This window comes from Herpailurus yagouaroundi, unplaced genomic scaffold (assembly GCF_014898765.1).
Source record: "Herpailurus yagouaroundi ecotype Mexico unplaced genomic scaffold, PumYag 191, whole genome shotgun sequence".
In the NCBI taxonomy this organism is placed as follows: domain Eukaryota; kingdom Metazoa; phylum Chordata; class Mammalia; order Carnivora; family Felidae; genus Herpailurus; species Herpailurus yagouaroundi.
Genome location: NW_024412422.1, coordinates 8,816,020 through 8,886,089, shown reverse-complemented (window position 1 = coordinate 8,886,089; position 70,070 = coordinate 8,816,020). Strand labels below are relative to the sequence as shown.

At 51.6% G+C, this 70,070-nt stretch overlaps 1 protein-coding gene and 1 long non-coding RNA gene across 4 annotated transcripts; both read right to left on the bottom strand.

The window, feature by feature from the left end:
- Positions 1-42,206: 42,206 nt before the first annotated feature.
- LOC121010295 (uncharacterized) lies at positions 42,207-45,676 on the bottom strand. Its single transcript, XR_005781088.1, has 2 exons — positions 45,370-45,676; positions 42,207-44,533 (listed from the first exon to the last, which is right to left on the bottom strand). It is a non-coding gene; the product is annotated as an uncharacterized LOC121010295 (long non-coding RNA).
- A 2,818-nt stretch (positions 45,677-48,494) lies between these two features.
- On the bottom strand, positions 48,495-62,852 carry TBX3 (T-box transcription factor 3). 3 transcript variants are annotated; one of them, XM_040443798.1, is made up of 9 exons: positions 62,793-62,852; positions 60,234-61,764; positions 58,335-58,602; positions 57,354-57,413; positions 56,892-57,038; positions 54,961-55,037; positions 53,757-53,914; positions 51,655-52,331; positions 48,495-49,955 (listed from the first exon to the last, which is right to left on the bottom strand). In XM_040443798.1, exons 2-9 carry the CDS (start codon positions 60,620-60,622, stop codon positions 49,494-49,496), a joined length of 2,238 nt encoding a protein of 745 aa, XP_040299732.1. In that variant the 5' UTR covers positions 60,623-61,764; positions 62,793-62,852; the 3' UTR covers positions 48,495-49,493. The 3 variants fall into 3 exon arrangements, with proteins under 3 accessions (XP_040299732.1, XP_040299731.1, XP_040299733.1); XM_040443797.1 differs by lacking the exon at positions 62,793-62,852 and having other exon boundaries at positions 60,234-61,981; XM_040443799.1 differs by lacking the exons at positions 57,354-57,413; positions 62,793-62,852 and having other exon boundaries at positions 60,234-61,977.
- Positions 62,853-70,070: the final 7,218 nt, after the last annotated feature.

Here is a 70,070-nt window from a genome sequence, read left to right as displayed (position 1 = left end):
TAATGAGCATTGTTGGAAATTCTGGGGCACCTGAGTGGCTCTCAGGTTGGGCATCTGACTTCAGCTCAGGTCATGATCTCACATCTTGTGGGTTCGAGCCCTGCATCGGGCTCTGTGCTGACAGCTCAGAACCTGGAGCCTGCTTCTGATTCTGTGTCTCCCTCTCTTTCTGCTTCTCCCCTGCACTCGTGCGCTCTCTCTCTCTCTCTCTCTCTCTCTCTCTCTCTCTCAGTCTTTCGCTCTCAAAAATAAATAAGCATTAAAAAAAATTTTTAAGAATTGCTGGAAATTCTAACCATTCCACATCTCAAATTCTCCAGTTTGTTGCAAATGTTTTTCCCCTCAAAATAATACTATTCAAATTAAAGCAGCAATAACAACAACAACAGCAACAGCAACATAAATCATTAAAAGAACTTGACATGTCTGACGTAGCTCAGGCCAAGTTCAATGTTCATAGTTGCTGTCCAGTGAAATGTGAAGGAGTCAGAGGTTAGGGAGATTTAAGCATGGATTGCTCTGCAACCCTTATAATATAAATATTTCCAGAATGCCTACCCACTGAAGGCAGAATTACAAGATACTGGAAGGTATCCCATGTTCATGGAAACCAGCCCAGCTCGTATTTTGGTGACCTTGCCTAGACCAAGGCTGTGGACAGAGAGGTCACTATCGTACACACACAAGTGTACTTCTTGCCACAGTAGATGCTTCTTCGGTTCAGAGTAGCCATCAGAACTCGACATTCCTGCCATTGTTCGTGCTTTGAAGGCAAGTCCGTGCAGGACTGGACCGCAAAGACTCTGGGCTTCCTACAGGAATCTGGGAATCTCAGGCTACCACGGGGATTTCTGTTCACGCGGAGAGGCTTGGATTTTAGCTGGTCTCAGGAGCCAGGACCAGCGCCACTAGGTGGGAGCCACTGGGAGCCTGACTGCAAGTGTGGGGTCTCATTTGTCTTCTGCAGCCTTTTCAAGGATGTAAATCTTTCTCGTCTCTCTTGACCTCCAATTTCAACTCCCTTCCGCTGATTGTCAAAACTTTGGAGCCCAACCGTGGGGAGAGGAAGAAAGCCTGAACCAAAAATGTCCCTGGAGGTGTGAGGGCAGTGCATTGAAAATTTTTCTCCGTCAGACTCTACGACACATTTGTTTTAATTTTCACGCCATGGGCCTCCCCCACCCCAGCCCCCTGCCAGAATACATAAGACTAAGCAGACTGTCGGCACTACAAACTGGTAAGGTCGTAGAGCAACTCAGACTCTCACACATCACTTTGGGAATGTAGATAGACGCTATCACTTTGGAAAGCCGCTCTTAGCGGAGTCTAATAAAGCTGAACCTATGTGTGCTCCCCGACCTAAAGATCCCACTCCTCAAGGTATGCTTTCCCCAAAACTGAGTGCTTAGGGACACCAAAAGACGGGCACAAGAATATTTACAGATGTAGGTGCCCTAAGCCCAGACTGGAAATAAATTAAATGTCCATTAGGAACAGAATGGAGGAATGCCTGGGTGCGGCTCGGTCAGTGGAGCGTCTGACTCTTGATTCCGGCTCAGGTCATGATCTCACGGTTCGTGGGTTTGAACTCCCGAGTCGAGCTCTGCGCTGAGAGTGTGGAGCCTGCTTGGGATTCTCTCCCTCTCTCTCTCTCTGCCCCTCCCCACCTCACACTCATGCATGCTCTCTCTCTCTCTCTCTCTCTCAAAATAAATAAATAAACTTAAAAAAAACAGAGTGGATAAATAGATAGGTACACTCGTGAAATAGATTACTACACAGCCACGAAAAAGCGCAAACTCCCGCTAAATGCAAAACTATGAACGAATTCACAGACATAATGTGACTGAAAGAAACCAGACACAAAAGAGGACATCCTGTGTGGTTCCGTTCGTGCGAACTTCACAAATAGACAACAGAATCGATGGTGATAGAAGTCTGAATAGTGGTCGCCTTTGTGGGGCGAGAATGGACCGGAAGGAAGTTTATGGGAGCCACGGAGAGTGCAGGAACTAAGCCTGGTGGTGTTCACACGGGTGTATACTTGGGGAAAGTCCCCCAGCTGCTCATGTAGCGTTTGAGCATTTTACTGTATATAAGTCATACTTCCAAACAAAGAAAAAGACACTATATGTTAGCCAACTTGGATTGAAATCAAATTTAATACGGAAAAAGAAAATGAAATACGCACGTTTACTCTGTGATAGGGACACGTGTGTTTGCGAGCAAAGCACTTACTAAGAGACCAAGAGGAAGGGCACATTTTCTAGCTGGACCCAGCGTCCCACGTACAAATGGGGATGTTTTCCCCCCTCACCCAGGTCAGCAACGCCCACCACGTTCCAATTCCCGTGGGGCCCGTGGGTCACATTGACCCCTTCCTGCCCCAGTGTCCCCTGCCTGCCGCCCCCTCGTCTCGGAGCAGACCTTCCAAGTGCTTCCGCTGGAACTCGGCAAGTGTCCCCCCCCACCCCCACCCCGCCACAGGATACCCAGCCAGAGAAAGTGCCTCCTGGTCATCGGTCACGCTGTGCAAGGTTAATTGCTGGTCCCCCGGCAATAATTACGCCCACGGTCGGGACAGGACACAAAGCAACAAATTTCAACATCACGGGGCGGAGAGGGCGGGGGAGTCGTCACAAAACCTTCCAAACAGAAAAGTCTGGGTTCTTGCAGTTCGTGGCACGGTGACTGTGTCAAGGCTGTGACTACAGCAAGTGCCAAGGCCTCAGGTGAGGAAAGAGGGGCTGGACATCGAAGACCTAAAGGCCAGTGGTGTCTGCTCAGCCCCAGGCCATGGCTGCCCTGAGATCTGTCTGTTTGACTCTGGAAACTTCTCAGTCCCAGGCATGACTCCCAGCCCCTAGAGATGGCAGTCTCCTGGTTATTCCCGGCTGGGGGGCGGGGGGGGGGAGGGGGGGCAGCTCTAGCTTCTCCCCCTTCTCCACCAGCTGCTGGGGAAAAAAGTGCCCACGATTATTAGTAGTCACTGTAGAGGTTTAGTATCTGCTTCGGTTTGCTTCAGAATAATCTGGATGGGGCTTCGTTTCGGTGACGCCACAGGTCATCACAAGACTGGCCATGAATGAATCATTTATGATGTGTGGGCGGATGGAGTCTCATAAGACCGTTGTCTCTACTTTTGTGTTTGAAATTTTCCATATTAACAAGTTGCTTTTGTTTTTGTCTTTTTTTTTAATGCTTTCAGTTCCCGGGGTGCCTGCGTGGCTCAGTCGGTGAAGCGTCCGACTTCGGCTCAGGTCGTGATCTCACAGCTCATGAGTTCGAGTCCCGCGTCGGGCTCTGTGCTGACAGCTCGGAGCCTGGAGCCTGCTTCGGATTCTGTGTCTCCCTCTCTCTCTCTCTCTCTGCCCCTCCCCATGCTCGTGCTCTCTCTCTCCTCTCCCTCTCTCTCAAAAATAAATAAACATACAAAATTTTTTTAAATTAAAAAAGGTTTTAAAAAGTGCTTTCATTGCCCTAGACTGCTAAAATGCAATAAACGATTTACTAAGCTGGAGAAGTGAAAAGCAAGAACATGAGTGAAATGAAGGTCCTTAAGAGGCATCTCGAGCGTCAGAGGGAGCAGAGGAAAACGAACAATCCATAAAGGCCAAAGCACGAGCCTGGCTTGGGAAGCTTCCTGAGCGGTGGTGGGAAGGGGTGGGTCCTGGCGGGGGAGAGCAAGCGTGTGCTCCCTGCCTCAGCCCCCGGGACAGAGAGGCGGGAAGGCTCCAGTGCACGTTCTGGTGGGCTGGGTGCCACAGTCCGGAGACTGCCCCCGGCCAGGCTCCTTGGTTGCGGGCACAGGGTCCTACCGGGGGTCTGGGGTCTCCTGACCCACAGCCAGAAGTGCTCTCCTCACTTTTGCTGTCCTGGCGGACCGTGAAGGGCCTGGGCTTTTGCAGCAGACGCACTTTGGTTCACCTCCTTACTCTTCCCGTAGGCGCTGTGTGACCTTGGGCAAGTCACTGAGGCTTTCCGAGTCTCTCTCCTCACCTGTCAAAGGCACGTAAGAACAGACCTGAACTCCGTGGATTGTTGGGAGGGTCTAGGAAGACCACCCTCCCCAAAGGGCCTCGTGTCGCAGGACATTTATATAGTACCGACAGCGTACACTGTTTCGGGGGGGTCTGAATGAACCCCTTACTGTTCGTAAACCTCGTGGAACCAGACAAAATCGTGTCGTTGCGAGAAAGGAGAGAGGAAGAATGTGTCTTCACGGAGAAGGTCCCGTCATGCTCAAGGTGGTGAATGACCTTCACGAGGTCAAACATCATGGCTCTCCATCGGCAACGTCCAGCAAAACTCCCGGCAAGGATAGAAATGTCCAGTACCTGAGTCGCCCCCTGCTGTAGCCACTGGCCACATGTGTCGATTGAGGCTGGAGAACTGAATTTTTCACTCCATTTAATGGCAAATAAAAGCACAGCTTTAGACGAACTTATTATGCTCACCTCCCAACTGCCCTCTACGAGAGGGTGAGAAAACTAAGGCTCAGAGTAAATAAGCAGGATGCCCCAGATCAGTCAGCTGATGGTCAAGGAGCAAGAATTGGGAGTCCAGGACTGCTGACGTAGGCTTACGTTCTCTCTGCTACATTCTAGAAGCCTCAACACCGCCGGCATCTGCACATTGGCGTTGGGGGTGAGTCAGGATGAAGCCCGGGGAGGCAGAGGAGGACACACACCCAGCTCCCCCATGTGCTAGGGGAGAAGAAGTTCAACTCTCCAGGAAGAGAACTGTCTCGGGTTGGGCTTTCCCAGAAGCAGCTCCCGAGACGAGGTTGTGAAGGCAAGTGGCTTATTTGAGAGGTAACCCAGGAAGCATGTGTAGGGAGTAGGGAAGTGAAAGAGGGAAGGGAGGGAACCCCAAACAGGGTGTGTTAAGGAGCAGGTGTTTACTCTGGGTGCTCCTGTTGAATCCTGGCAGGACCGCTAAGAGATGACATAGAAGGTACATCAGAGTTGGCCACCTATGGGGGGAGGAAGTTGGGGTATTTATACTCTAACTCTTGTTTGTCATTGACCAGGGGCTACTCTCCTGGGGGTCAGCTCCCCAGCACTTGAGGCATGAACACGGGCTGAGCCCGTCAGAGAAAACCCGCAGATGGAAAGTCCTTGCAGGCATATCTCTCCAGCAAGCACAGATCAGGGAATACTGAGGCGACACAGTGAGGCACCCATAGCATTTGCTACTGACATCAGAATCCAAGGGCAATCAGTGAAACAACCCAGATGCCTAAATATGGCCCAGAACTTACAGAGAAAGGATGTGTTACTTGTGACACAAGGAACTTACTTAAAATTACATACCCATTACTCCAAATAATCCATCCTTTGGAAACACTTCCCCACGCATGCGATGCTGTAGGGGGCAGCATTGTTTATAACCAATGAAAAATGGGAACAACCTCAAAGCCCACCAACTGGGGATTTGTAAAATAAATTATGGCACAGCTACATTAGGAAACACTCAGGGGCGCCTGGGTGGCTCAGTCGGTGAAGCGTCCAACTTCGGCTCAGGTCATGATCTTGCAGATCGTGGGTTCGAGCTCCGCGTCTGGCGCTGTGCTGACAGCTCAGGGCCTGGAGCCTGCTTCGGATTCTGTGTCTCCCTCTCTCTCTGCCCCTCCCCTGCTCGCGCTCTGTCTCTCTGTCTCTGTCTCTGTCTCATTCTCTCTCTCTCTAAAATAAATACACATTTAAAAAAATTAAAAAAATTAAAAAAAAAAGGAAATGCTCAGTGGGTGTTTCAATGTGCTGTTGTAGAAAGATGTCCATGATGCATCATTAAGGGAAGAGAAGAAAGTTGCAAGAAAATAAGGTTAGCATTTATCTAATGGTTTCTTTTTTAAAAAATACATAAAAGACGAAGAAGGCTACTGAGATTGTAGGAGAGGGTTTGGAGACTGTTTTTTCTGCATATACTTTTGCCTTTGCACTTTTGTACTAAGTTCATATTATTTTCATAATAAAACCAAGGCAAAATTATATGTGTAATAAAAGCTCAACTTCCTGGCAGGACAAAGTCATAGCTATACAGACACTAGGAAGGGACATCCTCAAGGGCTAGCGGGGCTGGGCCAGGAAGTGACCAGGGCTCCCTTGAGCCATCCACTCGGCCAATGGCAGGGAGCCTTGGGGTCATCCCGCCGAAGTCGAGGGAAGCAGGTAGAACAAATTCTTGTATTGCCAAGTCACCAGCATTTGACAGTTGCCAGGGACATCCAGCTGCTTGCTTATCCTTGGTCTCCAGTTGTCCTTTCTCTTTATTTGGCAAGTGTTCACTGAGCACCTGCTATGTGCCAGACCCTGATTTAGAAAGTAGGGTGATCCAGGGGAACAAGGCAAGCACGCCTACCCTCAGGGAGCCTCCTCCCAAGACAAGGAGGGCCCACCAAGTACACACCGTAAAACCTTGGATTCTCTCTCTCCTCTGTCTCTCTCTCTCTCGCTGAGGGATAGAGGGTGATCGTCTGTCATGCTCGGATGCTCGGTCTCAGACCGCGGTGTTTGGCAGAAATCAGTGACATTTCAGAACATTGGAAGGTGCCCACAACTGGCACTGGTGTAATTTTTTGTCACTTCAAAGCACCTACGGACAGTCCTTTGCTTTTGCAGACAAGAGGAAGCTTAGGAATGCTCTGCTTCATTCTAGGTCAGGCTGCCTGCGGATATAGACCTGTTCCTCCGCCGCCTTATTACCTGTTACATTGAATACAGTATATGACCAGTTTATTGATACAGAACTGTAGTCAACATCCGTGCGAGCATATACAAGGGCCCCAGTGCAGGAAAAGATTCCACTGAGCCAGGAGACAGCAGTGATTGCGTTAGTGATCGTGAAAGTCGTCCTGCACAATAATCCCCCTCTCTCTCGCCTCCCTCACACCAACCTTGATGGTTTTCAAAGTTAAGCACACGTGAATTTGTCTCTTTTTCTTTAATGTTGTATTTTCTTTATTATTCTGTATTATATTACAGTATTGTAATCATTTTTATATGTATTATATTATATATACATTTTATATGTATATACATATATACGTTGTATATACATATACATTGTATATACATGTATATATATATGTATATATACATTTTATATGTATATACATATATACATGTATATATTTTATATGTATTATATTACAGTATTGTAATCATTTTTATATGAATATTTTGGGGTTGTGGAATGAATCATCTGAGTTTCCATTATTCCCTACAGGGAAACTCGCTTTCCTATACAAGTGTTTTGATTATTTATTTTGTTAATGTTTATTTATTTTTGAAGGAGAGAGAGAGACAGAGTATGAATGGGGGAGGGGCAGAGAGAGAGGGAGACACAGAATCCGAAGCAGGCTCCAGGCTCTGAGGTATCAACACAGAGCCCCGAACCCACGACCCAAGGTTTTACTCTATTTGCACAGTTATTTAATTGATGTGTTAAGTGCCATGAAGAAGTGCAGGGGGCGACAAGGATGCATCATACGGTGACCTATTGCATGAAACACGGAGAAAAGAAATCCCCTTCCACATGAGTCTTTTTAGCTGCTCTTTTGAGAACAAAGTGAACTTTGTTAACTATAGTAAGCTACAAAGTTCCAAATGAAATAAATTTCGGTGAGCTCCCCACCCCCCGGGCTGACAGGCATACGCTAGCTTGCTGTTCAAAGTAGAGCAACGCTGGCTCTATTTCCTCCCCTTTCACTGTGATTCAGCCCGAATCCTGACTACAGAGGTCCTCTAGGATTTTCATCTGAATCCAACCAGCACTTGGGGTTTTTCTTCTTTGGGGAGAAAAAAAAAATCTTAGAAGACCACCCTTGAAAGGGGCCTCTCTTCCAATACAGGCTTCGCCTCAACAAAATAATGTAATAAATCTACATGATTCACTATAAGTCCTTGAATGCCTCCAGTGACGGGGAGCTCATTATCTATCCAGGCAGTCCATTTTCAGTTCTTGAGGCTCTAACCATTAGAAAGCTCTTTCTTCTTCTGATTGCTTTGTTTCCACCTGGTCCAACCCTCGGCTGCAATGGAAAAGCCCCCACCCCTTTGAAGCAAGCTTTTGTCTCTCACCAGCTTTTAATTTTTAGGGCTTTACAGTAGGTGCCTTGGCAGGAGGGGTGGGTGTGGGTCAAGGTGTCATCTGTGAGCCCTGTTCATCATGCCTTTGGGAGGCACAAACAGTTAAACCTCAGGCTTCACCTCCCTGGCACCAGGTGCCCATCCAGTCTCGGCCTTTTATCACCTTCTCTACAGTGGCTTCTGTTGGCTGGCTCCGTGGATTTAGTGTTTCCCGCTGGTCCACACTAGGCCTCTGTGCTGAGGGGACAATCACCGCCGTGAAGGGAAGGGTGCGGCGTTATATTTGAAAGCGGGAGCCACACTGCTTGGGTGTGAATCGTGGAAGTCCTACTGACAAGCTGTGTGACAGTGAGGGAGTTGTTTACCCTCTCTGAGCACATCTCATCTCTACCCTCTACCCTCTCTGAGTCCCCTCATCTCTAAAATAGGAATAATACGGGGCGCCTGAGTGGCTCAGTCCCCTCTTGATCTCGGCTCAGGTCATGAGCTCACGATTCGTGGGATCGAGTCCCAGGGGGGCTCTGAGCTGACAGCCCAGAGCCTGCTTGGGAGTCTCTCTCTCTCTCTCTCTCTGCCCCTCCCCCCCCCCAAATTAACACATAAATAGATAGATAAATAAAAGAAAAAATAAAATAGAAATAATAACACCACCCGCATGATAGGGGTTGTTATGAGGACTGAAGGGAACAAAACACCACGAAGTGCTCAGGAGGTGGTGTCTCTTCCCTGACAGCAGCTCAAGAAATGGGAGTTGTAATTATAATGAGCTGTTTATTAAACACCTACTACATACCAGGAACTTTTCATACAGCCTTTGCAGTTTTTTCAACTTCTTCCCAAAATAAGCGTTACGTATTCCTGTCTCAGATTAGAAAATGTATATGGAGGGGCGCCTGGGTGGCGCAGTCAGTTGAGCGTCCGACTTCAGCCAGGTCACGATCTCGCGGTCCGTGGGTTCGAGCCCCACGTCGGGCTCTGGGCTGATGGCTCAGAGCCTGGAGCCTGTTTCCGATTCTGTGCCTCCCTCTCTCTCTGCCCCTCCCCCGTTCATGCTCTGTCTCTCTCTGTCCCAAAAATAAATAAACGTTGAAAAAAAAATTAAAAAAAAAAAGAAAATGTATATGGAAGGCTGAGAGAGAAAGAAAGAGAGAGAGAGAGACAGATCTTAGGACTTGCGTTTTCTTTAGCACTCGCTAGGCAGGGCCCTTGGTACTTTCCCCCAAAGGCCATGGTGATATTTATCACACTCTTCCAGAGCCTTAGCACCCCGCCATCAAGAGGTAGAACAGTTTCCCCTCCCCTTGAACCTGAGAAGACTTCTGTGGCTGCTCACTAAAGACAAGATGGTTTCTGCTTGGGCTTTCTCTCTTTCGGGACACGCGCTATTAAAACCCAGCTGTGGGGCATCGGTTAAGCGTCTGACTTCGGCTCAGGTCACGATCTCGCAGTTCGTGAGTTCGAGCCCCGGGTCGGGCTCTGTGCTGACAGCTGGGAGCCTGGAGCCTGCTTCGGATTGTGTCTCCCTCTCTCTCTGCCCCTCCCCTGCTCTTTCTCTCTCTCAAAAATAAACATTAAAAATAATAAAAATTAAAAATTAAAAAAAAAAAGCAGCTGCCATGTTGTAAGGAAGCCCAAGACACAGAGAGGACACAGGTAGGTGTGTTGGCCAATAGCTTCAGTTAAGCCACCAGCCTGAGCGAATTAAGCGTTGCTGCTTTAAGGCACTAAGTGTGTGTGTGTGTGTGTGTGTGTGTGTGTGTTTAAACTTACATCCAAATTCGTTAGCATATAGTGCAACAATGATTTCAGGAGTAGATTCCAGGGATTCACCGCTACATAGAACACCCAGTGCTCATCTCAACAAGTGTCCTCCTGGATGCCCCTTGTCCAACTAGCTCATCCCCCCCCCACACCGCACAACCCCTCCGGCAACTCTCAGTTTGTCCTCTATATTTAAGAGTCTCTTACGTTTTGTCCCCCTCCCTGTTTTCATATTCTTTTTGCTTCCCTTCCCTTATGGTATCTTAAATTCCTCATATGAGTGAAGTCATATGATTTTTGTCTTTCTCTGGCTAATTTCACTCAGCATAAATACCCTCCAGTTCCATCCACGTAGTTGCCAATGGCAAGATTTCATTCTTTTTGATTGCTGAGTAATACTCCATTGTGTATATATAGCACATCTTTAACCATTCATCCATCGATGGACATTTGGGCTCTTTCCGTCCTTTGGCTCTTGTCGATAGTGCTGCTATAAACATGGGGGGGGGTGCGTGTGCCCCTTCGAAACAGCACACCTGTATCCCTTGGACAAATACCGAGTAGTGTCATTGCTGTAGGGCAGTTCTATTTTTAATTTGTTGAGGAACCTCCATACTGTTTTCCAGAGTGCCTGCACCAGCTTGCATTCCCACCAGAAGGCACTTAATGTCAACCTTTGCCCCAAAGCCATAGATGCCCAGAACGTAAGATGTCAAAGCATGTGACAAAGAGACTGCCTAATGTAATCTTTTTTTAAAAAAAAATTTTTTTTCAACGTTTATTTATTTTTGGGATAGAGAGAGACAAAGCATGAACGGGGGAGGGGCAGACAGAGAGGGAGACACAGAATGGGAAACAGGCTCCAGGCTCTGAGCCATCAGCCCAGAGCCCGACGCGGGGCTCAAACTCACGGACCGCGAGATCGTGACCTGGCTGAAGTCGGACGCTTAACCTACTGCGCCACCCAGGCGCCCCATGCCTAATGTAATCTTTAACCAACAGCCACGCGAGGCAGGCATCCTTGTTATGATGCAGGGTAAGTAAGACTTGAAGACGTGAGATGATTTGACCCAAGTCACGTGGCTAGGAAGGGGAGAAGCCAGAATCTCTATCCACGTCTCTCGTTGCAGAATCCTGTGCTTTGGGTAAGGACCACCTACCCAAGACAAGGCTGGGAAGAACCAAAATTATGTAGCGGCTGTCAGCGCCGGGGCACCTGAAGGAGAGTCCCCCAAATTCATTCAGCATGCTTGCGATTTCACTTTATTAAGACCTTTACTTTCCCAAATAAGGACCCAGCATGGAGCACCTTGCAAAGTGTCCCTCCACCAGGGGGCTCCTTTATGTCCTGCCTCCCACCGTTGTGCTCCAGGGAGAGGCCCAAGATTGTGGGGATGGGCCACACTGAGGGTGGGAAGTTTTTTGACAGCCTAGGGTTTTATGGGAATTCCCTCCTCCCTGGAATACTTTTTTTTTTTCAACGTTTATTTATTTTGGGGACAGAGAGAGACAGAGCATGAACGGGGGAGGGGCAGAGAGAGAGGGAGACACAGAATCGGAAACAGGCTCCAGGCTCTGAGCCATCAGCCCAGAGCCTGACGTGGGGCTCGAACTCCCGGACCGCGAGATCGTGACCTGGCTGAAGTCGGACGCCTAACTGACTGCGCCACCCAGGCACCCCTGGAATATTTTTTTTAATGTTTATTTATTTTTGAGAGAGAGAGACAGAATGTGAGCAGGGGAGGGGCAGAGAGAGAGAGAGAGAGACAGAATCCGAAGCAGTCTCCAGGCTCTGAGCTGTCAGCACAGAGCCCGACGTAGGGCTCGAACTCACCTGAGCCGAAGTCGGAAGCTTAACCAACTGAGCCACCCAGGCACCCCTCTCCCTAGGGATACATAGCTGCTTACATTGAGCCGCTGATATACATGGAATGAACCTAGACTGAGGTTTATGATGGGCAATTCAAGCACAGTATTTCCTCCAACCCACCCCCTCCATTGAACCCCGGTCACAGCCCCCAATACCGCCCCCAAAACACCCTCACGAGGTAGAGTATTATTGAAGAATTCGCGAACAATGATGGAGAATTTCCACGTGCCACAATTTAGCCTGTATCGTTATCATGCCCAATGTATGGATGAGAAAACGGAGGTTCAGAGAGGCCAGTGATGTGACCTAGGTCAACGAACTATCAAGTAAAAAGGGTGGGAGGTGAGCACGTTTCTGTCTGATCTGAACGCTGCTGCTCTTTACAAGGGCAAGGCGGACCCCCTATAGATGGGGGAGGGGAGGGCGAGGGGGGAGGAGGGGGAGAGGAAAAACAAGACGACAGAAAGTTAAGACAGACCTGACTTTACAACTCTAAAGAATACGAAACAGGGGCGCCTGGCTGGCTCAGTCGGTTAAGGGTCCGACTTCAGCTCAGGTCGTGATAGTGTGGTTCAAGGGTTCGAGCCCCCGGGTCTGGCTCTGGGCTGACAGCTCAGGGCCTGGAACCTGCTTCGGATTCTGTGTCTCCCTCTCTCAGCCCCTCCCCCGCTCATGCTCTGTCTCGCCCTCAAAAATAATAAACATTAAAAAAAAAGGGAAATCACTTAAAAAAAAAAAAGAATAAGAAACACGATAATAATGATGTCAGCTGCATTATTAAGCGGCTCCTTGCACCTGGGAGGAATCCAAAAAGCATTCACAGGGAGGACGGCAGTTGAGTCTTGAAGAGTCAGCTCGGGCTGTCATAGCAGAATACCCTAGACCGGGTGGCTTAAATAACTGACATTTCTTTCTTGAAGTTCTGGAGGCTGGTGAGTCCAAGATCAAGGGGCCAGAAGATTAAGAACTTGGCCTTCCACTTGGTTTGTAGATGGGCACCTCCATGCACATGCTTATGGGTGCGTGTGCATGGGGAGCGAGAGAGCGCTCTGCCTTCTTCTTGCAAGGAGGCCGTCCCCATCCTAAAGGTCCTATCCTCATACCTCATCTAAACCTAGTCACCCCCCAATAACCATCACTTTAGGTGTTAGGGCTTCAGAACTCGTACTGGGGGTGTGGGAAGGGACACAAAATTTCAGCTCATCACAAAGACCATGCCACCATATAAGCCAGCCATAATGATCAGTGTTGGAATACTGATCACATAATTATACTGATAATATGTTGCCAAACAATATTGTTTCTGTACGTACATTGGTGAGGACGCTTTCGGGTTGTCAACGACAGAAGCTTCACAAACTAGCTTAAGAAACAAGGAGGGGGCGCCTGGGTGGCTCAGTCGGTTGAGCACTGGCCTTCGGCTCAGATCGTGATCTCACAGTTAGTGACTTTGAGCCCCGCGTCAGGCTCACTGCTGTCAGCACGAAATCCGCTTACGATCTCGGGTTTTCTCAGAGATCTTGGAGCCTGAATGAATACGCACCTGTGGTCAGCATGGTGTCCCCGTTCCCCGCATCCCTCCCTCTCTCTGCCTCTCCTCTTCTCTTGCTCTCTCTCTCTTAAAAGCAAACAACAACGGGGCGGGGAGGGGGGGATGGAATTCACTGGTTCGTACTGGGAAGAGAAAAAAGTAAACACAGATCCAAACATTAGCCAGTCTCAAGTCCTTCCTACCTCTCTTAATCTCTGCATTGGTGTCATTGCCGTGTGCTTTAGCTGTTCTCCTCCCGGGCACTGCAAGGCCCCAGACAGCTTCAGGCTGATATCAGGGGCCCCCCCCCCCCCCTCCCGAACTAAGAGAAACCTTTTTTTCCTCCAGCATTTAGAGCCACAATGCCAGGGAAGAATCTGATTGGTTAGGCTTGGGTTTTATGCCCGCCCCCCACCTCACTCCAGCCAATCATTGAGGCCCGGAAATGGGAAGAGGTGATTGGCCAGATGTGGGCCACGTGCCCGCCTCATTCCCCCGTAACACCCAATAAAACAGCCTCCCTCCTAAGGTCGCGGGGAGAGCCTCAAATGAGTTGGTATTTTTGAGCGTTTGGACGGATGCTTGGCAGATATGAAGCCTGCGACGAATGCCATTAGTCGTCAGTGTGACTCCTTTCACTTCCTCGGGAGAGCTCGAGCTTCCGGATTGCCGAAACCGGGCCTCATCTACCCGTATGATCAACAAAACTGCCCCTCGTGCAGACACCAGCCTATTTGCTGCCTCGTGACGAGAGTGAAAAGCTGGGTTTTTTTTTTTTTTTTTTTGTTTTTTTTTTTTGTTTGTTTTTTGTCCCCACTTTAGAAGGGAAGGAAACTGGGAGGCTCAGCATCTGGTTCAGGGCCAGGATCACTGGTTACCGATCAGTAAGGAGCTCTTGAAAGAATGTTTCTGACCCCGGAGGAAATAAGAGTTCTGGAGAGCCAAGGGACGTGCCCGCATCCTGTCACTTTAAGAGCCAGGACCTGACTCCAGGACCCTGACTCTTTGGTACTACCTGGACGATCAGATTAGATAGCTCCAATTTGTCGACTGCTCCTTGTAGGCCAACCCCAGGGGCTGGACTCCTTTCCAATGGAGTTTGACTTCTGGCATCGGCGAGCCACACGATCTTGGGTTAACCTCTCTGAGCCCTAATTGCTTCTCCAAGTCGTGAAGATAATCACCGCGTTGCAAAGCTTGGGCTGACAGTGCGTGTGATTCTGAGTTCGGGGTCCTTGGAAATATTTAGATAGTTTGTTGCCTGAAGGTTGTGACCTCAAAGACAACCGGCCCCTGCCAGGGGACTGACCCGGTGAGCAATGAAAGGGCGTTGCCACCAGGGGGCAGCAGAGCTCCAGCAGAAACTGCAGACCTCCTCCCCGCCCCCCAACCCCAATTGTGGGCGCGCCCCTTTGGGGGAACCTCCATCATCTAACCAGCTTTGCAGTTTGCCTGCTTTGGTCAGACAGAGAGATTTGCAGTTGCCTCTTGCTTTAAGCAAACCCAGCCGTTTTTTTTGTTTTTTTTTTTTTTTAATTTTTTTTTTTTCAACGTTTATTTATTTTTGGGACAGAGAGAGACAGAGCATGAACGGGGGAGGGGCAGAGAGAGAGGGAGACAAAGAATCGGAAACAGGCTCCAGGCTCTGAGCCATCAGCCCAGAGCCCGACGCGGGGCTCGAACTCACGGACCGCGAGATCGTGACCTGGCTGAAGTCGGATGCTTAACCGACTGCGCCACCCAGGCGCCCCTAGCAAACCCAGCCGTTTAAGGGCCTCGGACTTCTGGAATTAGGTAAAGATGGCTGTTTGACTTTGGGTCAAGTCTAAACTTTCTAAGCTCCTTCATCTTTAAAATATAGGTAATGACAGCGACTACCCCCGTGGCATTATTGTAAAAATGAAGCGAAATGATCTCAAGTAAAGCACTGCAGGGAAAGCGTAAGAATCCAAAAACAACAAATAGTTGTTAAAAAACAGACAAGCACGGACCATAGTTGACAATATTGTACAGTCATATTTGAAAAGTTGCGAAGAGAGAGCTTAAAAGTCCTCCTCGCGCGCGCGCACGCGCGCACACACACACACAATTATAACTGTGCGAGGCGATGGATGGTAACTCGGCTTCCTGCGGTAACTATGTCACTGTCTAGACACGTGTCCAACCATTATGCTGTGTGCCTGCAACTAATACAGTGGGACGTGTCAATTAATCTCAATAAAACTCACTAAAAACTACCCCAATAAAAACTAAAAATGAAGCCCGCATGGAACATTTTGATGGAAAAGTTTTTGCACTTTGGAAAATCGGTTTGTTTACGCGGAAGAAGCTACTGGAACCTAGACGCAAAAGTCTATGGCACAAGGATGTTCAGTGAGGTGTGGTTTATAGTAGCAGCAAAAACAGAAGAATTAAGTCCAACGATAGGGGAAAACCAATCCAAAGGAGTTGATTAGACACACTAGAGAGTATTCATATCAAGGACGCTAAGCAGTCGTTAAGCATGATATAGATAGCCTTAATCGTAACACTGAGGTAAAGAGAGGACAATATATTATTGAATTATTATCATTATGAGTCAGCAAATGTACAATGTCTTGCATGCAAAATTCCATGCGTGCGCACGCATAGATGTGAATTCTTAAGGGGTAGTGTAGGAAATTTATTAGATAGAAACAGTGGTTACTTTTGAGGTCAATTTTGGCTTTTTATTTGGAAAAAAAAACTCAACAAAGTTGAAGAGACAGCCTATGGAATGGGACAAAATATTTGCAAACCATACATCTAAGAAGAGGTTAATATCCAAAATATATATATAAAAAACAAAACAAAACCCTCCTGCAACTCAATACAAATAAATACATAATCCGATTTTAAAATGGGCAGAAGACTCACATCCGCAGCTTTCCAAAGAAGATTTGACCAGGGCCGGTGGGTCCACGGAAAGGTCCTCAACATCACTCATCATCAGGGAATTGCAAATCAAAACCACAGTGAGATGTCTCTTCATAGTTGCTAGGACACCTGTTATCAAAGATAAAAGCAAGTGTCGGTGAGAGTGCGGAATAAAGAAAACCCTCCTGCCCTCTTGGTGGGAATGCAGATTGGTGCAGCCACCAAGGAAAAGAGGGTCAAGCTTCCTCAAAAAGTTTGGAAAAGATGGGGCGCCTGGGTGGCTCAGTCGGTTAAGCATCCGACTTCGACTCAGGTCATGATCTCGTGGCTTGTGAGTTCGAGCCCCCCGTCGGGCTCTGTGCTAACAGCTCAGAGCCCGGAGCCTGCTTCGGATTCTGCCTCTCCCTCTCTCTCTTCCCCTCCCCCGCTTGTGCTCTGTCTCTCTTTCAAAAATAAATAAACATTAAAACAAAATTTTTTTTTTTTAATTAAGACAAGAACTACCATAAGATTCAGCAATCCCACTTCTGGGTATGCGTCTGAAGGAAAAGTCACTGTCTCCCAGACAGAGCTGCACCCCAGTCCACTGCATGTAGCATTACCGTTCCCAAGATAGGAGACAACTCAAGTGTCCACCATTAACAGATGAATGGATAAGGGGAATGTATTTGCATACAATGGAACACAATGTAGCCGTCCAAAAAAAAGGACATTCTGCCTTTTGCCACAAGGGCGGATGGACCTTGAGGGCATTGTGCTAAATGAAGCAAGGCAGAGAGAAAAAGAAAAACACTGTATGATCTCACTTAGAAATGGAATGTAAAAGAAAGGTAAAAAAAAAAAAACCAAAACAACCCACGATAGAAACAGAGAGTAGAGGGGTGGTTACCAGGGGCTGGGGGAAGGGGAAGTGCGTCCATACTGGTCAAAGGGCACAAACGTCCAGTTACAAGATGAGTCCGTTCTGGAGATGTAATGCACAGAATGGTGACCATAGCTCACGATCGTGTCTTGAATACTTCGGAGTTGCTAAGTGAGTAGATCTTCAATGCTCTCACCACACACCCACACACACACACACACACAAATATATCTGTAAACGGTGATCATTTTTATTTTCCTTTTTATGCATCTAGAATTCTGATTTTTTTCTGCCTGAGGTGGTAAAAAGCATCCTCACAATTCGAAGGGGCCACACAGGTATGTCCTTTGGGGGAAAAATGATAAAATACAACTCAGAGAGGCAGTGAGTTCCCTGTTGTTGGAAAAAGTAGAGACCAAAGGTGATCACCAGGCCCTGGTCCTGCCCACCCAGCTACCCAGGAGAGCCTCCATTCTCCCTTTCTTGAGCTACCTGGGGGGGGGGGGGCGGGGGGGGTCGAGGGATCTCAGCAAGGAAGATGCTTCTTGGCTGAGTCACCGCAGGAGCCCGTATGCTGTGCCAGCCTCGCTCCGCTGGGGACTGGGGACCGTTCAGTTCCTGCCTGCATTCTCTTACCTGCTTCTCATGTTCGTGGAGAGACCCTCAGTCAACCTGAGATTACGGACTAGAAGTCCTCTTCTAAGGTACCTGTTTTGAGAGGTTGAGATAGGCTATAGAAGAAAACGCCTGTACCTCTAATTCCCCCCCCAGGAGACCAAGGGCGAAGGCAGTACGGCCACTTCAGAGGGCGGTGTGTTGAGTAGATAGGTCACCCTGCCTCCCAACGCCTCGTCCTGGGTTGTTTCCTGGAGAAACTCAGGGGCGCACGCACCAGGGGACACGGCCAAGAAGGTTGTTCCCACATAACGTGCATGAAGGCTCCAAACGCGAAACGGACCAGATGCCCAGCGACGGAGGAACGGATGAAGGGCAGCACGTCCACACAATGAGTCTCTACGCCCAAAGGGAAGAGGGGACGTCCGGCCACCTGCAACCACGCGGGGGGACCTCACAGGCGGCATGTCGCAGGGAAGAAGCCAGACCCAAGACACTCATGGGGCCCGATTCCGCGCGCATGAAACTCAAAAGCCAAGGAAGCTCCATTAAGCCATATGCTTGGGGACCCTTACACGGGAGTTCAAACTACGGAGAAAAGCAAGAAATGATCATCTCAAAAGCCAGAGTAGTCGTTCCTTGCAGGGGGGAAGAGGGGTCCTGGGGGAAATTTGGGGTGCTGGGTCCCGCGTGCTGCTAACACCGATGCTCACTTTGTAAATATCGGTTCAAGCGTGCGTATCCCAAGCAGCTATGTTTCACAGAACAAACCCCAGAACAAAACAAAACTTGTGAAAGCCTTGAAGCATCCCGTGGAGCATGACGGTTCCTGTGACACCCCCAGAAAGGTGTTTCGCATGTGGGGCTTTCCCACTAATTGCCAGCTACCAGAAACAGCACTGCGGAGTCCTTGTAAGAAGCCCCATGAATGAGGAAGCTACTATTTCTGTCCTCAAGGAGTTTAACATCCGGAGGGGCTGACAGTCAACAGGGGAGGCACCACAGTGTCCCGTGATGGCACTTATGCCAGGCAAGTTCAAAGGGCTGGGACACTACCTTGAAGAAGAGGCAGCCAAATGAGAAAAAAAGAGCCAGTGGGCTGAATCCGAGGAGAGAGAAATCGAGCATGTTGCAGGCAGGGAGAAAGTACAAAGTCTCAGGGACAGGGTGCGTGGCAGAGCGGGCAGATCATTTGATAAGGCTGGACCATGGACTATGGGCTGTAGTGAAGGAGTGACACGAGAGACGAGAGCCCAGAAGGCAGGGCCCAGAGCAGGAAGTGTTTGATGCGCAGGCAATGGGGAGCCAAGGCAGGATATAGAGCAAGGGGAGCCAGATTGGTTTAGGAGCAAGAGGAAGCAGATCAAATGCTGCTAAGTGATTCAGATGAGAGATGACAGAGGCCTGGTTTAAGGCCATGCAAGTAGACGTGGAAGAAGGGGATATGGCAAAGGAAGAGAGTTGAGAATTCACAAGAAAGCGGGTTGAGAATTCACACATTTACAGACTCTGCAGGGGCAGGAGGAGCTCCCGCGGACCACACTTTGAGTAGCAGCAAAGTTCTGCATGATCTGGGGCGGGCCGTGTTGTTTCCTGAAGGTGTCTTGAGTATAACTAAACTGGATTTACACCCTGGTGTTGTTCTACCAGCTCGCGGCCTTGGCTGTCTCCTTGCCACGTTCATCCTGTTTTCCCACCTGTAAAGGGGCCAAAAGCTCAGATCTCGGTGGGGCTCTGCTGGTGGTTGAGCAAAGCCATCAGCACTTGGCCGACGGGGCTCTGGTGTTTGATGCGTCCGCTCTTAATGTCCAATCCCCTGGCTGCTTCTCTGGGGCCCCAGGGGGCTCCACCAGGGTTGATGAATTGGGGACAGCAGATTCGTCACCACACTGACAACCAGGGAACGAAAATATCACCACGTTGACCCCAAAGACAAAACATGAACTCGTGAGATTTTTGACAGTTGGGGCATTCTCCAGGAGTTGTGTTCCAGGAGTGCACATGTACCTCTATAAAGTCTCAGAGCCTCGGCTCTGAGCCTGGGGCCACACAGCCTTCCCCGAATCTTACCCAGGAACAACCCCTGGCGACATTTGGCTGTATTTTTCCCCCACGTCTTGGTGTGGCTAGTCTTTAATTTTTTTTTTTTTACATTTATTGATTTTTGAAAGAGATACAGGGCACGAGTGGGGTAGGGGTAGAGAGAGAGGGAGACACGGAATCCGAAGCAGGCTCCGGGCTCTGAGCTGTCCGCACAGAGCCCGACGCGGGGCTCGAACTCACGAACCGTGAGATCATGACCTGAGCCAAAGTCGGACGCTTAACCGACTGAGCCTCCCAGGTGCCCCCGCTTTTTTTTTTTTTCATTTATTTATTTTTGAGACAGTGTGTAGTCTTTTAAAAATTAATTTGGTTGCATACTGTGTATTCAGCCTTACTGAATATTATTGTTTGTTGTAGGTTATAAAAATACTTGTTTTTTTTTTTTTTTTTAATTCAAAGAACACACTAAAATATACAGGTGAAAGAGAAAACTCCCTTTTCCCTGACACTTCTTGCCCAGATGTCCTCACTGGCTACTCCCATGTATTTTTCTTTCCACTTGCCAGACAGGTATTTGCACCTATTCTGTGCCAAGCCCTGTCCTTGGCTTTGGGATCAAAGATGTGTTAGGAAGATAAGAATCACAGGTCCCTTGCCCGTCCGAATGAGCCAAGGGGGGGACGGGGAGGGGCCAGACAAGGCCACAACTTGACCTTAAACCCAGAGACATGGAGTCAGTGTAGCAAGAATGAAAATAAGACAAACGTGTTTTGCTGCATTATAAGTAAGAGGGAGCCCATCCATCCGTGGATCCAGAGTTCCTGGAGACGGTGAAAGGGAAATAAAATGTTGACAGGGTTCCAGCTCATGAACTGGCTCCAGATTCAACCAGTGGTTGGTTCATCCCAGCCGAGAACGTTGGGAATGAGATCTCAGCCTACATACAGCAGCAGTTCTGATTTTTCTTTTTTTTCTTTTCTTTCTTTCTTTCTTTTTCTTTTCTTTTTTTTTTTTGGCGCAGAAGGACTCTAGCCCCCACCGCCGCCATGCCAGGGGACATTTGGCTGTGTCTGGACACGTTTTCGGCTCTCACAAATGAGGGAAGAGGGTGTTACCGCTGGCATCTGGTGGGCGGAGGCCATGGGCACTGCTCAACATCCTACAATGCCCAAGACAGCCCCACACAGAGAATGATCTGGTCCAAAATGCTCAGAGCGCCAGGACAGACAAACCCTGGCCTGAACAGGTAAGTTAGGAGGCGAGGCGGGGTGCTCAGATCCGAGATAGGCCACTTTGTCGCTCAGGCGTCTTGAGAAAACCTTCACCTCTTTAAACCTCAGTTTCCCACTCTGTATAATGGGAGGCAATACCAGTACCTACTTCCTGGGCTTATAAGAAAGATGAACTATGTGAGGAAGCACTTAGTCCCTGGCACATAGTAGGCACTTGATGAACAGGAGTTAAAACACACACACACACACACACACACACACACACACACACACACAAGTGAAAGTGATGGGCATGTGGATTACAGAGACAAAAGTGGAATCCTCAAATGCCCCGAGAAGAGTCTAGGCTTCTCTTCTGTTTGCACGTCTGGAGCCTTGAAGGTGTTTAAACATTCGCAGAATTTTACATTCGAGATAATTCACCCCAATTTGAAAAAGATCTTCTTCAACACATACAGCACTGTTACTCTTAGGACACTGAAATGTGCAAGATTTTAACAAGACACGTTATTGCTTTTACCGTGAAGGATAACATTTGCGGGGTGCCTGGGTGGCTCAGCCGGCTAAGCGTCCGACTCATGATCTGGGCTCAGGTCATGATCTCAAGGTTCGTGGGTTCGAGCCCCACATAGGGCTTTTCACTGACAGCATGGAGCCTGCTTGGGATTCTGTCTCCTCTCTCTCGCTCTGTCCCTCCTCCCGCTCGTGCTCTCCCTCTCTGGAAAAAAAAAAAAAAATATATATATATATATAGAGAGAGAGAGAGAGAGAGAGAGAGAGATAATTTGGAAAACGTCCAATTATGGGAAAAATCTTTAAATGGCCAAACAAAAGAATGCATTCAAGCGAAATGCAAAACAAAGATAAACAAACCTCTAAAGATGATTTACTTATCTTTCAAAAAGTCTTTCAGCCACAGCTAAGGAAATCAATCCTTGAATAATTCAGTGACAACACGCACACATATTAACTTTAATGGCTGCTTGTAACTGATTTCCAAGAAAAATACGGAGCTATACTTCTGTGGTTTTTCTCCACCGGGCACTGAATCCATGGCTCATTCATTCACGCGCTGATCGTGGCAAAACTGACCGCATTACCGTGTAAGAAAAAGATCCAGAGGGTTTTGCTGTGGGATACGTCCTCGGTAGCAAAAGAAGAAAGGTGTGCATCCATATTTCTCAAGCAAACTGCTTCGGGGTGGGTCTCAAATTGGATTTGTCCAATGTAAGCCATCGTCGGTGCACATGAACCACCAGGGACCTTACCCTTCAAGCCTTCTCCTTCTGGAGATCTCTCCGGGATCTTTGACCAGATGCCACTGCCGAAGAGGCCGGGGAAAATACCACGGTTCCCGAAGTCCTTGTCACCCGCAAATAGCTTGGGACCGGTTTTAGTTTAGAACCAGCAAAAGGTGAACAGATCTTTCCTGAAAGTCCGGGCATCTAACAGCAGATTTTTTACATTTTTTGATATTTATTTATTATTTTAGAAGGAGAGAGAGACAGAGCATGAGTGGGAGAGGCAGAGAGAGAGGGAGACACAGAATCGGAAGCAGGCTCCAGGCTTCTGAGCTGTCAGCACAGAGCCCCATGTGGGGCTCGAACTCACGAGCCGAGCTGTGAGACCGTGACCTGAGCCGAAGTCGGACGCTCAACCGACTGAGACTCCCAGGTGCCCCTCAACCCCAGAATTAAAAAAAAATTTTTTTTTCAACGTTTATTTATTTTTGAGACAGAGAGAGACAGAGCATGAACAGGGGAGGGGCAGAGACAGAGGGAGACACAGAATCTGAAACAGGCTGCAGGCTCTGAGCGGTCAGCACAGAGCCCGACGCGGGGCTCGAACTCACGGACCGTGAGATCATGACCTGAGCCGAAGTCCTGTAGTCGGACGCTTAACCGACCAAGCCACCCAGGCGCCCCGACAACCCCAGATTTTAAGTAGAGGACAGTTTGGGGAGGGGGAGGGGGGGTGTCACAAAGAACATTAAGGACCAGAAGTTGGAACCCATTGGGGAAGTTCTGGGTGTCCTTGGGTATGTTACTTAACCTCTCTGAACCTCAGTATCTCCCTCTATCAAATGGGTCTATTGTCAGCCCTGGCGGGCTGTTGTGAAAGTATAGAGACAAAGGAAGCTGGAGAGTTCTGGAAAATGCCCAGTACCTGCTCTTGTAAGAGGTGATCCCTGTTACACCTTCTACCCACATGGCCCCCCCGGGCAGGCCATTTAGGCTTCTCAGCCCCTTATCGGCCGGAATGCTGGGAACACCCAAAATAAGAGCTAGTTGGGGCTTGTCTCCATGAGCACAGCTTAACTGGCTTTTGAGGTTTGGGACAACTGGCTGATGCTCTGATTCTATCTTGATTCTGTCTCTGAAAGGGTTGGTGAGAGGCCGAGATTAGCTATCTGGAGCCCTCTCTCCCTCTCAGCATATGCACATACTAGAGATCGGAAAACAACCCAAATCAGATAGTCTCCTGTCCACACCCAGAAAATGTGCGTCCGGGGAGAAATCGAGAGAAACCAAAGAGACCTGGAACATTTCTCAAGAGATGCCCAGTCCTGAGGGGCAGAGCCCCTGAGAGGCTGGGAGGAGGGGGGAGGGTTCCAGAATCCTAAGCAGGGTATTATTTCTTAGGGAAGGAAAGGTGTAGATGAACAAGGCTGGCCTTGACCGAAGACGTGCCTCTCGGGAGGGCGATCTTGTGGTCTCCTGGAAAATTCGACTCTCGGATGGCCCGTTCAACCCCACCGCCACCCCCCATAGCCCCACTAACAAGAACCAAAATCACGGATGGCAACCCTGCATTTCCTTTGAGTAGTAATTCTGTGCAACACATTGTTCTTTCAGTATATTTGATCACTTTAACCTCACTGAAACTCCTGCCCCGGGAGAGTGTTAATATCTTCAGTGTGTGTATAGATGAGGAAAGTGGGTAATTGACTCCCGGAGATTATGGGGAGCCCTTGTAGGCAGGAAGGAGAAAGAGAAGCAGGAATGGATTTTCTGGGATGTGAATTTGAATTTGGGGTGCTGGATGGACGAAGGGGGAGGGGACAGGGGACCGGAGTCAGGTAGCTGGGGCCAGGGCAAGGACCCTCTGGGAAGAAGGTACCCAGTTTAATTTTTTTTTAACGTTGATTTATTTTTTTTATTTTTTTTTCAACGTTTATTTATTTTTGGGACAGAGAGAGACAGAGCATGAACGGGGGAGGGGCAGAGAGAGAGGGAGACACAGAATCCGAAACAGGCTCCAGGCTCCGAGCTGTCAGCACAGAGCCCGACGCGGGGCTCGAACCCACGAGCCGTGAGACCATGACCTGAGCCGGAGTCGGACGCTCAACCGACGGAGCCACCCAGGCGCCCCAAGAAGGTACCCATTTTAAAGAAGAAGAACCGGGTGGCCAACGGACACTTGAAAAGATGCTCAATGTCCCTCCTCATCAGGGAAATACACATCAAAACCACACTGAGATACCACCTCACGCCAGTCAGAGTGGCCAAAATGAACAAATCAGGAGACTATAGATGCTGGAGAGGATGTGGAGAAACGGGAACCCTCTTGCACTGCTGGTGGGGATGCAAACTGGTGCAGCCGCCCCGGAAAACAGCGCGGAGGTTCCTCAAAAAATTAAAAATAGATCTACCCTGTGACCCAGGAGTAGCACTGCTAGGAATTTACCCCAGGGATACAGGAGTGCTGATGCATCGGGGCACGTGTACCCCGACGTTTAGAGCAGCGCTCTCAACAGTAGCCAGATTACGGAAAGAGCCTAAATGTCCATCAACTGACGAATGGATAAAGAAGATGTGGTTTATATATACAATGGAATACTACGTGGCAATGAGAAAGAATGGAATCTGGCCATTTGTAGCAACGTGGATGGAACCGGAGGGTATTATGCTGAGTGAAAGAAGTCAGGCAGAGAAAGACAGGTATCATATGTTTTCACTCATGTGGATCCTAAGAAACTTAGCAGAAGACCATGGGGGAGGGGAAGGGGGAAAAAAAGACAGGGAGGGAGACAAACCATAAGAGACTCTTGGATACTGAGAACAGAGGGTTGATGGGGGAGAGGGGAAAGTGGGTGATGGGCAGGGAGGAGGGCACCTGTTGGGATGAGCACTGGGTGTTGTGTGGAAACCAGTTTGACAACAAATTAGATTATATAAATAAATAAATAATGAAAATTTAAAATAAAAAAAAAAGAGGAAGAATGGGAGATTCAAACTGAAAAGTCTAGTTGTTGCCTGAAGTCATAAAGCCATCAGGGTGAGTCGAAGAGTCTTGACCTTGCAAGGCAATCATCTAACCCAACAATACAATTAAATAGCTAATCTCGCTAATCTCTAGAGGCATCTTGGAGTCAGGGACTACATAAAAAAATCCAAGTATCCCCTCCTGATCTCCATGCAACAAATGGGATTAGCACATCAAAGGCTAGATTCTTTGTACTGTCAGGAGTCCTGCCCTAAGGTGAGAGGTGGGCCAGACGGGAGATCCAGGAGTGCAGAAACGGCTAACTGGCTCATTTCTTGGGCTTCGCTCCTCACTAGCTGTGTGACCCAGGACAAGTTACCTAACCTCTCTGTGCCTTAGTTTTCCCACCTACAAAGTGCAGATGGCTGGGTTCCATACCCTTGTGAAATTAAGGTAACATTATTTAGGGAGCGGTTAACGTGTGCCAGACCCCGTTCCAAGCTCTTTTCTTATTCCATCTCACGACCACCCCCGTATTAAGTGAGTTATTACATAAGGCGGTGGACTGTTATTACATGATGCTTAAAATGATGGCTTGATGGGTGCGGAATCTAGTTAGCCACATGGGAAACACACACTGAGTAAAACAAAGATCGTCAATTTCAAAATACTATGTACTCTGGGTCGACGACCGTTCTCATTTCTGAATGCAAGGGCAGGAAGAGAAAGTGGAAAAGCGAGCCTCCGACTTTTGGTAAAATTGTTTGCCTGCCAATATGTCTTGGGCGGTCGCAGTGTGATTGTTTTTTTGCAAGAAATGAAATTGATGTGTAATATTTGGATATTCTGATCGCCGAGTGGGTGGATGAGGTCTGAGAAACAAAGATACATACAGGTACACACCCACATACACGCACAGCTATCTGGTTCCATACCCACGGGTGCGTGTAGGTGCATTTACTTCTTAAACCCGGTTCTCCTGCTCTTATCACTTTGCACTTTGAGAAAAAGTTGGCCAGGAGGCAAATCCTGTAGGAAAATGTGGCTGGAATGGCTTCAGCCCACAACTGTGTGCGTCACAGACCCTTTGAAGCCCTCGGAAAGGCATGTTATTCTCTCGCCGGGAAGATGCCCGCTCTCAGAACCCAGAAAGTAGGTGGCCCCCCATTCATGGGAATTTAGACCCTCCCTCCCCCCAAAACCCAACCAGTGACCTTCCCCCCACCCCCTGCTCTCCCCTGCCCCCCCCACCGGGATTCTCAGGTGACAGACTTGTGCTTGCATTTTAGGAAGTCATTTTTTTTCCCTCTGTAAATATCTATTGAGCATGAACCATGTGCCAGAGTGGGTCAGGGACACTTCAGAGTGTCACCTGGGTAGCGTTCACATACTCTCTTTTCTCTGGCTTTCTCCCTCTCTAGTCAATTTCTGACCTTGCTTGTGAAAACAGCAACAGAGATCAAAGAATAACTAACCTCTAGGGGGAGACATTACTGATCAGAAAGGGTTTCTTCACACAGGACCTGACCCGTGGCAAGCCCCTGGGCCATGAGTAAGTAGGTATTACTATTATCTCTGTTTAAGGGAAAGAACACAAAAACCCGGAGAAGGTAAAATGAATGACAGGTTTATCTGCAAGTGGAGGAGACAAAATTCTGAACCCGGAGGCTGGGTTTTTGACTGCAGAGATCACAAGGGAGCCTATCGGCTAGTGGGTAAGACCAGAGTTAGAATTCAGACTCCAGCAGGTGCTGTGTGACCTTCGGGGAGTTACCTTCACTCTCTGAGCCTGTGTTTCCCTAGTAAAAAAACACGAATAATAATAGCGACGTTGGCTCATTCATAACAACGAAAACAATAGGAAGAGTAGGAATAACCACTAGCAGGAGATATGGTGCAATTGTCATCCCATTTACAAAACAGTGACAGCAAGGACTGTGGCATAACTCGTGGCACGGTGCTCAAGATAGGATAGCAAAAATAAAAAATCTCCCTTCCGTGATTTTTTTTTCATCGGGAGGGGAAAATCTGGGCTGAATCTGTGACAATTCCTCCTCCAGGCCCCTTGGACCTAAATTTCCATTGTCGTGAGAGGTGTTTAATTAGTGAGGACACCCTTTTCGTTGATCCAGGTATCGTTTGGCGGATCTGAAACAGGGCCGGTCTAACCACCGGACACAAAGTGAATACTTGTCCAAATGAAAACGAATGAAAGCTTCCGTGTGGGCAAAATGTAACTTTACGTCAGCTCGCCAAAGCTCAACTCAATGAACCACCGAAAATTGTATGTATTACGTAACACGGGTGCATCTTAACATGTGGGGCGAGGGTGGCCCCAAAAGTCAGACTGCTAGAAAGGACTCCGTGCAAAGTTATGATAATTGTTGGAACTAGTTGCTACGCATGGGGGTGGGGGTGGGTTCATTATATTCGCATACGTTCCAGATTTTCCAAATCAAATTAGAAAAGGCCCTTATCCCCTAAATTCCATTTCCCCCCAGTTCTTCCCTGTAAAAGACCTTTTGCTTAGTGGCGTTTGACCTATCTCCTATTTTGGTGCGTCCGTTCCTCCCGTCGTTAGACCTGAAGGTGGTTTGAGATGGCAGGAGACAACCAGAATGAATGAACGAATGTTTGTTTTCTCCTCTTTTAAAATTCTGGAAGGCACGAGGCAGTAGGTGAATAAACTAGTAAGTAAACTAGCAAACTGTGTCTCTTACCTCTGTTTTTCTAAGACTCTGAGGCTTTGTCCCCCAAGTCAGTCAGTAACAAAGCCATCCCACCCTTGTTTTCAAAGACAGCAGGTTGCATTCAAGGTCGAGGAAGGTCCCCCTCCGCAGCTGGGAGACCGGACCCCCTGGCGTCGCCTGGGCTCACAGAGACAGAGATCGTTAGCCCCAGTTAAGTCCTCCCCAGCTGGCCCACTGGGATGGGAGGGAGGTCTTCACAAACACGAAGGGAGAAAGTTCTCTTTGGACACCCTCCTCCTTCAAGAGGGTGAACTCCTGAAGGTCGTTTGGGTGAAACGTATCACAAACCTTAAAAAAAAAAAAAAAAAAAAAAAAAAGGCTTATCTCTCCTCCTGCCCTCCCACCTCTTGGAATTGATCCTGGAGGAATCCAGGAGATGGGATTGCCAAGATGAGGCTCACTGGGGTTTAAAGAGGGAAAACTTTGTTTGTGTTGCCCGACTTTGCAAGTGTTAAACGAAGGGGGAGGCGCGTTGCCGTTGCCCGGGTGGACTTGAAAAAATGTGTTTAGTAGTCTAAAGAAAGCAATTCAATTGCAAAACAATAACAATTTTACTAAAAATAAACTATGCCAGGGCTTGTGCTAAGCACTTTTTGGTGCCTATTTTCTTTTCGGTGCATTATTTTCCTTAATCTTTTTTAACATATTTTTTAAGTGTTTATTTATTCGGGGGGGGGGGCGGGGAGGGGCAGAGAGAGAGGGAGACACAGAATCCGAAGCAGGTTCCAGGCTCCGCACTGTTAGCACAGAGCCCAACGCGGATTCGAACCCACAAACCTAGAGATCATGACCTGAGCTGAAGTCGGACGCTTAACCGACTGAGCCCCCCAGGCGCCCCTAAATCTTCTTTAATTTTTAGATTAGAAAAGAAAAAAGAAAGATCCTGAATTACATTTCAATGACAACTAGCAGCGAAGTGACTGGGAGGGGGGTCAGAGAGCCTAGAGATTTTGATCTGAGCCCTTCCCCTGGCTGTCTTTTGTCTTGAGTTGTCACCTTAAATGTCATCTCCTGGAAGGCCTTCCGTGAGATCGGCCCCTCCCTGTCACTCTCAGGTCACCCTGTTTATGTTCTGCGTAGCACTTACCACTGTCTGTGTTTATCAGGTGCATTTTTCACTTGGTAGTTTACTCTCCCTGCCCCCTCTGCCCTGCCAGCCGTGACCTTGGCCACCTTGTTCACGGCTACGAGTCCTCAGCAACCGCATGTCATGTACGAGGTCATGAAGACAATTTATGCACTATTGCAGAATAAATCAGTGGATGAATATGAGAGTGTGTGCGTCTATGAGGGAATGAATGAATGAATGAATGGGCAAATAAGTGAATGAATGAATGAATGAATGAAATTTGACTTCAATGTGAAAACCCTTTGTGCAGGACTCGGCAATTTTGGAATCTCCCAAATGTGGTCACCCTGCGCCGTGACGGTCGGAACGTGAGGGATGCGTGGATGTCCCAAGAGTCTGGAGGCCCCTCCCCAGCCCCCTGCACCCTCTCAACTGACCGTGACTCAGGTCCAAGTAATGCCAACAGAAGGGGACCTCTGTCCCCTGGGATGGACCTCTCATGAGTGCTTTGCACACACCTCCTCCTTTTGCCTTCACGACCACTCCTTGGGACCAGCATGATCATCCCCGTTTTCCTGACGAGGAAACTGAGCCCCAGAGGGGTGAAGCGTTTCGTTCAAGTTCACAGAACGAACAGGAAGCGGTCAGAAGTCTGCCCTCAGGCGTTAGGGCTGGATTCAAACCCCATCCTTCCCACCTCCCTGTTATTGTGGGACTTCAATTCGCCTGAGCCTCAGTTTCCCCATCTTAAAAATGAAGGCAAAAGGCTCATCATGATAGTTAACCAACACAATACTCCATACCCGGCACGACATAATGTCTGAAGACACGGAGGTCCGGAGCCTCTTGCGGTGGATAAAAGGGAGGTACTGTCATTTCTGTCATTCCGTTTCATCTGGAGCCTGTCCGTGCGTCGCACCATCGTGTAGGGAGCCTTGGAATCAAGCAGATCCGAGTTCAAACCCCATTCGCCCTGACTGGCTGAGGGGCCAGGGGCTGCACACGACTTTCCAAGCCCGTTTCCTCATCTGCCACTCCCCAGGGAAGGTACCCCGGACAAGAAGTGCTGAGACGTCCGCGGGAAAATTTCGAAGGTGCTCCGCATAGTCGGCCCCCAGGCAAATCGAAGCCTCTCTCAGATCCCCGTCCCAGCCAAGGAGGCCCGAGAGCCTTGCCAGAATATGTTGGAAACCCGGCATAATTTCTAAAGATAATGAGTGTCGGAATGAAGTGATCGGTAACGGACAGAACTGCGTGTTCCCAGGATGGCCTTTCCAGTAGGAGGGACAGGGCACAGGTCAGAATGGCAGCCGCTGTGTTCCTCATCTGAGTCCCTGGAGCTCAATACACCTGGGGTTAACACCTGAATTAGCCAGTCGTCCACTGACGGCATCTTTTCGGTGAGGCCTGAGAACTGAGCTCTGGGCTGATGACCTAGGATTCAAGGTTAGTGGGTCTAAGCACTTTGCGTCGTCTTACATGCAAATCCCAGAAGACAGAGAAGGTGACACATCCCTATGCATTCTCGATAATGAAAATGACAAACAGGGACCAAATACTTGCTAGCGGCCAGATGCTGTTCTAGTGACTCTAGATGCGTTGAAGGAAAACACTGAGCTCAGAGAAGCTAGGTTACTGGCTCTAGGACACACAGCTAGGAAGCTACAAAACTATGTGTTGAATGCAGACTCTCTGACAGAATCTAGACATTCCAGGCCATTGTTTCCCAGACTTTTCATTGTTTTGGACCCCCTCGGGAGCTTTTTCGGACTTTTTTTTCCCCTAAAGGTGTCATTTTTTTCTCATTTCTAATGACGTTTTAATATCATGGATGCTGTTCCAGGACACAGTGCGTATCTGCTTATGTACATATGCGCATCTGTGCTTTCTACATAAGCAGAGTAAGATGCTTGCCCCCCCCCCCCCCCCCCCCCATCTCAAATCCTTCTTCGCCCCGATGAGAACACAGGCTCTAAACTGCCCCCACACACACACCCGAGCCAGGAGCTCACTGTCTTTGCTCTCGTTCTGATGCTGGCTGGAGGGGCAGGGGCGGGGGGGCATACTGTGGCTGCCACGTCCCCCCCTGCCCCAGATACAGACCAGGGTTAGCTAAAGGTCCCATCTTGGGGGCACCTGGGTGGCTCAGTCGGTTAAGCATCCGGCTTCAGATCAGGTCATGATCTCATGGTCCTCGGGTTCGAGCCCCGCGTCGAGCTCTGTGCTGACAGCTCAGAGCCTGAAACCTGCTTCAGATTCTGTGTTTCTTCCTTAAACAGAACAGGTGTCCCAGTCAACACCTCACGCCCTCTCTCCTCCGCAGCAGCCGCGAGGAGAGGCCCAGAGCTCCCACCACACTTCCCACTTGCCTTTCATGCACCTCGGAAGACTCAGGGGTCTGTCTGAAGAGGTCTTCAAGAGCCCTGCATTCTTACCCCATTTCTGCCCAGCCAGCACTCTCTCCTGACCCGCAGAAAAGGGACTGAACACAAGCCCCTGATGGGGGGGAGGGGTTAGGGGGCTGACATTGTAATGCCAGCCTCTGTGGCCTTCCCAGAGTCGACAGGATCCGCACCCCCCCACCCCCGCCCCTGCTCTCGTGCACTTCCTCCCCACTCCCATTAACTGATGTCAGCGCAGAAAGGACGGATTGTTCTCGGCCCGCCTGGCGGCCGAGCGCACAATCCCAGCCCGGGAGAGAGAGGGTGTGGAATCAAGGAAGCACCCACCACCCTGGAGACGGAAAACTCATTAAACCTCCTGCCAGAGACGCCCCCATCTGCGGGCGCCAATCCTGACATTCAACAACAAAGCCGGGCCTGGCATTCCTGATGAGGGAGGGGACACTTGTCCTTGCCGAGCTCGTAAAATGAATGCCGCCACGGAAAGGAAATGGAACGGGGGTGTTTTTGAAGTCGAGAGGAAAGAGCACATGATAGTTACGGGGCTCCTTGGCTATAAATGCGTGCCTTCCTTTTTTTGTTGGAGCTCTCATGGCCCACTGCCAATGAATCATGGCGCTCCATTGGTGACACAAGAGTTTGGGGCTAAACAAAACGAATCTTCTAGAAGAAGCAACCGACCGACATGGGCAAGACGCTTGGCCTTCCTTGGATCTCACGGGGACACGGTCGCCAAGAGCTTCGAGAATCCCACTGGTCCAACGCGCCCGTTTCACAAATACAGGACAAATACGGAGGTTCCAAGGAAAGAAGGGCTTCCTTGAAGCTGCCTCCCATAGCTCGACACTTGGTAGGTTCTGGTCTCTTATGTACAACCGGGAGGCTCCTTCTTCCCACCGCCTTCCGTCGCACTTCACATTGTCTGCGAAGATCAGCCCGGCAATTCTGTCCGACGGTGAGACGCAGGGTCGCGGGGGAGGGCGGTGGCTCTGAATCTTAGGCTGCTTGGTAACGGTGTGACTTTGGACAACGGACCTGGCTCTCCCGGTTCCCGTCTCCCCACGTGGGGCAGAGAAGTGCTATCCGTGCTTCACAGGGTCGCGGGAAGGCCGAGAATGGCGTTGCGTGACAGGTGCACCCGACGCCTGGCATGTTCGTTCACTAGGGCTGCCGGAAAAAAAGAACAACAGACTGGGCGGCTGAAGCAACCGAAGCCTCTTTTTTTGCTTCTAGTGTCTGTTTATTTTTGAGAGACGGACTGAGAGCGTGAGCAGGGGAGGGGCAGAGAGAGGGGGAGACAGAGGATCCGAAGCAGGCTCTGGGCTGACAGCACGGAGCCCGACGCGGGGCTCAAACCCAGGAACCGCGAGATCCCGACCTGAGCCGAAGTCGGACGCTTGACCGACTGAGCCGCCCGGGGCGCCCCAAAACGCCACCTATGTTGCTATGGCCTGCGAGCTGAGAGTGGTCCTTTCGTTGTTTCCAGGGGTTGGAAGAAGTCCAAAGAAGAGTCATATTTCACGACATGTAAAAAATTATATGTCATTTAAGTTTTACTGTCTATAAATCAAATTGTGTTGGGGTAGAGTCACCCCCGTTCATTGACATACCGTCTATGCCTGCTTTCGCCACAGCATCAGCGAGCAGTTGTATGGAATCTATATTAGCCGTCTGGACATGTGCAGAAAACGTCTGCAGACCCCTGATTTAGAGAATCGCCAAAGGCGCTAATTTAAAATGCAGATCTTGGGACGCCTGGGTGGCTCAGTCAGCTAAGCGTCTGACTCCGTCGAGGCTCAGGCCATGATCTCACAGTTCCCCGAGTTCAAGCCCTGGCAGCGTGGAGCCTGCTTGGGATTCTCTCTCTCCCTCCCTCTCTGCCCCGTGCGCGCTCTCTCTCTCTCTCTCTCTCTCTCTGTCTTTCTCAAAATAAATAAATAAACTTCAATTTAAAAACAAAAAGAAAAAGAAAGAAGAGGAAAAAGGAGACACTCTTGGGGAAGGTGGAAGCCATTCAGCAAGTTGAATGAATGAAGGAGTCTGGTAATCACACCCTCGGAACATGGAGTCAGGTTTAGATGTACCTCGAGGGTCACAGGTGCGGCAGCCCGGGGCCTCACCTTCACCTTGGAGATATCTTCCAAGCCCAAATAACGAAGCTATTAAGAAGTGTATTTCAATATACTTGGCTTCCTTTGAAATCCTATGTAGTTCACCGTATTCACTTAAAAGCGTTCATCTGAAGAATCCATCCACCAATCTAACAGATGTGTTTGCGGCTTTAGAAAGATCAAGAATTTCTGGGGCGCCTGGGTGGCGCAGTCGGTCAAGCGTCCGACTTCAGCCAGGTCACGATCTCGCAGTCCGTGAGTTCGAGCCCCGCGTCGGGTTCTGGGCTGATGGCTCAGAGCCTGGAGCCTGTTTCCGATTCTGTGTCTCCCTCTCTCTCTGCCCCTCCCCCGTTCATGCTCTGTCTCTCTGTGTCCCAAAAATAAATAAACGTTGAAGAATTTCCAGGGAGGTGACATTCCTTCCCTCAAGCAGGAACTGAAGGGACATTGAGCTCCATCAGTGTATATGAACTTAATTTCATTCCTTTTGTGGCTATAATAATCCCATCTAGGGGCGCCGGGGGGTTCAGTCCGTTAAGCATCTGATTCTTGATCTCAGCTCTGGAATTTGATCTCAGGGTCCTGAGTTCAAGCCCCACATTGGGCTCCACGTTGGGCATGAAGCCTACTGTAAATAATAACAGTCATCGTAACAAGAATAAGAACAATAATTCCATCTATTTGACTGCAGCCTGATTCATTCTCTCCATTCTGGGCTGGGCCAACATTTGATTTCTCATTTTCCTTTAAGAGGTCTGTATCCCTCCAGGATGCATTGATGGGATAGGCTGCTGCCCAGCTTTCCTTGGGAATCTGCTGATCGCCTTACAATTCATCCCTTCAACACGCCTCTACTCATCACTTGGTTACCCCAGTTTGTCACTCGTGCCCCAGCCCTACTGACTTCTTGAGGGAAACCTTCCCACATCCTCCTGAAATGTCCATGTTCTTCTTGGATTTCTCATGGACACATTTGTCCCCAGTGGGACCGTGAATCGGTCTGTTGTGCCTCGACCTGGAACCTCATTCTCGTCTTTCAGAGAAGCTCTTGGCCTATGTGAGTTTACATCCGTGTTTTTTTGCGCAATGACTGTCTCCTTCCGTAGGCTGTAAATTCCATGAGGGCGGAGCTCTATCTCCCCTGGGCGTCTCCGTATTCCTGACGCTTAGCATAACGCCTGGCACAGAAAAGGGGATCAGTAGATAGCTGTCAGAGGGCTGGGAGGATGCGTATCAGTCAACGATACAGGAAATACAGAGACAGAAGGGCTCAGTTTGGGCAGGGGGGGAGCAGGGATATTGGATTCCGGTTGAACATACTGCCGTTAAGATATGATTGAAATACTAAGTAAAGACGACCATAGGTCCATGAGCCTGGAGCTCAGTTCAGAAGAAAGATCTGTCCCGAGAGGGACCAGCTTTGAAATGGCGAATGTGCTGATGACTAGAGAGCCCTGGGAATAAGGAGAACATGTTTACCGAAAGGCAGAGGGCGGCCGAGGATGGAAACTGAGGGCTGCATCATGCAACGGACAGGCAAGGAGAAAGACCTGCCCGTGTACTGAGTAGGAAGACGGCCAGAGATGTAGGGGAGAAGCAGGGGCCATGGGATCAAGGGAATTGAGAGGCTTCAAGGAGGCACGGGGTCAAGGGAATCAAAGGAGTGAAGGCCATGACCTTGAGCAGTTTGGGCCCAGTGTTGGACGTGATGGCAGAAGATTTGGTGGCATGAGACATCGTTTGAGCCCTCCCCAGTCTCCTTCCTGGAATGCTCTTGGTTTGACTTCATTTTGGAGCAGTGACTTATTTTTTTATTTAAAAAAAAATTTTTTTTTCAACGTTTATTTATTTTTGGGACAGAGAGAGACAGAGCATGGACGGGGGAGGGGCAGAGAGAGAGGGAGACACAGAATCGGAAACAGGCTCCAGGCTCTGAGCCATCAGCCCAGAGCCGGACGCGGGGCTCGAACTCACGGACCGCGAGATCGTGACCTGGCTGAAGTCGGACGCTTAACCGACTGCGCCACCCAGGCGCCCCGGAGCAGTGACTTTTAAACTCTTGGGCAGAAGGGCATAGCTATCCACTTACTCTCAGAGTTTGATGAAAACCATGGGTCATCTTTCTAGAAAAATGTACATCGACATATCGTCAGCAAAGTCTGCATCAGGGCATCAGGGACCCACTGAACATAGAGCCCAGGGAAGAAAACTAATACACGTTAGGGCTAGGGGCTCAGGTCTTTTTTCTTGTTCTTTTCTTTTTTTAACTTTTTAAATGTCTGTTTAGTTTTGATAGCGAGAGAGAGCGCACACACATGAGTGGAGGAGGGGCAGAGAAAGAGGGAGAGAGAGGATCCTAAGCAGGCTCTGAGCTGTCAGCCCAGAGCCCGACACGGGACTCGAACCCACGAACCGCGAGATCATGACCTGAGCCGAAGCCGGACGCTCGACCGGCTGAGCCACCCAGGCGCCCCTGACTTGGAGAACTTTCAAGAAAATCCTGAAGCCAACGCCGATCCCCCCACCCCGGATCCAACCAGCCTGGGGGTGGATCCTTTCAAAGCTCACCAAGGTGAGTCTAGTGCACAAGTGGGGTAAGAGTGTCTGTTCGGATCGGAAGGTTGGCGTGGCCAGGAGGGCTTGGTTTTGTCATCAAGCAAATGTTTTCACTCACGTTCTTCACTCTCATACCCCCCTGTGCTTGCTGAGTCGGCCTTGTTTTCACCGCCTGCCGAGCCCTCTGGTCCTGACGCGCAGCCTTGACCCTTCTGGGTCTCCATTTCCTTATCTCTAACCACGGGCTCCTGGTTCTACTTGGTGTCATTGGACACCAGTTTGCTTTTCTCCGGAGCCTGTTCCGTTTGAACTAGGCTACCGCAGCCTATAAAACTTTAATGCACGGATTTCCCATTGTTCGGGCGTCAGTGGGGCACAGGCCTTCCTGTATCGTCGTGGTATGCTGACCAGGAAAGAAACTGGCTGGGAGGTCTGGGGTAGTGGCTGCCTTGTTTCTGGAAAGGCGTGTGATTACGTCCGCTTTCGCCGATGGGACCTCAGACCCCATCAATAATAATAATATAATAACAATAATGATAGCAGGTGCACATCAGACGTACGGTGGGCCAGCCCCGGGCTCTATGCTGGATCTACATTATCCTCCAACAGCCCTATAAAGCAAGGGTCATTATCAGCCGTTTTAAGAGGAGGGAAGTGTAGGTTTCCAGAAGCTTAAGTTTTTTGTTTTTTGTTTTTTTTTTTTTCAGGGTCAGAAGAAAATTGGAAGCATGGGTGTGTGGGTGGAGGGCAGTGAGGAGAGATCGTAGGTATCTGGCTCCAAAGTTCACTCTCTTTATCTAAGAAATTATAGACCCGATTTCAGTTTTTAAGAAAATTCTCCCTTCATTGTCTAATTTTTTTTTTAAACACACACAGGCCGCGGCTTCTTTGATGTTTCCTGCCCTGGGAGCGTGTTCACAGAGTCGACCGTCTAGGGCTTGAGTGTGCCTCCTGGATGGGGTTTTTATGGAAACACAAAGGTTATTGACCTCAAACACAAATTGCTTGGCCCTCCAGAGTTTGTCCGGCTGCCTCTCTCTCCTGGAGTTTTGTTCAGCCCCCTCTCCTTAGCTACCGGCCTTGTTCAACCCGGACAAAACAAACAGGGGCTGTCGGGGGGCTGGGGGGTGGAGAACGGCCTCTTCAACCTCACAATGAGAAGTCGGAGTGGAGACAATTACTCCAATAATTCAGACGTGGATGTTAAAACACTCACAACACAACCCCAACGTTTACCTAAATTATCTGGGTAATTGCCTGCATTTTCAGCTTGAATTTGGGTTCTGTAAATCCTGGGGCTTCGCGTCATAAATAAGGAGACCCTCACGTGGGCCAAAGCCGAGAGGGAGGCAGGGTATCCTTAGAGACAGGGCACAGGAGGGGAAGCCCCAAGCTTTGTGACCAGGTCCTGCCTTGGGTGCAGACGCTTGGGCGAATCTCTTATATTCTCTGTGCTCCAGTATCGCCCTCTGCCCCTTGGGGTGAAGGCTGTTATCTGGCATAGGGAGGGAAAGATAGAAGGAAAGAGGGTAGCAAGAAAGAGAGAAAGAGGGAGGGAGGGAGGAAGGAAGGAGAGGAGGGAGGGAGGAAGGGGGAAGGGAAAGAGAGAGAGGAAGGAAGGAAGGAAGGAAGGAAGGAAGGAAGGAAGGAAAAAAGGAAGAAAAAAAATTTTAAGAAGAAAATTGTCAGTCCACCTGGGTGGCTCAGTCAGTTAAGTGTTGGACTCTTGGTTTCAGCTCAGGTCATGATCTCACAGTTCCTGAGTTCAAGCCCCACGTCTAGCCCTGTGGAGCCTGCTTGGGATTCCGTCTCTCTCTCTCTCTCTCTGCCCCTCCCCCCTGCTTAAGCTCTTTCTCTGTCTCTCAGAATGAATAAATAAGCGTTACAAACATTTTTTTAAAAAGAAGAAAATTGTTGTGGCCTCTTCTGTGTTTTAAATTGCTAAAGCATTAGTCAAGGAAAAGACAAGACTTTAAGTCTCCTCCTTTCAGCGAAAAGAAAAGCGAGTCCCAAAGAAGTCACCCCGGCAGCTTTCTGCACTGTTTTTATTTCACTAAGAGCAGGGTCTAGGGCGCCTGGGCGGCTCAGTCTGTGTTAAGCGTCCGACTTCAGCTCGAGTCGTGATCTCGCGGTTTGTGGGTTTCAGCCCCGCATCGGGCTCTGTGCTGATGGCTCCGAGCCTGGAGCCCGCTTGGGATTCTGCGCCTCCCTCGCTCTCTGCCCCTCCCCTGCTCGTGCTCTGTCTCTCTCTCTCTTCCTCTCTTAAAAATAAATATTAAAAAAAAAAAAAAAAGAGTGGGGTCTACAACAAAGCCGCTTTCACCTCGAGTCTGCAACCATTCCATTCACTCCGTCTTCCGACTCCTGCAATGTTCTTTTTTTCCTTTCCATTAAAATTTTTTTTTTTATATATTTGATTGATTGATTTTAATTTAAATCCAGGTCAGTTAACGTACAGTGCAATAATGATTTCAGGAATAGAATTCAGTGATTTATCAATTCCATACAATGCCCGGAGCTCATCCCAAGGGCCCCACCTAATGCCCGTCACCGGATTAGCTCATCCCCCCTCCCATGGAGGTACTTTCAACGGAGACTTGCCTCTTCTCCAAGATCCCGGGCTCCTGCCCTCCGAAGTGACCTCTGGCGAGCGAACGGCCATTTTCTTGAGGCCCTACTAAGTGCTGGGTGTCTTCATGTGCTGAGGCCTGTTTGCACTTCAGGGCAACTTTTCAATGATTCTTATGAGCTTCACTTAACCCGTTTGGCGTCCAGCCTTCAAGAAACGGGGCCGCTGGTCTGCCCTCCTGGTTCCTCCTTCATGTAAAACAGAAACCGGGCTCCAGCCTTTCTCGGGATCTGTGGCAAACCGGGGGCAGGAACCATGCCTTCCTTTAGACGTGGGGTGGGGAAGATGTGTTCCGCAAAAAATGTGTTTAAAACATTAAATATTTCGGATTCTGCCAATCATATCACTTGCTCTGGCACTGTAGAGAGAAAGCAGCCATGGTTACTATGTACGTGAATGGGTACGTGGGTATGTATGTGATTGGATTCCGATACAACTTTATTTATGAACACTAAAATTGGAACAGCAAGTCATTTTCACAGGTCATATACATCCTTTGATTTTTTTTTTTTTTTCCCCTAACCATTTAAAAATGTAATGACCTTTCCAGGCTCACGGGCCCTGTGAAAACAGGTGGCAGGCTGGATTGGACGCCCGCAGGCCCTAGTTCGTGGGCATTTGTTGACATCTGCTTTAGGCCATCGAAGCCTTGAAGGACATCAGAGAGGGGCTGGAGTGACAGGTGGAAAGGGTCCCAGTTGCCCTAAAAGTGTCCAGCAGATGAAACTCCACTAAAACAAACTTCCAGGCCAGCCCTAATCAGTAGCACATAACCGTCCCAGAAGCCTTGATTAATCGCCTCCTGTTTGCAAGGTCTCCTCCCGCTGAGAAGCTCAGTGAATGAGACCCTTGTGGTCGCTTTCCTTCTCTCAGGGGAGGCAAATATGAAAAACCGTTCTCTACGTACAACTGTTTTCTGCTCAATGGAGGAGACATTAGGGGCTCTGAGAACCCCTAAGAGGGGAACCTACTCTGGTCTGGAAGGTCAGGAAGGGCTTTATGGAAGAAGTGGCATGGATATAGGCACGGCAATGAAACCAAGGAGAAAGACAGCAAAGGCATTCGGGCCCAGCCAGTGGTTTTCAGTCAGCGGTGATGTCCCCCCTACCGGCCCCCCTCCGCGGGACACTTAGCGATATCTGGAGACATTTTTGATTGGGACCACTGGAGGATATGCTATTAGCATCCAGTGGGGGTGAGGCCAGGGAGGCTGCCCACCACCCTACAATGCCCAGGACAGCTGCCCGCCACAGAGAATTATCGTGTTCAAAATGTCAGTAGTGAACCAGATAATTCCCTATTAAGGAACAACACATTCAAAGACCTTGAGTTGGGTAGAAGGCGTCGGGTGACTTGGCCAAAATAACTTTATTTTGTTTTGTTTTGTTTTATTTTATTTTATTTTTGAGAGAGAGAGAGAGAAGCAGAGGGAGAGAGAGAGAGAGAATCCTGAGCCGGTTCCATGCTCCGTGTGGAGCCCAACGCCGGACCCACAACCCTGAGATCATGACCTGAGCTGAAATCAAGAGTGGGACGCTCAACTGACTGAGCCACCCAGGCGCCCCTCGCTTGACTTTAAAGAGCAGGGCGAAGGAAGTTGGAGAAATGAGCAGGGTGAGACCAGACCTGCCTCTTGATGCTGTGGGCCAGGCCTGGGAGTCTCTGAAGCTGAAGGTGATGAGGGTCGTGACATGAGTGTGGGCAGGATGACAGCAGGAGCTGGGACTGGCATCGTCAATGGCGACTGCTCTCAGTCCCTGTGTGACTGGCAGGAGGGTCCAGAAAGAGGGTGGGGGGCCTGAAGACCAACCTCCTCTCCTTCTTCTTGGACTCTTTGAAGCCCATACCCAGGATCCCCACTCACTAAATACTGGTTGGATTGCATTGCTGGAGATAGCGTCATAGGGGTAAGGAAGCAGTGTTCCAGAACGATCCGGAGGAGAGGAAAGCTACCGTAAGCAAACTCTGCTCTCATGGAAGCGTAGTCACGTAATTCCAAACAGGGAAGATGGTGTCGATGGAGCTGGTACTTTGCAAATAAAAGCGTTCTTTGTCCTCCGCTCTGTATAGCACACCTGCCTGTGAGTACCGTCACTCCAGGTTTACTTTAGGCAGAATCGAGACCCGGGAAAGTTAAGTCACCTGGCCCAGAGACACCCAGCGAGCCGATGACAGACTCAGAATGCTAGTTCCATATCTCTGCCTCCAACTTCCAGGTCTTACCTCTAACATTTTGCTCCCTCTGTAGCTTACTTTCAAGGGACGGCCATGAAGCTTGCTTTCCTGGAATACGAGTCTCATGAGAACAGAGACGGTGTCTTGGCCACCATTATTTGCTGGATGGACAGACGGATGGATGGATGGATGGTTGACAGCCTCCCAGAAATCTTGGAAAGGGCATGCACTTCTCCATGAGACCAGCAGATGGCGGCAAAGGAACGGCCAAGCAAAGGCGCGGGAGGAAGTTGGGGGAAGCAGCTTTTACGGAGAGATCCTCCCTTCCCGGAGCTCTGCAAAACAGGTAGCTTGTTTTTGTTTGTTTGTTTGTTTGTTTGTATCTTTTCTTCCCCTGGGAGGAACCTCGCATTACTGTTGATTGGAAGTGGAGGTTGTCGGAGGATCTGCTGATTTGGGGGGGGGGGCGGTGGAGCTGAGGTGCTGTGGGGGCGGGGGAGAGAGGTAGGGAGGCTCAGCTTAAATCTTACATCGACGTGTTTGAAATCAACCTTGCCTTGACGCCAGGAAGAAATCCATCCCCAAGTGGCCAAGGACGACCAAAGAGGATTTATTTAGGCAGGACGTGGGGTGATGAGGGGCTTCCCCTGGGACCCTATTTTATCAGAGGGGAGGAAAGAGGGACCCTACCCTCTCCCCTTGAATAGTCTGCAGTGCGTAGGATGTTCCTTGAGTGCTTGCGAATTTTCCAGTGCTGTCGGGGTGTCTGCCTGAATAACAAGTGAAAGAACTCAGAGAGGGAAGCATAATAGAGATGCGGAGGGCTTTTTAAAACGTATCCAAAGTAGTGGGATCCCTGAACATGTTTGGACTTGACCCAGACACAGGAGTTGGGTAGGTGTCTACCTTGTGCTGAGCTCCGCTGGGCAGTAAAGGTAAAAAGAATTTTCAGCCCTAAACTAGGTCCCAGCCTTCGCCTTGTTAATTTCTGCCCTGAGAAAAAGGTTCAGGTGGCCCTCAGACCCCACAGGATCCCCCTCCAACACATACACATCTATAGTACAAAATCCAAGCCCCGGAGTCGACCAGATGTGACTTTAATGAAAAAAACTAAGTAAATCCTCCTGAAGATTCTAACAAAGGTTAAACCTGCCGGTATATCACCATATCACCGTGGTGGATGCGGAGGAGGCCAGTGAAGGGGTGTAGAGGCCAGGGAGCCCCCGGCCTGGACCCCAGGAGTCTCTCTGCAAGGGGGACCCTCCCCTACAGCTCCCCTCACCCCAGATCTTGAGGTGGGAGGAATGTAATAAAAACTAATTGTTTTATGAAAAGTGGTTTCCTTTTATTGCCTGTGCTAGTCAAGTGAGGGTAAGCCTAGCAACAGGAAATTAACACAGAATTCATTAGGGGTGATAATGATTGTTCATAATCATTTGGCTGATGAGTTAATATCATTAACTAGTCAACTAATTAGACAATGCCTGGGGCCCTGGGGGTCTGGAGGCTTAGCTTCAAAATAAGCAAGGAAAGAGTGTCCTTCTAGAAGGTTAGAAAGATGGAATTAGTCCCTTAAGCTAAGGTTGACCTGGCCGAGACAAGAGTCCCCAGGGACCACCTGAAAACTTCCTCTCATTTCTTTTTGTCCCCAGGGCAGCGAGGGGTTCTTCATTTGGTTGGGCTCACGCGTCTCCAAGACTCTGGGCAAAATCGCAGGGCTCCCGTGCCCCCAAATCCCAATATATGCGCAGGAACAAACTTCTGTGATTTCTGCGGCTTCCCTGAAGTCGTGAGCTCTGGCTTCCTTGAAGAGCGCCCACCCTAGAGAATAAATACCCAATTAGCTAACCGGTGCTGGCCTTGGGGAGAGTGGGCGCCACGGGGTAGGCCGGGTGGTGACCCGGGATGATGGGTCCACTGTTCGGCTGGCTCCCCTAACAGGCTCACACCTCGGTTCCAAGCCTGTGTTGGAAGGATTGGGGGACCCGGCGACGGGGTGGGGGGTGGGGGGTGCGACGAAGTCACGCCCACAAACAGCCGGCCCTCTCCCGGAGCTACAGCCGCCGAAGTGAAAGATGCCGACACACGGGCCGGGGGCGAACCGCACCGCCAAAGTGGCGGAAAGGAAGTCAGGCGAGCGAGTGTCAGTTCCGTGCTTGGGTATCCAGGACGCTTTGGGGACCTTGAGGGGGCAGGGGCGCACCGCGCCGGCAGGAAGAGCGCCTAGGCGAGAGTTGGCTGGCGCGGGCCTGGGGGAGCAATCCTTCCCCCCCCCCCCCACCAAGTGCAATTCCCCAACCCGAAACCAGAGCCGGGGTCATTAGCGGGAAACCGAAGTGGCGCGGGAGATCGCATTTCAAAAGCTCAAAGAGACCGGCTGACTGGGGACTTTGGACTGGGGCTGGGGTGGGGTGGAGACCCGGACAGCTCGGGATGGTCCCAATGTCCCCTCACTAAGCCCCCACGCGCCTCCCATTCCAGGGACGGAGCCGAAGCTGCTCGATCCAAGACGCAAAGGCAGCCTGACTTCATCTCAGCTGCCCGGCAGGAAGCGCTTTGCGGCTTGGGGCAGAGAAGAGGGGTGGCCAGTCCCTACTCCAGCAATGTGTCGTTTCACCCCTGCCCGGCCTGCAGCCCACCCGGCCTTGGCTCTCCAGGTGCGTGGGGCCTGCGGACGCCCAAGCTGCAGGAAGCTGGGCCGCGCCGCGCCATAATCAGGCACCCCTTTTGCTACGCAGGGCTGTGCACGAAACACCCCTTCTCCCGCTTCACCGCAGAATCTTTCTCCCCACGAGCTGAGCTCCCAGCTGAGGCCAGAGAGTTGAGCGGAAGAGGGCAGGGACGACTGAGCTCGCTTAGGTTCCGGGAGGCTGGGCAGGGTGGAAGGAAACAAATGGTGCTGATGCCCGCGGTCCCCACCTGCACGCAGTCCCCGGCCTTGGCGCCTGGGCGCTTGGAGCGTAGCGAATGTAGGAAGAGAGGGAGGATCCGAGGCCTGGAGTCGAGACGCCCAAGACACCCCAAGCCCGAGTGTCCCTCTCCCACCCCGCGGGGGAGGCGACACTCTGGAGTCAGCGGGGTCACCCTGCCTGGCCTGGCACAGGCCGGCCCCGCTGTCATTCCCTCTGGCTCTCAACTCAGATCAGAATGAGTACACGGTTTCCGCCCCTGGGCCCCGCCACAGGCATTTTAAATGGGGTTTTGCCCCCCCCCCCCCCCGTGCACCCCTCGCTTCATCAAGGCTTTGGTCTTCGCCCGGATGGCTCCTTCGGGGAGAGAGGGCGGGGGAATGGAACACCTAAAAGAAGCTTCACTTTTCCCACTGCTAGAGCGATGCCCAGAGAAATGAAAATGTTCTCTCCTCCAAAGGGCGCGTGAGACACACGAAAACCCGGAACCCGCCCATAGATTTCTCTGCAGCCGGGGACACGTGCACCATAGGTACGTCCGTTCGCCTCCACCTGAATTAGGAAGAGGGATTGAAGTGGGTTCTGCCGAGCCCTTCGACTGGAATTCCGGCTCCAGTGTCCCAGGTGGTCTCGGTTAAGTGACTTAACTGCCGTGTGCCTCAGTTTCCTCCTCTGTCAAACAGGGATAAAAATCATACCCACCTCATAGGGGTTAATGGTGAGCTCACTTGGGTGGGGTGCCTAACGGAGCGCCTGGCACGCGCACGTGCCCCTTGCATGCCAGCTCCTTTTATTATCGTTCCGTGTACTTTGAACGCCGACATCTGCAACATATACATCTTGATTATACGCATCTTGATTGTAAAACAACCAAATGCATCTGCATCCGGAACTGTCTTGCGCGTGCACCTCGAAATCTAAATTGGAAGAGACGTCTGCAGACCGGGCACGAGCAAGTACACGCACACGCGCGCCTCAGAACTCACGCACCCAAAGAGCTACCCGCAGGTCCGCACATCCGAGGCCACGTACAGAAGAGCCCACGTCCCGGCCTGGCACCCACACCCAGCAGCCTCTCTCTTGGCCGGTTGCCGTGAGGTCGAATTTGGAAACCAGCGAGGCAGAAAGCGCGCGGACGCGAAGCGTGTCAAACCTCTTGCAGCGCCCGAAGGCGGCTGCCCGTGTGCTGGTTTAGGGGAAAGGTCACAACAAGGGTTTTCCTTCTCGGATGGAATTTTTTGGAGGGCCTAAGGGCCGAGAACTTTCCCCACAAGGAAGGAGTGGGTTTCCAGGACAGCGCAGATCCAGAGGGGGGGGCCTGCACGCGCGCGCGCACGCACGCTCACTCACTCATACACGCACGCCCGCGTGCACACGCCCGGCTCCTTCGGGCTGGCGGGACCCGGGAGGAGGGAGCGGGAGGAGGGAGCGCACAGGTCGTGACCCCTGCCTCTGCCGGAGCGCGCCCTTCGGCCCCTGCAATTAGCGCCGGGAGGTCAGCAGGAACCCGGACGCCTTTACCCGCGGCTCAAAGCACAGCAAAAGGCGACCCCACCCCGCCCCTGCGCCGGTCTCAGACGCCAGGGCGCAGCCAGGCTTGGAGCCGACCTCCCCAAGCGGCGGGGGCCGCAGGGCTCCGGCCGGCACCCGCATTTGTCACCTTAAATTTACAAATCACGAAGTCGCTCGGCCCTGCCGGCTGCCGCAGCTCTGACCCCCGCCGAGACGGACTGCTGCTCCCTGGAGCCGCGCGGCCTTTGTCCCTGTAGACGCGGCCAGCGCAAAGACCGAAACATTCCAGAGTTCTAAGTAAGAAAGAGAGAGAGAGCGCGCGCATCCAGGCAAAGGGAGGTCGCATCCAGGCTACATTTTAACTTATGTTATTTGGGGGAGGAGGGAATCCTTCCTCTCTCCATCTGCCCACTAAGAACTCAGGTGATCCCCCGCCCGGCTGGGTCGGGGGGAAACTGCTGGAGATGTCCACGCCAAGCAGGAGGGCGCTTGGCCAGAAAACCATGAGCAGGGTCCCCTCACTGGATTTCCTGACTGTCTTTGGAAACCCAGAGACGGGAAGGACTGTTTTTCTCATCCGAGGCCCAAAGAGGAGTGAAAGTGATACCCGGGAAAGCGACCACTCACTGCTTCTTCCGACGCTGGGACGTGGGGAGGTGGGGGGGGGTGGTCAGAGAAGGAGGGGAGCGCAGGTTGGGGGAGCGTGGCTGCGAAGGGGCAAAGGTGAAACGCCCGAGTTCCGGAACCCGGGAGGCGCTGGGGTGCCCAGCAAGCGGCGGCGACCGCGGCGCATTCGTGGGCCAGACAGATAGGTGGCACTCGAAGCCCGGAAAAAAAAAAAAAAGCCGAAGGCGCCGGCCCCGAGTGGCCTCCGCGGCGGCCGCCGCCACCATAAAGCCCGCGGCGAGATTGCGACCGGCGCCAGGTGAGTAATAGGCCACGAAATCCAGAGAGATTGCGAGCGGTTCACCCCCCGTCCATCAGCGCCACCAGAGTTACTCATTAACATCACTACATACAAATAAGATACACAGGAGATTAAGGGGTGGGGGGGGGGGGGCGGGAGCGGTGGGAGAGGCCGGCCACACGTCTGAGCACTGTCCGAGAATCTTGGGGCGGGGGGAGCAGATGGGAGCTGAGAAAGAGAAGCATTCCTTCCCCCTCCGAGGCCGAGGCTCTTTGCTCCCCGACTCGGGAGGGAGAGCGCACGGGGCACACACCCTGCCCACTGCCACCTTCCAGGGGCGCGGGCTCCGCGCCGAATCCTTGGGCCCAAAGCCGGCCCCGGTGGGCGCGCACCCCGCAAATCTCCCAGCCTTGCGGGGAGCCAGCGCCCCAAAGGTCCCCAGGCCCTATAAGCCGCCCCCCCCCCCCCCCCCCGGGTCGTTTGCCCTCTCACCCGGGAAGACAGCACTGGAGAGGGTGTGTGGCGCCCCACGTGCCTGGCTGGAGATGCAAGGAGCTTGCCACTCCCCCCCCCCCCCCCCCAAAGGTCCCGACCTCGATCCCCTTCCAAGTCCGGGAGGAGGGAGGGGAGAGGGATCCTCCTTGCCGGCCATTCAAGAGGCCCGAAGGTGACAGGGACTTGGGGCCGGGCTGGCGGGCTCCAGGGAGGAGGAGGGAGGCTGCCGCCAGGCAGGCTCCGGCTGGGTCCTCACGTCACGGCCCCCAGGGCAAGAAAAGGCCTCGAGAACCTTCCCTTGCCCGCCCCCCTCTCACCCCCCGCACAAATACACCTCCACGGCGAGGGTGGGGGTGGGGACACTAGGAGACCAAAAGGCTGTCACGGCCTCGCTATTTTTTATTGAATGTTTCAAAAATAAATTGAACTTCAAAAGGCAACTCCCCAAACAGCCTGGAGGCTGGCTGGAGGGGAGAGCCGGAGGAGGGTGTCAGCCTCCTGGGTGACTTTTCCCTGGGAGGGGGTCAACTATGCGCCCTCGAATTACCTTTCCCTGGCGGTGAAAACCTGCCTCCCCCTCGCGTGACACAGCTAAGTTTGCGCGGAGCTGGCCGCATTCCGCACGCACGTTGGGGAGCCCTGGGTCCGCAGGGTCCCAGCAGAGACACGGGGGACGTTGGGGCCCTGCCAGGTCTCCCACCACCGGGGAGGGTCGCTGCCTTGCCTTGCCCAGCCTGGTCTGGTCTGGCGGCGAGATCTCGCTTTTTTTTTTTTTTTTTTTTTTTTTGCACACTGATGCAAAGAGATAGTTTTGACTTGCATTTTCCGGATCGACGTGAAAAGGGAGAGCGAGCCTAAAACGAAAACGTTCGCGGTCCTCGACCGTATTTTTGGTCGGACTCGTGTGGGAACCACGGACTTGGGGAGGGGAGCATTCTTTTTCCATTAAAACTTAAGTATCTGAAATTGCAATTCAACCCGATTCTAATCAGTCTTCTCTTCCCGTCTCTCGTTTTGCTCCCTGATTTAAAGGAAAAGTAATTTCAGATCGGCGCGGCTCCCTTCGCCCCAGTAAGGGACTTTTGTTTTTAGCTTTGGAACTTGAGTGACAGCTCATTTGGGTTCCGTGGGGGCGGTCTTAATTACTTAAAGGCGAAGGTTAGGGGATTGAGGAAGCAAGAGGGGACAGAAGCCTCCGCTTGCAGAAAAGTTTTCTAAAGAAAGCACTTCACACGAGGCCCAGGGACATTTCAATAAAAATTTATTGAAATTTCAATGCTGTTTTTAAAGAGAGGGGAAGAAATACCGAAAACCAAAGAACTCATCAACAATTATAACACAAAATATGCCTTCATGAATTTTTGTCTTTAAACCATCCCTCAGCACCTGACTCGTGAACTGGGTATATAGCTCTATAGGCACCAATTCAAAACACCATCAATATTGAAGACAGTAGTCAATCCCACTTGGTTTTGAAGAAATCAGACTAGCAAATACAAATACAAAAGAAAAATTAGAAAATCAATCCACGGCCTCTGCACTCCCGGCTCCCCCCCACCCCCCCCCACCCCCAAACAATCTCAGAAACACTCTTAGGGTGTTATATTTTAAGGAACTTAAGGTAAGTTGCACACCTCCCCAGTCTGGGGTGAAATAGACAATGGTGCTTTGGGGCCCCCCCCTCGTGGGAGGCGAAAAAAGAAAAAATTTTTTTTTTTCAGACAGCTCTTTTGAAAGTCTGTTGGTGTCGGTGCAGAAAGTGTGTTTTCTTCTAGTTTTAAAAGCGATCCTGTGGCCTTGAAATAAAATTGACGAAAGGAAAACAAGAACACAAAACCAGGCGGCTGCGATCCTATTTACATAGACCTATGTACAACGTCAATAAATTAAAGTTTAATTTTCCGAGCATTCATATTGCACCTATTTACAAGAGTTATCAAATAATTACATAAATACTTTGTCTAATAGTCTCACTTCTTCTTTATTATTTTTCTTAAAACCTTGTTATTGCAAATCCTGCTACAAAGATGAGATAAAATAAATTCACTTTGTGTGTGTGTGTTCTCCCCACCCCTTCCCTTTAAGTCCTCCCCCCCTTGGGATTGCCGATTGGAGGGTAGAGAATGGGGGGGGGAGGAGTATGGGTTCATGTTCTTTTCTCTCTAAAAGCAAGCATTCAAATAAAAACCACAAATACATTACTGTGGATCATGCAAAAAGAGACCTATAGCGGCTCTTAAAACATCACAAGAATATTAAAAAGACACAGATTTCCTTAATAGAGACCAAAGAAGGATGGCAAGGACTTCCTTCCCCAAACAATGCTGCTCAGTCACTTATTTAGAACTGATACGCAAGTCACTATAAAGTTTTAATGTTCACAAACAGAATCATGTTAATGTATTCATTTGTCCCCAGTATATTTTTTTTAATTTTGTTTTTGTTTCTACTTGACACGGTGAAGGAAAAAAAAAAATATATATATATATATATAAATCTGCACTGGGGGAGAAGCCTTTCAACACCTCCCCTCCTGGTGGGCCTGGCTACCTTTTTTTCTCTCCACAGCAACCAGACCAGCCTTGTGGCGGGAGGTGCTGTGGCTATAAATGGTTTAACTCCTACCCCAACAGCTCAAGGCAACAGACATTTCTGGGCCCCAGAATCTGAGTCAGATCCTGGATATATAAACCACGCCAAGAAGACAGGGCCTGTTTCTAGCACATTCTCGAGGAGTCCGGCACCCCTTCCCAGACAGGACTGCACAAAGGGCCAACCCCACGGCGCGCCCGTGGTTTATTTTACATCCAACAAAGTGCACTGCAGACTGGAGACTGGAATGAAGAGATTTTTTTCTAGGGAGGGCTTTACTACGGGGACCCGCTGCGGGACCTGTCCGGCTTGGCCTCCAAGCCGCTGACCAACCGCTGAATGCTCTGCAGTTCGCTGGTGGCCGCCTCCTTCTCCGGGCAGAGTTTGGGCGACAAGGACACAGAGCTGGAGGAAAGCGTGGAGGAGCGGCTGTTGAGTTCCGAGCCTGAGTCCACGGCCACCGAGGCCGGGCTGGCGGCCAGCGCGGCGGCTTTGGCGTCCAGGGGCCCCGCGGCCGCGGCCATGGACGGCAGGGCGGTGGTGAGCAGGCCGCTGCTGTCCGGGACCGGCATGGGGATGGAGTAGGGGCTGTAGCGCAGCCGCGGGCGCATGGTGTTCAGGTTGAGGAAAGGGTGTCGGTGCACCGAGCTGGAGGCCGCGGCCGAAGACGCGGCCGCCGCCGCGGCCATGTACGTGTAGGGGTAAGGGAACAGGCTTCCGAAAGGCGACATGGCCAGGCCCTGCGGGGAGAAAGAGAAACGCAGGCGGTGAATCGGCCCGCAGGGCCCGCGCAGCGGGGAGGAGCCAACCTCGACCGTCCACCCGCCCCCTCCCCCCAACCTTGGGGCCTTGGGCAAGTCATTAATCTCTGGGGCTGGGGCACTCAGCTTTCCTTCTCTAGATCCACTTTACTCCCTGTGCCCCAGCTTTCTTACGGAGGAACAACAACAACCACCACAACAACAACAAACCCAGGGATATACGAGATAGTTCGTACCCTTACTGGGACTTTGGATAGTGAATGGGCTAAGGCCGGCAACGCGCTACATGGGGCACCTGACCAACAGAACTGTTAGAAATTCTCCCACTGGGGTCAGTCGGTGCACCTGATAAATGGGGCTGCAGGCTAGTCCAGCCACAAAGGTAGCAAAGGGTATAAATTATGGGACATACATTTGCTAAAGGCAATTGGGGGTGGGGGGAGCGAAAGGTGTTTGCTCTAAACGGGGACAAAGAAATCATCTGGCCTGATACACTGGTATTACAGGTAGAGAAACCCAGGTAGGCCCCACGGGTACAGGAAGCCACTCAGCTTCAAGTTCCAGGAGCTGAATTTAAAATTCAGGCCCCCTGGCCTGGGCCAGTTCTCTCTGTCCTTTGCCTTGGGGTAGGTACCCGGACTACCTACCTGTTTGCCCAGGCAGCCCCTCCAGGACAGGGTCTCCAGAAGGAGAGGGGAGCAAGGGGAAGGGCCAGAAGCCAGCCCTGTTCTCAGTTCCCTCCTCCCCTTCCCCCCCCCCTCCCCACCAGAGGGGAGCAAACCCTGCCTCTTGGCTCCGAGAAGGGAGACGAATGTACTCAGACAAAACAAAGGCAAGGGCGTGCAGAAAACCCCACAGAACCTTTCTCGCTGGGTTCAGAGCATTTCCAGCGGGCCCGACTTCTCCCCAGCTGCCCTGCACCCCAGCACAGCTGTCTGACCCGTATAAGAGGCCGCCAGGCCTGCCACAGCCAGCCGAAGAAGTCTGCCCCTATCCTCTGACATTTCCCACACAGGCACAAACCATTAACCCTTTGGGGGACAGGCTGGCCTGCTTGGGGTGAGGGACAGGGGACAAGCTTCCCACTGGAAGGAAAGGCAGAAGGCTCAACTCCCACCCAAAAACAGTCCCTGCCCCTCCCCAGGCCGTGGTCTCCCCCTTGTGTGATTCCTGGCGGGGCCGTTGGCTATGAGCCATTGGAGAGGCATTAGAGCTCTGAAGCTGACATCATAGACCCTGAAGTCAGCGCCTCTGCCCCACCACTTACACGCTGTGTGACTTTGGATAGGTGACTCAACATCTCTGGGCCTCTGCCACTTCGTCTATACAGGGGAGGTGACAACAGTGCCACTGAAAGCAGAACAGACCGAGCACAACCGAAGTGCCAGATAGAGCCATTAGCATGATTACTGCTTACCTACTCTACTAGAAACAGCCCTTAACTTAGAAAAAAATTTGAAGTTTTTTTTTGAGGGGGAGGGAGGGAGTGTCAGGTTATACTGAGTCAGTGAGATAAACCTCGACCTAGCAATTATTATTATTATTATTATTATTAATTATTATTATTAGGGCTCCTAAGCCAGGGGGACTGGTGGGGGTCTGGCATCCCACGCAGGGCGGGTATGCAGAGCCACCCCGAGGGAGGGTCTGGAGAGCCCGGTGGATGACCCCTAATTACCTGCGAGGCCAGGACGTGCTGCTGGAGGTGGAAGGGCAGGGTGGCCGCCGACGCCCCCGACAGTCCCTGCGCCGCGGCCGCGGAGGCCATGGCGGTGGAATCCAGGCCCGAGACGCCGGTGGAGGCCCCGGACACGGTGGCCAGCAGGGGCCCCATGCCGGCCGCCATGCTGGAGAAGGCGCCCCCCATGGCGAACTGGCCGGGGTGCAGGAAGAGCGGGTGCCCGTTGAAGAACTGCTGACCCGCCAGCCCGGGGGCGAAGCCGAGGCCGGGCAGGGGGCCCTGGCCCAGGTGCGCGGCGGCCGCGTCCGTCTGCACCGTGAGCGGCGCGAAGGCCTCCTTGCCCGGCAGCGCGCGCGCCTCCTCGGCCTTGGACGTGGCCGCGCCCTCGCGGCCCGGGCTCCGGCGCTCCTCGGCGCCCAGGCCGCGGGTGCTGGACGAGATGGTGGCCGGGCTGTGGCGCGAGTCGGGCGACGCCTTGTCCAGCCGCCCGCTGTCCCGGGGCCGGCCGCCGGGCTCGGCGGCGAAGAGGTGCGCCTTGACCGCGGGGCTGCCCTTGTCGCGGCACGGCTCCTCCGACGTGGTGGTGGTGATCTTGGCCGCGTCGCAGGCCTCAGGGCCGTGCTCGTCTTTGCTGTCGGCCTCGGCGTCGCTCTCCCCCTCGCTGGGACACAGATCTACCGTAGGAGGGGCACAAAAGCCAAGCGGAAGGGCGTGAGCTCCAATCTGGGCCAGCGGGGAACTCCAGTTGCCTGGTCTGAATCCCAGCCCGGGCCGTGTACTAGCTGTGTGGTCCCCGGCCGGCCCCTTAACCTCTCTGGGCCTCAGTTTTCTCATCCGCAAAGTGGGAGCGATGACACCTCACAACTTTACTGGGACGATTCACTAAGCTAACCCTTAATTTACAATATTTACATAGAACTGAACCCCTTCCCCACAGAACTCCCCCTCCCCCGAACCACTAGTGGACTTTTACTATTTTTTGCAATCGTCCGTTGAGCTCCTACCCTGTCAGAGCCTTTACTCGCCTTTCCCCAGTTCACTGCCTTCGCTTTTTAGAAACAGAATTAAACGTATCCTAAAACTCACTTCAGGAACACCTCCTAGTTACTCTCCAGAGTCTTTGTGCAGTGAGTGTCCAAGATTGGCACCTTCCAGAAATTTGTGAATTCTTCCAGAAGGATCCATTTGAACCCTGCCCTGGTGGCAGTGGCAGAAATCCACACCCTCCCTCCACACACACACATTCAACTGGAACCTTCTGTTGCCCCTGTCCCTGCAGACTGATGGGGGCAGCCCGCTCACCCACCCTGGGACAATCACAGATTCTTTCACCACACCCTCTGTGGGTCTCCCCCCAGGGGGAAGAAAAAAAAAAAAAGGAAAAGAAAAAAGGATCCTATTTTATGTTTAAAGTTTAAATGGACTGAAGTCATAATGGACTTTCATTTTAATTCACTTAAAAACAGGTTTCTTCCCGCTGAGAGAGTGTGTGTGTCTTTCCAAATAAATAGTTCTTGTTCTTTAAACACAGGAACTAACTGGGGGTTTGAAGCATCTTGTCCGCTCTCTCTCTCCCCTGCTCGGATCCCCAGGGCCTCCTCTGCTTCCCCAGTGCTGTTGGCTCTAAGGCTGGACGTTTGCTCAGCCACTGTCCCTGTTCCCGGTGGCAGAGAATCCCCCCCCGGGGGGCCCCCCCCCCCCCCCGCCTCAGGCCAAATACATTTTAATCTAGAGCTCAAAGATAGTAAAAAGTCAGCAGTTGCTAGCTTGGAGAGAGCTGAGGGAGAGAGACAGAGACAGAGACAGAGACGTGCTCCGCGCAAGTTTTCAAAGATAGCCCCACCGAGAAGGAACGGCCACCCCGGCCTCAGCCAAACCAGGGTTTGCAGGAAGGGGGGTTCGGAGTTCTCCTTTATACACCTGAGGGACGGGGACACACCTGGCCACCCTCTTTGAACTGTGGCTCCTGCTTAGGGACTTGAAGAAGCATCTGAAGTTTTTGAAGGGCAGGGTCCCTGGTGGATACCCCCACCCCCCCCCCCAAATCTCCCAGCTGCGCCAAACCTGGAGTGGAGAAACTGGAGGCGATCGGGTCCTACCTTTGAGGTTCGATGTCCCTACGGTGGAGACAGCTGGAGACGAGGACTGAGCAAAGCAGTTAAAGGCTGCCTGTTCGCTTGAGGACTCATCGGAGGTACCATTCTCCTTCTTCTGTCTGTCATCGAACACCCTCATAGACTGCAGGGTGAGCTGTTTTCTGTGCCAGAAGCCAATACCCAGCGTCACAGAGCGGAACGACATTTCCCCTCTTTGTCCGCCTCACCCTCTCCAAAGAGGCGCACTGGGCACACCTCACCCTGCCCGCCACCCACGGTTTCTCTGAAACCTGCTTGCCCCGAGGCAGCCAGGGACCCGAGAGCATTGTTCTGGAGCCTGTAAGGAGGCCTGAGTGTGGCACGGAGGGGAGGGGGCTGTTGGAGGAAGCAGGCTTCAGCTCCACTCAAGATCAGCAGTTCATTAGGGCAAGAGCACGGGCCACAGACAGCTGAGCGGCCGGCCTTCCAGAAGGAGGGTGAACTGGGTGCCCCAGCTGGTGAACACACACAGCCTCCAAACTCCCCACTGGTTGCTAAGACCGCGGTTGCCAACTGGCTTACTTCATGGTGCACTTTAATTGTGTTACCGACATACCCATCGTAACCGGAGGGGCAAAATAAAATTCTATGTGGATGTTGGAAATTATTTTTTAACGCTCACCGCCCCCCCCCACCCCACCCCGCAAGGGGAGAGGTTAAAAATCTGGGCTGATCTTCTGGATTTTGGAAATTCTTTGAAAGCGGGTGGGGGAGGGGAGAGCCGCTTCCATATACTATCCAGCTGTCTGCTTAATGCAAAATGATATGTATACCCACGAAGGAGAGCATCCTAGATTTCTCAAGGGGCCTCAGTTCTGTCGGACCGTATGTGCAAGACAAGATTGCAAAAAATTCCAAAGCATTTTGTGAATGGTTTAGTCCTTTCCTGGGACCTGGCTGGGATGAAGTTCATTAGGAACGAATAGGCGACTGTATATGATCTGTTATCCCTGACACTTTTCTTCCAGAGACTGCCATGGTGTGGCCTAGTTCATGTCCTTGCAAGCAGGTAGCAGAGAGGCGGTCAATTCTTTTCCACCCCCCCCCCCCCACACACACCTTCTTAATATAAGTGCCTGCATCCCGCTTCTAACAGTTGAGTCTTGGGCCCAAGGAAAATAATTCTCCAAATTACCTGAGAAGATACTGGTTAAGGGTCTCCACTCACCTTTTTTCTCTCCTGCCATTTCCAGTGTCCCGGAAACCTTTTGCAAAAGGGTTGTTGTCTATTTTTAACTGAGTTATCTAGAGGAGGAGACACAAGCAAGAAAGAGACATTGGCTTCATTTTCTAGAATGTTTCGGGGGGAGTTCCCGCCCCCCCAACTCAGTCTACTAGAAATTGGACTGCCAAAAAAAGTCATTCGTATATGCCAGGTTAAAGAGAAAGGGGGAGGAATAATGGTTGTAAGGGTGGAGGGGACCCGGAGAAAAATCAAGGATCTACACCATGGCTTACACCTCCCATAGGAAGCCACAGCAGGGATTCCAGACTGAAATTATACCGTCTGGGAAATGCCTCATTCTGTTCTGCAGGCAGCCTTGAGAGCTTGGGTTTAGAAATGGAAAGACTGTCAAAGTTGTCAAAAGAGACAACCTGTAGATCTTAAAATTAGGCTTTCATTTTGTTTTTTTTTTCATACAGTGCGATTAATCATAAAATATGTTATGGCGTAAATCCTGCCCCCAAACACACACACACGCGCGCGCACACACACACACACACACACACACAGCATACACTCCAAACTTTTCTGTGAATCTAATAAAATGATTTATGGGGTTTCGCTGCTCTTGTGCCAGAGTGGGTTTGATTTTTTATTTATTTATTATTATTATTATTATTGTTTTTTTTGCTGGGTTGGGGTCGGTGCAGGGGAGGAGGGTTGAGGAATTACAATATTGACAATTACAGATGTCAAAGGACTGAATGACCACTGGAAACATTTGTTTTCATTTATATGCTCTGCCACCCCCCCTTAGGTTGGAGAAGGCCTGTGGCCTCTTTGTCCCATCAAAAATGCTATGTTTTGTTATTACTTTAACAACTCAGATTCACAGGATTCTGGGTCCAGAGGGAGCGTGCACTTGCACGCTGGGGCAAAATGCCATAGTATGTAATCTTTCAAATCCCTTCCCTTAGAGGAAAAAAAAAAAGAGATCTAGAAAGTCAGAGGACCCACCCATGGGGACAACGTATTCAAATGCAAAAGGAAACAGGGCTCCGAAGAGCAGGGGTCCTCTGCTGCCCCCACCCCCAGAACAGCCGGCTGACAGTCAAGCTGGGAGCTGGGGAATCAGCAAGCTTCACTTTCCCCGGGTCTCTCGGTGCACATGCCCATGACCTTCAGGCCAGCATAACTTGACATACCAGGTGCTGCCTGCTGGTCCATTTGGGGGTACTTCTAATCTGGGCTTCAGACCCAAGGGAGAAAAAAAAAAAACACCTTCAAATGAAGGGATGACTTTGGTCATCTCATCTCAAAAGCCTCAGACAACTCGATTAGCATGACCCTGTGATCAGAGGAGGTTTTTCCAACCACACACACACACACACACACACACACACCATAAAAAACACAGCAGCATAAAAGGTAATAAAAACCAGACCAGCTACCCAGGGTTTCTGGCTAGGGGAGAAAATCTGTTCTCCAATGGGATTCTCCTCCCAGGATATCCCAAATGGCTTTTGCCTTAACTTTTTAGCTGGTGCCTTTAGAACCTGGAACCTGGCTTTTGATGCTTCTTCCAGAAGGAGAGGAAGCTGAGCCTCAAAACAAACAAGAAAAAGCCAGGAGTGGGGAAGCCGGTGGCAACACGGTTATAGGAGCTGCTCACTAGCAAAGTTAGTTTGGCATGTTTTCACTCCGCGTTGGAGTCCTAGCTGGTCAAGTTTTTGTTTTGTTTTGTGCGTTCCCTGCCTCTTGGACACGCTCAGAGCCCCTTCCCCCCCAAAAGCTCCCCTGAAGGTCAAATCACAGAAGAAAACTGAGCCTCTCCCATCCCAATTCTTTTGTAAATCCCTCAGTGTCTTCCCCAGGCAGCTTAAAGGTGAGGGGAAAAATATCACCGTGGAAAAGAAAAAGCGCCTTTTGGTTACCTTGTCATTCTGGTATGCTGTCACGGCGATGAACTCAGTTTCGGGGAACAAGTATGTCCGAAATGTACTATAAGGAAGTTTTAAGATGTCATTGGCCCTCACAATGTGGAACCGTGGCTGGTATTTGTGCATGGAGTTCAATATGGTCTGCGGGGGGTGGGGGGGGAGGGGAGCAGGGGAGAGGGGAGACACACAGCAAAAAAAAAAAAAAAAAAAAAAAAAAAAAAAAAAAAGGTTTAGTGAGACAAACGGGACCTTAGGACCCCTGCCAGGCTGACATCTACCCCACCGAAGGGTACCAAGCTTATCTGGAGCCCACCTCCTCTCCTCGGAGCACCTCTTTGGGCACACTCCGCTCCACACATGTTATCTTCTGGAGAATCCAAACTGCTCCTGGGTTTCCAAAGGGTCCCCCCCACCCTCACCATCTAAGGTCCGTTCGTACCTTGAACCCTAGCCTACCTGAGTACCAAAACTATAATTCCCCTGCCACGTTGCGTGATCACTTGGGAAGGCCAAAGTCTTAAAAGATAGAGAAAAACATGCATTTTAATTTACAAAATGATTCAGTCCTTTAAGCGCCCACTAATTGACGAGCCCAATCCACTTAAAGCCCTGAAAGGTTGAACTCTAGAGAGGAATATTTATGCCCTAATCAAATCAAAGGCTTCAAATGCAATTCCTGCCCGCTGAAGATATTTCCGCGTCATTCACATCTTCCTGGGCCTAATCTTTCTGCTGATTCCTCGCTTATCACTCGGTTTATTTTATTGAAATGTTGGGGAGGGGGAGGGGCAGGGGGCAAAAGGTGTTTTGCTTGACTTTTACAAGCAATTCCAGTCTCCTCAAAGTTTCTAAGGACTCTCCCACTGACTCCATGCATCCACTTCCAACATGCACATCATTTTTATCCTGGAGAGCTCCGTCTCATTTCTAGCAAACCTGACTTTCACCTAAGCCCGAGTTTCTTTTTTTCGTAGGAGGAAAAAAAAAAAAAAATCTTTCCAAAAATGTACTCACACCCTTTTAACCAACGCAGCCAGGGCTCTGAACCTTAACCCCCCGCCCAAGAAATACTAAGGCTCGTTTCCAAACAGAAGTAGGAGAGCTCAAAACAAATTCCTGGCAGACACATAACTTTAAAATTGATTTTGTAGCTTAACAATTGGTTTTTAACTTCACTGTCAGGCGTTTACCAAGACCTGGAATTGCCACAGAACGCGAGTGGGTTTGTTTTAGAGCGGCAGGCCTTCCATTATCCAAAGAGAAACACCCCGGAATCCTCTCTCTGGCTCTGTTTCCGATCGAACAACTTTTGCTACACTTAGCAACAGAGGGCAAGGGAGAAGCCTGAGCAGAAACCTGTGATTTTACAAGGCCAGGGGAAGCGCTGCCTTTGCTAAGGTGGAGAAAGAGAAAATTTTACGGAGCGGTGAAACTTACAAATCCGTGTTTGTCCGAAATGTTGTTGGTGAGTTTCAGTTTGTGGAAAGTGACAACTTTGGACATCCACTGTTCCCCGGTAGCCGGGCTGTCTGGGTGAATGTACATTCTCTTTGGCATTTCAGGGTCAGCCTTACCAGCCACCATCCACCGAGAATTATGGAATTTATATCGACAGTCATCAGCAGCTATAATGTCCATCAATAGAATATATTTGGCTTTTTTATCCAGCCCAGAACATCTTACTTTAAATGGAGGAAACATTCGCCTACAACAGCAAGGGAAGAGAAAAAGAAATGGCTCAGACTCTTGGGTTTGAGTCCCTGTTTACCCTGAAATATTTCGATCAGATTCAAAACTTTCTGCTGTGATTGACTGAGGAGTTTCTGTTTCAGAGGAAGGCCACCAAGGGCAATATCATATCCTTCCACGACAGAAGTGTTAAGTACCCTCAATTTCTCTACGGTGAAATGTCTCAAGGTTCAAAACAAGTGAATTATGGCACTCCCTTTCTCTACAGCGTCTAATAATCTCTCCACAATTTTTTTCCTCTTGTAGGACTTCACAGATGGCCCCTCTCTACAGAGAAATTCTGGCCTTTCCCCCCTGTCCCCGGAGTGTCTACTTCTAAACAGCCAGGGGTAGGATTTTACTTAAAGCGGGGTCAGTCAAGGCTAGAATTCGCCACTGCTGGGAAAAAGTTAAATTTATCAAGGAAATAAACGTCCAGCTTCCCTGCTACGGAGCAGCGAACCCGCCTCTGGGGGGAATGAAACCGGCCTTCAGTGAGTTCTCAAAACGAATTCTGTAGTTTGGGGTGGACTTCTGGGCCCGATAACCAATCTGCCTGGCATGCTGCTAACCACATTTCTCCCCTGGCTCGGGCCCGTCCCGAAAGGCAAGGCTGTACCACCAACAGCTTTTTATTTCCCAGAAGCGGTGGCAACCCACGGTCCTGACCCGAAAGGAAGCACTTCGCTGTGAAACCGAGGTAACGTCTTCTGGGTTTAGAGAATTTTTGTGCCCAGCTTTGGCCTCATTTTGCTAGGAAAGATACCGCAAGCTCGAGACATCCCTCAAGAGAGGGAGTTTACTTTTATTATTCCAACACTATGCCTTGATGGACTTCAATGCCATTAAAAAAAAAAAATCATTGATTTTAAGGGACAGGCAGGTTTCGGTGAGGCAAGGACCTTTTCGTTATATAAAATATGGTTGGTAATATAGGAAAAAGCAGCATGTGTCTCTCCAGGGGCCTTGGATCTGCAAACATCATCTTAATTATCCAAAATTGCCTAAACTCTCCCTCGGATTACGGACACGTGAAGCAGTGTAGACAAACAAACCCAAATGCCCTTCCATTTCTCTGTGACCCTGCCGGAGGCCAGCGCAGGCCCCCCCTGCAGACCCAGAGGCTAGACTGGAGAGCAGAGAGCCAGCTTCGGGGTCTCCCACCACCACACAAAAGAAAAGGGCAGTGAAGTTTTTCTCGCTGGGAACAAAATGAAACAAACAAAACCCAGAACATCAACAAAGACACAAGGATGTTCCAGAAAGGTTTGAACAGCGAACTTCCTGCCATGGGGTGGTTTTCTTTCTTCCTGCAGGAGATGTCTGAGTGCCTTGGAAAAATCCTGTCTAGCCTGTAGGGAATCCAGGGTGAGGACCGAGGTGGGAAAAACTAGGGCTGCCAAGGGCCAGGTAAGCTGAAATTTCCCGACCCGTGGGGCAGGGGCCGGGGAATGTCTGTACCTGGTTCCAGGGGAACTAAGTTTTGCCTAAACCCGAGTAACTGGCAAACCGGGTATTCTGGGAACAGAGAGAGATAAAGGCAAAGGGGGGGGGGGAGAAGAAAACACCTCCATTAGCTTGGGGGAGGGGGCCCTGCTACGTGCTTACCTTCCCGACTTGGTAATGACCATCTCGGTGCCCCGCTTGTGGAACTGATCCCAAAGTTCTTTGGCCTCGAGGTGCACCTTGGGGTCATCCTCCACCTCTTCTTCGGGCTCCATGGTCTTCAGAGGCCTCAGATGCGCCTGGGGCCCCAGGGACGAGAAAGGGATGCCGGTCTCGGCCGCCCCCACCAATTGATCCATGATCGGCTTGGCCAGGGCGCCCGGCAGCGAGAGCGCCGCCGCGCCGTTGGGAGGCAGCGTCAGCGCGGGGAAGAAGGGCGGCTGGTGACCCAGCACCGCGCTCATGGCGAAGTCCGGCGCCCGGTGAGGTAGGAACGGATGGTAGGCCATGCTTGTCCCAGGAATGACCGGATCTCTCATGGAGAGGCTCATCCACTCCAGGCGGGGCGCTGGGCTCCAGCCGGGGACAAGTCCGCAGCTGCTGTTTGGTTTTGTTTTGGTTTTTAACAGCAGCACATAGTTTGAGAAAGAAAAAAAAAAAAAAAAAAGAAAAAAAGAAAAAAAAAAAAAAAACGGGGGGGGGGGAGTCACAACTAAAGCACCCTAGGGAAGGGGGGGGAAGTGTCTTTTGGGGAAGGGGGAATGCCTCTTTTAAAGAGGGCAAGGCGAGAAATCAGGAGACATAGTCGCTTGGGTGACTGTCCTTGTGCCTTGCGTTTTTTAAAAAGCCGCTCCTGGAAGTCGGTTTCACAGGCGAGAGCAGCGAGCAGGGTCTCACTGGCGCCCGAGCCCCGCCGCTTAGCCGAATCGACACTTCAGCCCCCGGTCCCAGGAATCGCTCCCCGGCCCCCGGTTCTTTGTTGCGATTGCGGACGACTCAGCTCCGAGAGACTTTTTACCTTCTCTTCTCCTTCTTCCCCGCCCCCCTGTCTCTCTTCCTCTCCCTCTCTCCCGCTGGAGGCGTCTGCTGTAGCGCTAGACCCGGCTCCGCCAGCGAGCGAGAGAGCGGAAAAGTCTCTCGCCTTTAAAAAAAAAAAAAAAATCTCTGATTCCAGCTCTCTTCTACCAGCGCTATCAAAACTTGAACTGCAAACTGGCTTCCGTCCGCACTCCTCCTCCTCCTTCCTCTGCTCCGAGCCTCCGGAGGGTGTCCTGGGTTGCAGTCCGAGTCCCGCGGCGCTCCTCTCCCGCGCCTGTCTTCCTTGTCCTAAAACGTGAGCGGAATCGCTTCCTAAATCTGCGTCCAGACGCGCAGGGCAGGGAGGATTGAGTGGGGGGGAATGAACAGGGGAGAGGGGGCGAGAGAGAGAGGGAGAGAGAGGGCGAGACAGGAGAGAGGGAGAGAGGGACGGAGCGGGAGAGGGAGCGCGAGGAAAGGGAGGGAGCGAGAGCGAGCGAGCGAGAGCTCCGCGCCACCCTCCTCCGCCTCTAGAATTCCCCGGGCGTCTGCACGGCGGCTCTAGAAGGTCGGGCTGTGCTGTGGGCTGCGGGGAGCCGGAGGCCTCTTGATTGGCTCTTTGACGCTTTCGGACCAATTGTGTTGCTGCATAGGCGTGGTTTTCACAGGTCGAGTGCTGGGGGATAGAGCCGAGTTATAAAAAGAAGGTGTCGGAAACTGTAACGTCGCAGCGCCGCATCGGTACTACTGCCTGTCCTGTGAATATGTCAACATGATCAGAGGGAGGGCGGGGAGCCACTGGGGAGCGCGCACAGAGTCGCCTCTAGGTGGCTTATCGAGAGATCGCTGCAGCCCCTGAGCTCGCTCGCTCGCGCTGGCTCAGCCCACGTCTGAAATGCCTCAGTCATCCAGCCCCGGATCGAGGGAGGAGGCAGGGCCCGGGGAGGAAGGGGGAGGAGGAGGGAGCGAGCGAGCCGGGCCAGGAAGGCGGAGAGCGCGCCGGGCGCCGGGCAGGGGCGCTCGCCTCTCGCGCGCTCGGCTCGCCTCTCCTCGCCGGCCGCCGCGGCCGTTTCCCTCTGCGGCTCACCCTCTCGCCGCGGCCCCGGGAGGGCCAGGCGGACGGCCGAGCCCCCGGCGAGCTGCCGTTCGGCCGCCGGCCGCAACAAAAGGCGGCAGCGGCGGAGAGGCGAGCGCCGAGACTCCGGGCTTGCGCGCTCCCCGGCCCCACGTGGGAGCCCAGCTCCGCCCGGCCGCCGCTGAAGGGCTCCCGAGCTCGGGTGGCTCTCGGCGCCGGGCTCCCGGCTGCTGGGCTCGCGGGCTCCCGGGCACACGCGTGCGGGGGCTCCCTCTCCCCCGGGCCCCACCCGAAGCCGTGGGCGGGGACCCGAGCGCCCCGCCACTCCCGCGCGCGGACACGCGCGGGCACCCCGGGACCGAGCCACCCGCGCGAAAACACGTACACGCAAACACGTACACAGCCTGCGCCTCCGGCCCTGGTTGCGCTCACCCCGGGAGGCGGACTCGGGGATTTTGTTGAAATGCATTTGCCAGCCCTTTTAGATCTCGTCTTCTATCCGAATCCGGGCTCCCCGAGTTCCACCTGAATGTGTGCGTGAGTGTAGAGGAGAGAATGGAGATCGGGACGGAAGGAGCGCGGCGAGGGACTAGGTTCTGGGCCTGCCCCGGCCGAACCTCTGCCCTCACCTCGGCGGCCCTGGGAGAGCTGGTAGGGGGAGGCGCGCCCTCCTCGTATCTTCTCCGGGCATTGCACCTATCTCTCTCGTGCCTCAGTCCTTTCTCCACCCGGGGACTTATCTCACCAGAAGTCAGGGGTGAATTTGTAAAACAAACCGTGATACGCCCCCACCCCAGAGGCCAGGTGACTGGTTCCAGTTCAGGTAGGGTGTGTGGGGGGCGGGGGGGGGGCTCAGCGGGGGTGAAGGGGAGGGAGGCGTCTTCCGAATCGGACCTGTCGCCGAATTGGTATGTTACCACAGGTTCCCTGTCTGGATCAGAGGCTTCCCCAAACCCACGTTTCTCGCTTCTGGGGTGGGGGGGCAGGGAGTTGGGCCGTCCCTGCCTGGATGGATGGAAATCTTGGGTGGAATGTTCTTTTACCCTTTCTGGGTGGAGAGCTTCCTTGAGTGTAAAGGAGCGGAGAAAGGTTTGATTTCAAGGCCTAGGGGGCTAAGAAACCCAAGGCTTGGGATGTGTGTGTCTGTGTGTAGGCAGCCAGCGCGGTCCTCTCTTAGTCCGCCCTGTATATCCCCACGCCCCCAGCTCCCAGACTCCGAAATGGGAGCAAGTGGAGGGTGAAATGCACTTCTATTGTGGGCCAACGGCCTCGAGATAGGGGCGGAACTTTAGAGGCGACAAACTTTTCCAGCCTCGCATTTTTGACGCACATGGTTAAGAGCGCTTGGCGCCAGCGCTGAGAATTCCCTGAAGTCACCAGAGAGAATGGAGTGATTCTTCGAACTCCGTCTGGCTCGCCATCTCACCCCCTTCTTTCCCTTTCGGCCTGTCTTTCTCTGGTGTCTCTCTCTGCCGGTGGTGGAGAAGAGAGAAAGAGGGAGAGAGAAGAAAGAGGCGGCAGGGCCCTGGGGTGTCAGACGCCCCCTCCCCGCGTCCCTAGCGGCCGATCCCGGAGGGTGCGAGAGGCCAGGCCTACCCCTCCTTACGCCTTCCACCGAGGTCACTGCAGGGTTTCACGAGGCTCTGGAGGCCCAAGCCCACCCCCTCCCCCACATCGCTCGCCTCCTGAGCCCGGGGCAGCTCGGCGGCGCTTTCAGGAGCGGCCCCAAATCCCCGCGATCTGGTTTTGCCTACACTCGCCAGCCAATCTCTGCCCGGCCGCTCCATGTAGAAAGTAGTTCTGCAGCCACAATGCGACTGACACCCCCCTCCCCCCGCCCCCCCCCCACTCCTCACTGTCTCGGTGCCCTCAAGCGACCAGATGCACCGGGAGAGAGATGTTTCACTAGGTCCTCCGCTTTCTTGGCCTCCCTTCTGTTCTGGACTTGGGAAGGGAGCTTGCTAATTTCACTCGTAAATATCTCGACTTGCCTCTGGCCCTCACGTGGCCCCCTCCCTCGAATGCCTGTATTTTGCCCGTAGTTCTGACTTAACCCTGGGGTCACCCCTGTTACCGCTCCATAACCCGTCCCCCATTCTTGCTCACAAGGGGTGGAGGGGGGAAGAGAGGAAAGTTTGCGGGGTTCTGGATCGAAAATGTCGACATCTTGCTAATGGTCTGCAAACTTCCGCCAATTATGACTGACCTCCCAGACTCGGCCCCGGGAGGCTCGTATTCTGCTGGGAGGCCGCGGTAACTCGGGATCAAAAGCGGGAAGGTGCGAACTCCTCTGTCTCTGCTGGGCCGTCGCGCCCCCCTCCCGGTGGGTGATAAACCCACTCTGGCGCCGGCCGTGCGCTGGGTGATTAATTTGCGAACAAACAAAAGCGGCCTGGTGGCCACCGCATTCGGGTTAAACATTGGCCAGCGCGTTCCGAAGATTTGTGCCAGGCCTGGCAGCCAGGGGAACCCACAAGGCTAGCGCGCCCCGGGATCCACGGCTTTAGCCTCCAGACGCGGGGGTCTACACGGCCTTCTCTCTCTCTCTGTGTTTGCAGACCCCCACGATAGTCTCTCTCTCTCTCTCTCTCTTTCTCTCTCTCCCGCGCCTCACACTCAACAAAAGACATACGGGAAACATTGAAGGAGCCTGGCCTTCGGTAGAGTCTGGAAAGCGGTGTTTTAAATGTCGGAGAAGGGGGGGGTGGGGCTTGCAAAGTTCGGAGAGGACCTACGGAACTTCTGGTGTCCCCCAGATAGTCCTGCACCTTTTTGCAAAAAAGAGTTTTCACTTAATTGCAGGCCTGATTTTTTTTTTTAATTTAAAAAACAAAACCCACCTCTGTCTATCTGTAATGCCTGCAGCGTTTAAGGAGAAGCTGTGTGTGTGTGTGTGTGTGTGTGTGTGTGTGTGTAGATGGTAAAGCGGGGAAGGGGCAGAGGAGCCTCAGAACAAATTTCGTGTAGGCACACACAAATGCGAAACCAAAGCACCTATCCTCATAGTCCGGGCCACCGATGCGGCAGAGAAGTTAGCCTTCCCAAAGAATCGCCCCGAGAAGCGTCTGGTTGATCCTCCTTTTTCCCTATGGCACTGCCTGCCTCCAACTATAAAAGGGACAAACCGACCCTTTTGTGACCGAATGGTGTTTATCTGAAGTTTACAAAAAAGGGAGGGAGGGAGGGGGAAAGGTTGGTGGGTAGGCGGGGTGGTTTACTTTGGCAAGTTTGCTGTAAATACTCTCTTCAGCATGTGTGAGGTCTGGCGAGGGACTATTACACGCTTATTCCCTCTTAAACTTTCACCCCCCCCCCTTTGCCGCCCAGCTTTTTTCAGTCCGAGGTGTCGGTAAATTGGAAACTCTGTTGACATAAAGGCATCCGTGTTTCTCTAGGGGTCTGAGGCCTAATTAAGAAGTTTCCTACAGTGGTCAGGTCAACGCAGAAACTTTTACTGGGGAGGGGTTCTCATCGCCTGGCAGTGTAGAGATGGCTCCCTGTTTCTGCCCAGTGCCCCCCCTCTGCACCTAGGATCTGGCCTTTTTGTTTTTGTTTTTGTTTTTTGCTTTCGAAATTGACAAGCTTTGAAACCCACTGTATGTGGCTATAGGGCTCCCACCCCCTTTGGCCGCCCCATTCTGCTAACTGGGGACTTGATCTTCCTGCCAGAGATCCCAGGGAATCCGCTGTCTCCGGAGTGCCTAGCTTAGTGTTTGTGAGTCCTGCAAAATGCTGCCAGCATCTTCCTCCCCACCTGAGCACTCCTGTGCTACCCCAAACCCTGACTCTGCCATATGCAGCTCTGAACCCACTAGAGGACCTCAGCACAGACCACGGAAGCTAGATGTTCCTCCTGGAGCTTGCCGGTCGCTTCACCCACCCACCCCCTCCCCAAAGCTTGCTTTAAGAGCTCAGTTCCTCCCTGGCCAGGAGTCAGGAATCAGCCTCCCTATCTTTCCTCCCTCTGGGGGCAGGCACAAGCCTCTAGGTTGGACCAGACAGGACACCCATCTTTTGTTTCTTTTTTGTTTTTGTTTGTTGGCCGGTTGGGTGGTTGGCTGGTTGAGGTCCCGGTCTCTGTTCATCCTTCAGGACTGTGACTGTAGACCTGTAGCATCTTTTTTGCTCTGTTTCTTTGACCTTTTCTCTTCTCTCCCTTGTCTCTGTCTTGTTCTGTTTCTATTTCTCCTTCCCGGCTGTCTCTACCCGCCCCCCCCCGCGCCCCGCCCCCGGCAGGCGGGGGGGGGGGGGGGGGGGGGGGTGCTTCTGGGTTGCTGTGTTGTCCATCCTTCCTTCATCTTCTTTCTTCCTTTTTTTTTTTTCTGACTTTTTTTTTTTTTTTGGCCCTCTCTGAATTCTCTCCTGCTTTTCTGTGTTTCTGGATTGCCCCTGTGTTCCCTCTCGCGCCCCCTTCATCTTTGCCAGTGACCAAAACAGGCTGGAAGCTCTTCTTGGGGTTCAAGCAGACAGCGCCCCCCCCCCCCCCCCCCGCCATGGCCTTGGCCAGGAAGAAGACACAGTGTCCTGAGAGAAATAGGGTTGGACCCATCTGTGTAGGTTGGAAGGATCACCCAAGTCACCTACCCCCCACTCAGAGGATCTCTCTCCCTCCCTTTCTATCTCCTTTGGAAAGCAGGAGTCCCGGGTGAGGGGAGGCCCCTCTGCCCTAAAGCCCCAGCTCTGCCTTGCCCTAGCAGCACAGGGCCTTCCCGTAAGGCACATTTCCCTGTCCTCTGACAGCCCTCTAAATTATTGATCAGGGCGATTCAGTGCTAGAGTCTGAAGTGTGTGTGTGTGTGTGTGTGTGTGTGTGTGTGTGTGTGTGTGTGAAAAGGTTGTCAAAGTTGTCTAGCTTGAGGAAACAGTATTTTTAGTACGGAGGCTCACTTTGGTGCCAGCTGGTTTATGCTGTTTCTAGAGCATCATCCGTTATTCACGTATTCCCTGCTCATCATATCTCCTTTGAATGCAAATATGGTTTTGGCTGAAACAAAATGGAAAGATTTCACCCTCTGCCTTATTCTTATTAGCACCTACCTTTCATCAAAGCCCATCACCCTGGAAAATGGCACATTTGCACATGGCTAGTGAGTTAGATAAGTTGGAAGGGAAACAAGGGAGGGGGGATGAAGTGGGTGTGGGGGGGGGAGAGTGCCTTTTATACATCTGTGAAGGGTTTTTTCCTCCCTCTCTCTCTGTCTCACAGGAAAAGGAACTGATTGTGGTTTCCTAATTTCAAACCAATCTACATCTTCAATGTTCCCTTTGTGTGTTTTACCCAATTACTTAAAGAAAAAAAACCCAGATAATGTAATGGACGTTTCTTAGGCCAGCAGCAATGAATTCACGGGGAAGAGGGCAGGGGATTTTTCCTCTCGTCTTATCTGACCCAGAATCAGCGAGACGCAGGCCAGAGCTGGCTTGGGCCTCAGGCACCTGTGACCACCCAACACCTTTCTTTATTCAACATCCTCTTTCCAGATTTTCAGTCCAGACAGGTAAGCAGGCAAATGGTCCCTCAGCAGTTCACGCCAGGAATTTGGCTTGGGGGGGGGGTGGTGTCTGAGGCTGAGGGACAGAATACTCTAAAAAGGTGGAGGAGGGGCGCCTGGGTGGCGCAGTCGGTTAAGCCTCCGACTTCAGCCAGGTCACGATCTCGCGGTCCGTGAGTTCGAGCCCCGCGTCGGGCTCTGGGCTGATGGCTCGGAGCCTGGAGCCTGCTTCCCATTCTGTGTCTCCCTCTCTCTCTGCCCCTCCCCCGTTCATGCTCTGCCTCTCTCTGTCCCAAAAATAAATAAACGTTCAAAAAAAAATTAAAAAAAAAAAAGGTGGAGGAAAAAGACAACAGTACGTTCTCCAGTCCCCACCGGCAGATGGGAGGCTTCATCTGGACGGGAGAGCTTGGTTTTCCACGGTTTCCCACTTCTGCTCCTTGCCACTATTACCGGCGGGGCCGTCTGGTGCCAGTGGCTTGGGGGCGGTGGGGTCTTGCCCTCTGAGAGCAGACGGGGCAGAGGGAACAGGGGGATGTGTAAGCGAGGGGGCATGGCTAATTAAATGGCCGCCACTGTCAGGAAGGTTGACGGGGCCAAGAAAGATGGGCTCCTCCAATTCTGCTGAACTAACTGTCCCCTTAGAGCTACAGACACGTTTTCTCAATTTGAGCACAATATCCATTACTATTTCCCGTACTGGGTTTCAATTAAAGAGGATCAGAGCAGAGAGGGAAGGCAAGAGATAAATGAAAGAGAAGAGTGGGTGCAGAAGTGTGTGTGTGTGTGTGTGTGTGTGCGTGTGTGTGTGTTTCCTCTCCATTTTCTTCTAGTAGCTGCTCCTTGTGAGCCATCCAGTTGGCCTATGTTCTGAAAGTCATGTTTTCGTGTCTCCCCAACCCATTAGGAGATAACACACTCAGACAGTCTTTCCTATCCATTGGAGCCCCCAAAATGTAGCTGTCCCTGGGAGAGCTATGGCTTTGGGGAGGGATTGGTCTTTCCTATGTGGGCGCGAGGTTCCAAGGACTCGAGGGGTGTGAGCCTGGAAGGCTCCCACGTTTTACTGTCACATTGAAAGCTGCTAAAACCCTATCTGCCTTGAACAATCCTATGGGAAACATAACCTCTTGTGGGTCTGGGACAGAGGGTGGCGGGGGAGTGATTTCACCCGCTTGCTTCTCCGGCTCCCTCGCCTGGCAGGTGGGGGACTTGGAAACCGGTGGCCAAGGCTAGGGTGTGAGTCTTAGGTTCAGGATGGTGACTCCAGGCCTGGTCTGTCCCTGAGCAGCTAGCTGCCTCACGCCCAGGAAAACGCTCTGGCCCAACTCACTCCTCGCAGTTTGGAACCAAGCCCCAGCTCCGTCTCTGTGATCGCTGACCCCGTACCGTGGCCACTCAGAAAAGGGGGCGGGGGTCGCCGAACCTCAGTGTCAGTCTTAATTACCTGACAATCTGGGTAGCCTCGTCCTCTGTGTCGCTGAAACAAACTTGAGGCCTCAACAATGTGCCTTTAAGTCGCTGCCTTGCCTGCAAACTAATCTTCCCAGCCTTCAAATAGTACATCACAAATCCTGCCTGAGTCTTGTAGAACATCCAGGGAGCGATGGGGGGGGGGGGGGCGGGGGGGTGCAGCGCAGCTGGAGGGACTGTTGTCTCTCTCCCAACCTGAGCCCAAGGTTTGGGTGACACTTGTGACCTTAGAGCCCCCAGAAGCCTTTCCAAGGCTCCAGCTTGGGGTTTGAATAAATAACCGAGAGCTGGAGAAGTTTCTCTCTCTTTTCCTTTTACCTTTTTATTTATTTTTAAGAGGAGGAAGACAGAGGCAAAGACACACAGATACATAGAAAGAGAAAGAAAATGTTTGCAGTTGTCAAAGCGCTTTCCCCAAGACCTGCTTTTTTTCTGGTGCCCAGACCTCAGTGCATCTCATCTCCAAGCCAAATATTAAAAACCCTGGCAGGCGCGCGGGCAGAGAGCAGCGGCCTTCTCGATCTGGGAACCTCTCCTGGCAACGTCTTTTCCTCTTTTCCCCTGGAAAAGGAAAACTTGCGGCCCCCAGGAAGGAGCGTGAGGCAGCGACAGCCCAGAGCTCCCCATCCAGGTCCTGTGGACGACGTTGTCCGGCCCCCGGGGCGCTTCGCCTCGCGCCGCAGCCGCCTTACCCCGGTTCCAAATGCGGAAGCTGGACGCGTTCCCGGCGGCTCCAGGCCTCGCCCAGCACGGAACCCGAGGAGACACTCGCTGCCTCGGATTACACCCGCACCCTGGGGTGGAAGGGTCGAGACTCGGGTCTGCCCCCCCACCCCCCCGCCCCCCGGAACGCCGCACCGGCCCGCCGGGGAGCCAAGAGGCCCCGGGCAGGCCGGCCTACCCCGATCTCCTGTCGCCAGGAGGTCCCGCCGGCCCGGGAAC

Coding starts and splice junctions, on each gene's coding strand:
- TBX3 (XM_040443798.1), bottom strand. CDS start 60,622: ATGAGCCTCTCCATGAGAGATCCGGTCATTCCTGGGACAAGCATGGCC. Junction 58,603..60,233: donor GTCATTACCAAGTCGGGAAG/GTAAGCACGTAG, acceptor TTGCTGTTGTAG/GCGAATGTTTCCTCCATTTA. Junction 53,915..54,960: donor AATGGCAGGAGAGAAAAAAG/GTGAGTGGAGAC, acceptor CTTCTGGCACAG/AAAACAGCTCACCCTGCAGT.